This window comes from Sceloporus undulatus, chromosome 4 (assembly GCF_019175285.1).
Source record: "Sceloporus undulatus isolate JIND9_A2432 ecotype Alabama chromosome 4, SceUnd_v1.1, whole genome shotgun sequence".
In the NCBI taxonomy this organism is placed as follows: domain Eukaryota; kingdom Metazoa; phylum Chordata; class Lepidosauria; order Squamata; family Phrynosomatidae; genus Sceloporus; species Sceloporus undulatus.
In genome coordinates this window covers 17,513,871-17,585,730 of record NC_056525.1, presented here as the reverse complement: position 1 = coordinate 17,585,730, position 71,860 = coordinate 17,513,871, and the positions used below count along the sequence as shown (strand labels likewise).

The window sequence follows — 71,860 nt, the reverse complement described above, 5'->3', positions numbered from 1 at the left end:
CCCACTGTTGTTTTTTTCATTCAGTTTCCTTGGCAAATATGGGAAATGTAGCCACCAACATCCTTCTGAACATCCTTGCTGTCAACCACAGTGGCAGGTGGTTCATGAAGCTGCTTATCCTTTCCTTCAGAGAGCTTCTGCCAAAGAAGAAGAGCTCTGAATCTGAAGGAAGGTCCAGGGTGGAATTGGCATGCAAACTACGTATTTATAGATTTGCTGTAATATTAATAGAGCTCATTGTTAAGACAGATATAACAGGTTAACTCAGTCCTTTAATTTCAGGAGCCTCCGCTCATCCCCTCTCTCTTTAGATTAGCAGATAGCTTCCACTCATCTCTGTCTTTGGATTAGCAAATAAAGCATCAGTGGAAGAGCTACAGCCCTTTCCAAACAATGAAGCAACAATGCAAAATTCATGTTATAGTATTAATAAAGCTCCTTCCTAAGATAAGGACAATAGGTTAAACTGATCCTTTCAAATCCAGTTGAAGAGCTATAAGCCTTCACAAGTAATGTCACAACAATGGCATTTAACACAAATCCATTCTCTCTTTAACAGAGCTAGGAAAAGTTTCTGCCACTTTCCTTTCTTTTGAAAGATAGCTCCAAGCTTCCCATCTGGAGGATTCTCAGAACCATAGTCCAAAAAAGGAACTTTTGCAAGCTGTCTCCTTGAAATGTGCTTAGGAAAAGTTAAAAAAAAGCCTTCCTCCCAACAATCTTATAAGCATTCAGCTTTCAAGAGTGAAAATGCCAAACCACATAAGCTTCTAGTTGATGGATATTAAGATTCGGGCTGCTTATTCTGCCTTTTTTTTTTTTAAACTGGTTTCCAGTTTTAGAGTCATTGTAAAAGAGAAGTCTGGGTAGTTTAATAGGTTTTTAGTTACTTATTTAATGTTTCTAAAGTGTTTTTAAAACCATTGTGTATCCCCTTGAGATAAAGAAATGCCATAAACAGAGAACTAGAGATAGATATAGAAAGAATATTCACTTTCTTTTCCATTTTCTGGCCAAAGAACAAGAGAAAAACAGACAACTTGGTCTCATTTTCCCCAATATTCACACTTTTCAAGGTATTACAGGGAATTATTCTTATTGAAATGCATTTCTTTTGCATTGGAAACAATACTTTGCAAATGGAACAATGTTTTCTGTGTAGAAAACCCCTCTGCAGGAAACACCTGTTGACTTATAGTGACTCCCATGAGTTTCATAGGATTTTCTTAGGCAAGAAATTCTCAGATGTGTTTTTGCCAGTACCTTCCTCTGAAAATATAGCCTTCAGCACCTACTACTCACTGGCAGTTTCCCATCCAAATATTAATCAGGACTGACCTACTTAGCTTCTAAGATCAGACAGGAGCTGGTGTCTTTAGGGTAGTTAGACCCCAGTAAAGTTGTTAATTTCTGCACACAATAAATTTCTGGAATACTTTGCTGTGTACAAATACCAACACCAACACCAACAAAGAAACTGTCCTTAGAGTGGGGAGAAAACTACAGAAATTATTTATCTATGTATGCAAGGAAAAAAACCAGGCAGATTTACATCCTTAAATAAAGATTATCTATATTGCAGGTTAAGATGGAAATATATGCATATTTATTTGGTTGGAAGTAAATTCCATTGAGTGGATCCAGTTAGAATATTGGACTAGGACTCTTGGAGCTCACGATTCAAATGTCTCCTTGGCCATAAAAACCCACTTGGTGACCTTTCAGGAAATCACACTCTCTCAGACTCAAAGGAAGACAATGGCAAATCACACTTGAACAAACAAACAAATCTTGACAAGATAAGTCCCATGATAGGGTCACTTTAGGTTCATCGTAATTCAGAATTACTTCAAGGCACACAGCACCTGCTGCAAATTTCCACTGAACACAATGGATCTTACCCCCACGTACATGTTTTGGGAATTGTGTGACTGCTGCCATTATTTGGGAGTAAACTCTTAAAGCCATTTAGTCAATTCAGGATTGGTTTTAAAATCTCAAGCACTTTGGAAGTCACTCAAACAGAAGAAGTGTTTAAGTTGTGAAAATCAAAAGGCAAAAGACACAGCTCATAGGCAGTGTGGAGGTACTCCTGTGCCTGTTTAAAATGTTTCACCTGCTGTTCCTCTTTCTAATGGCTTGGGTAGTCAGATGCCAAAAAGAAGGAGCTTCAGTACTTCTATAATTCAAGTGCTTATAGAGGATGGGATTTTACAGGTTGAATCTCCCTTATCTGGAATCCCGAAATTCAAAATATTCCAAAACTCAAAATGGTTCAAATAGGTGGCTGAGATAGTGACACCTTTGGTTTCTGAAAGTTGCTTTTTATTTTCTGTATGGATACTATGTGTGATGTGGCAGGTTGCTAAGCTAAAATGTGAGATCTAGACTGGTATATAGGGACAAGGTGAAGTAGGGATAGTAATAATAATAATAATAATAATAATAATAATAATAATAATAATAAGTTTTAATTATGTTTTCCCGCCTCTCCCGACGGATCGAAGCGGGATTACAACAAATATATACCATACAACAATAATTCTAATAACAGTTATCTAAAATCACAATTTAAAATAGTGTGCTATCCAAAAACATTTTAGTACAATGTTTAAATCTCATTACATCCTGAGGTAGAGCTGTCTTCAAGAGGTGAAGTTTTTCTTCAGATCTTTATAAAAGATCAGGGGGGTATGCTTGCCGAAAGAGATAGGTTTTTAGTGCCTTCTTAAAGGCATCCAAGGTAGAAATGAGTCGGATCTCTTCCGGAAGGTTGTTCCAAAGCGTGGGGGCCATAGCCGTATATGCTCTTTGGGAAGTAGTTACTAGTCTAAGGCGGGTTACAGACCGCCGAAATGCGGAGGTCTGCTGCCGCCGCCGGTTGCTGCGTCCGGGAACCGCAGCAGCCAAACGGTGCAGTTCCCGGATGCAGCAAAGAAGGAGCACAAAAATCGCACTCCTTCATGCGGCCCAGAAGAGACGCCGTGAGGCACTAATCGCGCACTCGCAGTATCACTTCCGCTGCGCGATGGAAGAGACGCCCCTTTCTAACCCTAGCACGGACTGAGTCCGTCCTAGGGTGCCCGTTTGTAACGAGCCTAACTCTTGTATAATCTAGTAAATTCTTCCCAGTTGTTCTGAGAGTTCGGGGCGGATTATGCAGGGAGAGGCATTCCCTCAAGTAACTTGGATTGTCAGCTTACCTAACTTCACGAGTCTTGAGTGGCATTGTCTTGTAGCAACTTTGCCCTTCCTTTAAGTATAGGCCGGCAGCTGATGCAGGAGAGTGGCAGACATAAGCACAGAGAAGTGGTGCCAGGATGAGGGCCGGCAGCTGGAAATTTATGGGCATGACTCCAGGGCAAAAGATGGCTCTCAGTTCTTGTGATGGTCCTCAGTGAAACCAGGATGCACACCGCTCCTATTTCAACAGATCTTCGAGGACAAAAAAAATCTCTGCAGATTTCATTTTTTAATAAGAATAACATGTATATTAGAAAATGAGACACCAAAAGAGAACTATGCTCCTACCTCTTGTTGCTGTAGTTATTTACTTTGCCACCATTATATGCAGCTGGGTAGGGACTTCCTTCTTTTACTCTATTGCCCAACCTGTCAGTGAAGTCAAATATGTGACTGGATTGCATGATCATCTGAGGAGCATTTTTATATGGTTTCTGCTTGCACGGTCCTTTCTATCTCAGGTTTAGCATCTCTGTTGATTGCCATCTGAACTGACATCCACATGTGCAACTGGCAAAATACCTCCCACATACTTTTCATCAGTAACCTATACACTTGCTTTTCAGCAACTGCATACAAAAATGTTCTTTCTCTCACTTTTCAGAGTATTTCAGCATATATTTTGCTGTCCCTCTGCTGAATGGAGGTAAAGCATTCACAGCATGTAGCTGTTCAGCCTTAAAAAAAACACCCATAATTGAGACCTCACCACCTCTGTAAGCAATTGGTTCTTTTACCAAACTGCTCTTACTGTCAAGAATTTATTTCTAATGTTCAATTGAAATCTAATCTCATGCAACTTAAAACCATTAGACCTGTTCCCAACCTCTGGATCAGCAGAGAACAGACCTGGCCCTTCTTTCTGTGACAACCCTTGAGATATCTAAAGAGTATATCCATGTCATCCCTCAGTTCTCTTCACCAGGATGAACATGACCAGTTCCTTCAACCTTTCTCTGAACCTGTTTCAATCTGTCTCTAGACTTCTTAAAATGAGGAATCCAGAACTATTGCAAGAGAAGTGGTGAGTCCACACTTGGACTTATGTCTGCCTCTCCTCCAGTATCTTCAGAGTTGTAGCACAGCTCTCAGTGCTGGACAGAAATACTGTAGGGTCAAATACTTGGACAGGTCACTTAAAAACCCAGAATGTTGTGAGAGGAGCAGTTGCTCCGATCTGTGAGACAGTGGATTCTCGTCCTCTCAGCAATGACTCAGCCAGCCATCCCTGCTTAATGATATCTCATTTCTTTCATCACTTTCTCTCAGGATTTATTATTGCTATCCCCCATCCATTTCCTTTCTCTTCTGTAAATGTTATGAAGATGATCCATCCCCATGACCAGTACTCATTGCTTGCTCTATTTCTAGCTTGCCTTTATTTCAAAGGAACCCTCCCATATCAATTGGCATTCCTGACTCCCATGATTTCCAGTAGGTCTTCCAACTGCTGCCATTGTTTATGGTGGTCAGTTTCATCATCCATTTTGGAATACCCTTGTACATTTGCCCCTCGGATCATTAGAACTGTGTTTTTAATATTTTTTAATGTGGTTTTCCAATTGCACAAGCTTTTTTATCACATTTCTACCATACGGACTGATTGCCATCTAAACAGATAGACACACCCTTTCCAACTGTCAAATTAAATTCCCCCTTGTCCTTATTTTCAATAGCTACTCATAAAATTGTTCTTCAGTCTTTCATTTCTCAGACTATTTATGGCCCGCTGCGCACGGGTATATAGTACGCGCTCTGCGCGTACTAGGGTTAGAAAGGGCCGTCACTTCCTGACACCCCTAACCCTAATATGTGCAGAGCGTACTCACGGGCGCTGCCATGTTGACGTCATAAGCGCGCCGCAACAAGAAGCACAATTTTGGGCCTTCTTTTTGCAGCGTGGAGGAGCCGCGTGGTTTGGACGCTGGGGCTCCTCCGCGCTGCAAATGGCGGCGGTGGCAGACCGCCTGTTTTGGGCGGTCTGTAACGTGCCTATGTCTCAGCCTAGGTGGCAGTGTCAGCAACTGTGCTGTTGTTTTGGAAATCAAATACAACACCATCAGTTTGCATGTCTGATGCAGTACAAAATCAGTTTCCTTTCCACTGTTTGTACGTTTATAAATAAAACTACTATTACAAAGGTGCTGCAGGGCTTGAACAGACAGGCCAAAATAAAGCTGCTTTGGGTCACTTTGGAGGTATGCTGTTTAAATGACACGCTCAAGAGGCCAGAAACTCCACCAAAGCTGTGCTCCAGTCCTTGGGACTGGAGCATGGCTTTAGCGCGGCTTACGGCCTCTTAGGAGCATGCAGCATTTAAACAGCATACCTCCAAAGTGACCCAAAGCAGCTTTATTTTGGCCTATCTGTTCAAGCCCGCAGTTTCCAGTCTTCTCATTCACAGGAAATTAAACCTGAAACTCTTCATAGGAAACTAATTGATACTGAATCAGACTTTTGGGCACTTTACAGATGGGCCCTTCCAGACGCTGCTCGCACGTGACGAGGGCGTCAAAATCACGGTGCCCTGTACACATGGGTGCCACCATTTTGACGTGACGGACGCCTAGCATCTGCACATCCCGGCGTCATTGTGATGCCATGAGTGTGCCGTTGGTGCACTGCAGTGTTACAATTGCACCACCAAAAGAACCCGCTTTTTGTGGGTTCTTTTCGCTGCACGAGGGAGCCGCACAGTTTGTCTGCTGTGGCTCCCTCGCGCGGCAAACCAGAGCGCTGGGAGACCGTCCTTTTTGGACGGTCTGTCCCGTGCCTTGGTTCTAATTGGCCATAAGAGCTGTTTAGGTAGGGTTCTTTCCTAAATATAATTGGAGAGCTCTGGCATTTTTTGGTGGTCTCTCCCAAGGAACTAAACAGGCCCAAATTTAATTTTCTGTTCACAAACCTTTCCATAATTGCCAATAAAAAAATAGATAAATGGAATCAAGAATTAAAGAAATTCTTATGGGAAGGCAAGAAACCTAGAGTGAAATGGAAAGTGTCAACAGATCTAAAAGAAAATGGTGGACTCTGTTTACCAGATCTAGAAATATATCACCAAGCTAATGTTTTATCAATGGTATCAGACTGGGCCAAATTAAAAAACCAAAAACTCTTAAATCTAGAAGGGTTCAATCTACTCGACATCAGTCTCTCTCAATCAAAGCATACCCAACATTTTATATAATATCACTTTACAAGATAGAGATCAATTTAAAATAATAAAGCGAAGTCATGAAAATTTACTCCAACAGATAACACAAATACGTCAACTCAACTATGTTTGAACTTTAGAATTATAGAATCATACAGTTGGAAGAGACCGAAAGGGCCATCCAGTCAACCCCATTCTGCAATGCAGGAACTCTCAATCAAAGCATTCTCAACAGATGGCCATCAAGCCTCTGTTTAAAGATCTCTAAGGAAGGTGACTCCACTACACTCCGAGGGAGTTTGTTCCACTGTCCAACAGCCCTTACTGTCAGGAAGTTCCTCCTAATGTTGAGGTGGAATCTCTTTTCCTGGAGCTTGCTTCCATTGTTCTGGGTCCTAGTCACTGGAGCAGCAGAAAACAAGTTAGCTCCCTCCTCAATATGACATCCCTTCAAATATTTAAACAGGGGTATCATATCACCTCTTAACCTTCTCTTCTCCAGGCTAAATATCCCCTGCTCCCTAAGTCATTCCTCATAGGACATGGTTTCCAGACGCTTCACCATTTTAGTTGCCCTCCTTTGGACACGCTCCAGTTTCTCAACATCATTTTAAAATTGTGGTGCCCAGAACTGGACACAATATTCCAGGTGGGGCCTGACCAGAGCAGAATAGAGTGGCACTATGATGACTTCCCTTGATCTAGACACTATACCTCTATTGATGCAGCCTAAAATCGCATTGGCCTTGTTAGCTGCCGGATTACACTGTTGACTCATGTTCAAGTTGTGGTCTTCTTGAACTCCTAGATCCCTTTCACACGTAGTTTCATTCATCCAGGTGTCCTCCATCCTGTATCTGTTTGTTTCATTTTTCTGCCCTAAGTCAGTACCTTATATTTCTGTGTTGAAATTCATTTTGTTAGTTTGGCCCAGCTTTCTAGTCTATTCAGGTCATTTTGAATTTTGATCCTGTCCTCTGGAGTATTAGCTACTCCTCCTAGTTTGGTGTTATCTGCAAATTTGATAAGTATACCCTCAATTTTGTCATCCAAGTCATTGATAAAGATGTTGAATAGCACTAGGCCCAGGACAGACCCCTGTGGGACCCCACTGGTCACTTTTCTCCAGAATGAGAAAGAGCCATTGTTGAGCACCCTTTGGGTGTGGCCAGTCAAAAAAATTACTAATCCATGTGACAGTTACGTTTTCTAGCCCACGTTTTACAAGAATGAAATGGGGAACCCTGCTTTATTTGAATTTTTGGGGATGGTGGGAAAGAGAATATATTATAAAATTATCTAATTTATGGGAAACATTGTTTTTAAGCTATCTTTTGCTATGTTTGTTAATATGTGATGTATGATATGATTTCTGATTTTAAAGATTATATGAATAATTTTTTAAAAAAAAACAGAACTAAACAGGCCCAACCCCACACCCTCCAACATCTCACAAATAAAAACCAGGACATGTGTTGCTAAACAACACCAGAGTGTGGTTAAAATGGCAAAAGTTATTGATGAGGAATAAATAAACAAATTAACATGCTGCAGCTGTTTGCTTTTGCCTGAGTCTACTGGGAAAGGCAAGATTCAAACCCTCCTCTCCTCCCACTTCCTTGCTCTGTTAACTGAGTGCAAGCTACTTTTGACTTTTGAACTTGATTTTCAGCGACTGAAGTAAGCTGGGAACAAAGGGGAAAAGTGAAAGGGGAATGTGAGAAAAGGGGCAGTCTGCAGCCACCCCTTTCTTTTCCTGAGGGATGCCACAGCAGCCAAACCGTGCGGCGTCCCTCCACCCCTAAAAGAACCTGGAAAAACGGGGTTCTTTTAGGAGCGTGCACCCAATGCCACAAGTGTGCCATTAACAGACTGGTGCATCAGTGACGCATGTGCAGCGCAGCAACATATGGATGCTGCACAGCACTTGCGACATGGACATGCACCCTGTGTGGGCGGGGCCACACAGTCATGGTGGCGCCCACACGTACTAGGGTTAGGGAACGTGCGGTTGCTGCGTCTTTATTCACAGATTCAACTATCTACGGCTTGAAAATATTCAAAAGAAATATAAATTCTTAATAGCATACACTCATTTTGCCATTTTATATAAGGGACACAATTTGACTACACCATTTTATATAATGGGACTTGAGCATCCATGGAGTTTGGTATCCATGGGGGGTCTTGGAACCAAACCCCAGCAGATACCAAAGGCCCATTGTATTCATGAGAATTTGGTAAGCATGCTTACTATAGAATAGGCATAATTAGAAAGGGGTAGGCGAAGGCTGGCAGTCAAAGATAATTTGCCCAGTGCATGCCATAATCTGCTTGCAGACAGACTGGCTAGAGGCCTGTGGAGAACACTTTCATTTAACAGAAATCATTTTGAAACAAGAAACATACTAATGTTTTTATCCTGGTTAATAAGGATATATACACAGGAGGACAACAATATAGAAGGACAATAGAAAAGGATGTATCTGTATTGTTTTAATCTGGAATTGTTTAAAATTCTTCATCATTTTACCTGTATTTACCAGAATGCACCTGATTAAATTTTGAGGAGGGGCTGCTAAAAACAAACACTTAACATGTATGAGCAATCAAACTCACGGAGCTGTGGTTACATTGTGTGAATAACAAACCTGGAATGTGTGTGTGACATTATTCACATCGTTCCACTAAAAACAAAAAATACATGACATCTGAATGACCTCTGAGTTGAACACTCAAACAGTATACCATGCGGGCTCTCCTCCCAAATTAAATTTTTGAGCTGCTCATAATAAATGTTTTTTGTACCACCACTTCCATGATTTTAAACTCTCAAGAGCACAGTACTTCTTCCTATATCCAACAGAAAAATTGATGTTGCAAATGAAGAAAGGAACAACTCCTTGCACAAAGAACAGAGGAAACCTACAGGGCCCAGCACTGCAGTGCTAAAACCTGATAATTAGGGAAATCTGGGTGTATCCTTTCTTGTTTTATCCCCAGTCCCCACTACGACGTACATTGATAGTTAGGGATAACCAGTAAATTCCTCCCCATCAATCCTCTTCCAGCAAACCCTCACATTTAGGAAGGTCAGCATGTGAGTGCATGTGTGTATTTTTATATCGCCTGTCAACTTATGGTCACCCATGTGTTTCATAGGGTTTCCTCCCTCCCCACTGGGGAACCCCTGCTATAAACCACATGGATTTTGAGAGAACTGTCTTGACAGTTTACAGGGAGTTCAATTCAAATGATATTAATTCTGGATAATGTATCTAGATCACAAAGAAGAATGTTAATTAACAAACACTTTGAATAAAATGAACACGTTCCATCTGCAGACTTGCCATTTGTTACCAGCTGATAAGGGCCTCCACATTATTAACAGCTGTTGTGTGTTTAAGGATATGGTTAAAGAAGTGGTTTTACTATAATTGCATTTCCTTTACAAGCATGTGTCAACTGGACAGGGACTTAGGGGAGGAGGGAGACCAGGGGCAGGCAGGAAATGAGACCATGAAACAACATAGTAAAACAAAAATCTGCAAAAAAAATGAGCAGTGCGGAATAGGATTGCTGGAGTGAAAATTGGAAAGGACTCCTTTACCTTTAATGGTTGTGCAGAAGAAGGCATTTCAGCAGGTTTTGCTTGCTACCAAGTTGCAAGACAATCAACACCTGATGAAATCCCCTTTTCTACACAACCATTAAAGGTACAGGAGCCATCTTCAGTTTGCAGATTGGTCACCCTACACAAAACATGTGTCAAGTTACCAAATAGTAATGGGAGAGTCTACCACGGAGAACTCTGAAGAATGGAATGAATATTATCCACCACTGTACCTTGGCCTGTGTTTGTCTGGATATCATCCCAGCAAGGTCATTAGTCAGAATGAGCAAAGTGCTTCAGGTGGCAGGTGTTGGGGGACAGTATTGGCACCTCCCATCATTCCTCCTGAACTCTCCCTACCCAGCAGTAAACTAACCTACTGTCCATAGATAAGCCAGAGGACTTTATCCCTTTGCCCTCCGTATCCACAAATTCTGCAACTACGGATTCAACCATCCACAGCTTGAAAATATTTTTTAAATTCCAAAGAGCAAAGCTTGATTTTGCCATTTTATGTAAGGAACACCATTTAATACATCATTGTATATAATGGGACTTGAGTGTCCATGGATTTTGGTACCCATGGGAGGTCCTGAAACCAAACCGTAGAGCGTACCAAGGGCTCACTGTATAGATGTAAACCTCCAGTGACACTGCAGTCATCTTCTGTACATGGCTGTGAAGAGGGGATATTATTATACCATTTGTCTCAGCAGCATGATAATGCCTTGCTTAGGAAGAAAGGAAAGAAGCAGAGCCCATCCAGACCTTCATCTTCCCTGCATGTAATGAAGTGAGCTGGAGTCCATGTATGCTTCTGCCCAGTGAAATGTTTAGGGTCTGTTTCACACTAAATTATAGTGCTATGATTTCACTTTAACTGCCAGAGCAACATCCTATAGAATCTTAGGATTTGTAGTTTAGGAAGAGGTATTTAGAGTTCTCTGCCAGAAAACTCTGGTGCCTCCCCAAACTAGTTAAAGTAGAATATAATGTTATAATTGTGAAGTATGAAAGAGCCCTAGGTCTTCAATGAGCCACACAATTCTAGGATTTCCATAGTGAAAACTGAAGAGGCCCTGTTGTTAACTGCCTTCAAGTTGATGTTGACCTATGGCGACCCTACGAATGAGACCTTTAAGTCAACCTAGCCTCAGCAGCCCTGCTCAGCTATTGCAAATTCATGGCTCTGGCATCTCTTATCAAATCTATCCATCTGGAATGTGGTCTTCTTCTTTTCCTATTGCCTTCAACTTTACCAAGCATTATAGTCTTTTCTAGTGAGTCTTCTTTACAAGATAAAGCCAAAATATGACAACCTCAGTTCATTTATTTGTTTATTGTTCATTTATTTCAAAGATTTATATCCTGCCTTTGTCCCACAATGGGATTCAAGGCAGGCCATCTTTGCTTCTAGAGGACGTTGGGGCCTGATTTGCTCTTGGAGCCATCCTTTGATCTTTTTAGCGGTCCATGGCATTCTCAGAGGTCTGGAAAGATAATTGAAGATGGTCAAGGCAGAAAGCAGGGTTACAACTTAACATCAAGAAAATAAAAAATATGACCAAAGATGAACTACATAATTTTAAAGCTAACAATGAAACGATCAAAATATTCAGGATTTTCCATACTTTTGCTCAGTCATTAATCAGATTGGAGACTGCAGTCAAAAAATCATAGAATCATAGAGTTGGAAGAGACCGTAAGGGCCACCCAGTCCAACCCCATTCTGCCATGCAGGAAATCACAATCAAAGCATCCCCGACAGATGGCCATCCAGCTTCTGTTTAAAGACCTCCAAGAAGGGAGACTCCACTACACTCCGAGGAAGGAGTGTGTTCCACTGTTGAACAGCCCTTACTGTCAGGAAGTTCCTCCTAATGTTGAGGTGGAATCTCTTTTCTTGCAGCTTGCATTCATTGTTCCGTGTTCTAGTCTCTGGAGCAGCAGAAAACAAGCCTGATTGAAGACTAGGACTTCAAGGGCAGCTATGAAGGAACTAGACAAAATCCTGAAGTGTAAATCTATAATTAAATACTGAAGTTAGGATTATTCATGGCATCGTATTTCCCATTTCTATGTATGGTTGTGAAAGCTGGACATTGAAGAAAGCTGATGGGGTGGGGGATCAATACATCTGAGATGTGGTGCTGGAGAAGAATTCTGAGAATACCATGGAGAGGGATCCTGTACTATTAATGCTTGCATAGAGGGATTCTACTTGTTCAACTTGTGTGCAGACAATATCATATGAAAAGCAAGTTCAGTCTTAGAAGAAGGAAGAGTGAAGATAGGTGGAAGGAATATTAACAACCTATGATACGCAGATGACACCATACTACTAGCAGAAATCATAGACTTGGAACAATTACTATGGAATGTCAAAGAAAAAAAATGCAAAGGCAGGCTTGCTGCTGAATATAAAAAACAAACAAAAATAATGATCTTGGAGGATCTACATACATTCAACCTAGACAAAGAGGAAATCAAAATAGTTAAAGACTTCCCATATCTTGGATCAAACACTGATCAGAAGGCAGACTGCAGTCAAGAAATAAGACTAGGAATGGGAAGGGCAGCCATTAAAGAACTAGACAAGATCCTAAAGTGCAAAGATAAAACTCTGAATACTAAAGTGAGGATAGTCCAAGTCATCATTTCCCCATCACAATATATGGATGTGAGAGCTGGACAGGGAAGAAAGTCAACAGAAAGAAAATCAATTCATCTGAGATGTGGTGCTGGAGAAGAGTGCTGAGGATACTACAGCCAGCCAGAAAGACAAATCAGTCCTTGAATAGATAAAGCCTGAAATCTTCCTGGAAGCCAAGATGATCAAATTGAGGATGACACACTTTGGCCACATGAGAAAGCATGGCTCATTGGAAAAGACAATAACACTAGAAAAGATAGAGGGTAGTAGAAAGAGAGGAAGGCCGCATGCCAGATGGATAGAGTCAATGAGGGAGGAGGCCAGAGGCCTGAATCTACAGGATCTGAACAGAACAATAGAGGGGTCTTGGAGATGTCTCTTCCGCAGAGTCACCATGAGTCAAGGTCAACTCCACTCCAGGGCAGTTAACAACAATAGTAAGTGTTGCTTTTTACCTGGTTGTGTGACAAGTAACACCTATTGAACTTTCCTCTTCTACAGAACCTTTAAAGAGGCAGGAACCCTCTCCAGTTTTCACTCCGGCAATCCTAAAAAGATTGTGAAAGGGATGCCATTTTACAAATAAAGGAGGATTGGTACAAAGGAGAGGGGCAAGATTCTCAAGCAGAGGCCCTTTCACATTATACAATCATAGCACTAAGATTCCATGTTAACTGCCATGGTTCCATTCTACGGTAATCTAGGATGTGGAATTTAGGGAAAGGTATTGTGAATTTTTATGCCAGATTGCTCTAGTGCTTTTCCAAAGAGAAGCTGGATTTTTCTGGTCCTGGTCTAGCATTCCAGTCACCTTTTTATATACTGATCCTCATATGTGCATTGAATGTATGGAATGGAGGTTTACCACAACTTCATGGCTCACTCTACATTCTGGGGAGTGCAGCTTTTGTTACTCCACAACTCTTCCATCATGCAAACCACTGTCTCTTTCCATCCAATACTATTTGTATCAGAATATATCTGGCCACAATTCTGGCATCTGTATTTTAAAAGGGGTTTAATTACATGTTTTTTTGTGTTTTTTTCAGGCTTAATTACACATCCAGCATGGTGAAATGGTTTGAGCATTGGATTATGACTCTGGAGAGCAGGGTCCAAATCCCCTCTCGACCATGGAAATGCACTGGATGAACTTAGGCAATCACACTCTCTCAGCCTCAGAGGGGGACACTTGCAAAAACCCCTCTGAAAAAAATCCTGACAAGTAAACTGCTGGGAGAGATTATCCAGAGATATGAGGTGTGGTGTTATCAGTACACTGATGACACCCAAATATGTTTCTCCATGTCTCCAACTGCTACAGTGACTAAGGATGGCATCTCTCCTCTGAATGCCTGCCTCAAGTTGGTAATGGGCTGGATGAGGGAAAACAAACTCAGCCTGAATCCAGAGAAAACAGAGGTACTTGCAATAGGTGCCTCAGGTCTGGGGAAGGAAATTTATCAACCTGTCCTGGAAGGGGTCATACTTCCCCTGAAGGATGAAATTCACAGTTTGGGAGTACTTCTGGATCCATCTCTACAGTTGTCATTTCAACTACATGCAACAGCCAGAAATGCTTGGTACCAACTTTGGTTGATATGCCAAATGCACCCCTACCTGGACCAAAACACACTGGTAATCTCTTGTCTTGATTTCTGTAATGGGCTCTACATGGGGCTACCCTTGTATCAAGTTCAGAAGCTTCAATTAGTGCAAAATATGGCAGCCACATTGGTCACAATTCAAGGTTTCACCAAATAATACCAATTTTAAAAGATCTTCACTGGCTCCCAATCTGCTTCCGGGCTCAATACAAGGTGTTGGGTAAAGCCCTACATGGCTTGGGCCCAAGTTACTTACGGGAACGCATCTCCCTATACAATCCACCCCACACTCTTAGAATAACGGGGAAGAATCTGTTGGAATCAACAACAACCAAACTTGTCTCAACTTCCCAAAGAGCTTTTACTATATAGGCGGGAAAATACAAATAAAATTTATTATTATTATTATTAAGTTGGAAACAACTTGAAGGCACACAGCAGCAGCAGCAAGAACAATTTTTTTCTTCCTAGTTCTTCATATGGTCATGCTGTGGTGTGAACAATCCTTTTATACAGAGCTTGAGAAATGTAACTTTTTCTGGACAACAGATCTCAGAATCTTTCAGCCATCATGGATGAATGGAGAATTTGGGGAGCTGCAGTCTCTTTTTTAAAAAAAACCAATACTTAATTTTTCCAAACTCTGACTGCATCACATAACACACTCGAATGTGGCTGATGTGCAGAAGCATCACAAATGCTGCCAAAGAGTGTGGTGCTCAGAGATAGCAGAACCTCCCCACTATCAGGACAAGACACACATGACTGTGGCTTTACAGAGGCTGGGATGTCAGGGCCATGAAACTTTGTTTTCAGGAATCTATCAATAGTGACAGAGTATCAGGTGCTATTTAGGTGGGGGAATTAGGTAAAGTGTGTTTTTATATATATATATTTTTCTCTCTCCCTACCTACCTATGCTTGCTATCACACCAGTATTGCTCACACATGCTCGGTGTGCTTTCTGCACATTTTCTGCTTCTTCCCAGTTCCCCCATGGAGTGGCTTGGGAAGAATATCTAGAGGATGTTCCCTCTGCTTTCTAGATGGCCATTCTTTCCTCTCCAATATATATTTGGTGGTCCTGAATCAGATTAGAGCACCGCATGCTATTCTGCAAGTTAAAGATAAATAAAGAACAAACAATCCTATAATACACATGATGTATGGTTTAGCCTCCAAGGAGCAGATGAGGGGTGTGATTCTGGTACTGTTCAGAGCTCAGGAAAGGGACTTTTAGACTACAAATCCCAACATCCCTCAGCCAATAAGGCTATTTACTGTATGTACTCACGTATAAGTCTACAAATTTAGGTTAAAAAATTGACCCAAAAAAATCTGGGTCAACTTGTCCACTGGCCAATGTAAGTACTGTATCTTAACTCTTATTTAAAAGAAGGAAACATCTCCTGGTGAAAAGCAAAAGTATAATCTGTCCTGTAAGCACTGACCCCCTTTAGTCTCTCATCCATCCAGCCTTAAGACTGAGCACAAAGAGTTATGTCTGCTGCAATTGTGTAAGTTCTTTGACATTGTTTTGCTTTGCTTCATCCTTTAGATCCTTTGCTATATGCCCCTAAGTGTTACCCTCGATTTATCCATGGTCATATCAAAATTCATAATTTTGGCCCCCAAACCTGCCCTTGATTTATACATGAGGTTGACTTATAGTTGAGTATATACAGTATTTGCTGTAGTACCTGAAGCACTGTGAAAGCTGTAGTTTTGTTTTTGTTTTTTAAACCCTTCCCAAGCTCTTGTTAATCTCTTAGGAATGAATGGGTCTCTCACAAGACACATTTAATGCAGCAAATGCTCTTCTCAGTTTAAGCTTTTTGCATATTTGATGTAGTTAATACAGCATGTGAATTGCTGAAGAAGGATGTGTGGGAACTAGTTGGATGAAACGTACAGGTCCTAACCATTGACGTGCCCCATCATAGCTAAAGCAGTTTTATCCAAATTGGCACCCTTTAAATTTTTAAAATCAGAAGTCAAAGAGGCCCTTGTAAAACCTTCTTTGGACACCAGGTGAATTCACCAACAAGTAGCATTCAACCTGCTATTTCATACCCTCCAGCTGTTCCAATTCGATAGTCCCTATTTTATTCCATTTTTTCCAGCTGCTTTTAAAATGTTTCTCTCTTCTTTTACTATTTCTCCTTGTTTTATTTCAGTTGATATAAACTGATTTCAAAGTGGAATAGTAGTTTGGGGGGCAGGGAAGAGGAGGAGTGGAATCTTGCCTTTCCCAGTGGGCTCAGGAAAAGACAAGAGGCTACAGAAAAGGAAAGATAGCAACTCACAAAACTTTATTTTTTGCTTATCAAATAAGCTCCACCTGCTTAAATTTCCTCTTCCACACCACCATTAAAGGTGCAAGAGTAGCATATAGATAATGGAATGATATCAGTTTTTGTCCGATGGGCAGGGGGCCTGTGATGATGGACCTGAGCTTTGATCTTCTCTGGCTGGACAGCAGTGTGAATTTTTAAAGGGAGACTTAAAGTCTTGGAACCATTGTGAATGTCATATCAAAGTTTCTGCTAGTCAGCATGATGGGTGTGCCAGACACTCCCCTTGTTGATGCATTTTTTTCCCCAAAATACATTAACATTCACTATACAAGCAACATTTTGAAGAGAATTACTGTGGCTGCCACTGACATTGCAGGAGTGATCCCTTTTTCCAGAAAGTCCATCTTGGAGGAAAACATCTCTTTGCTGAATCGTATGCAAAATGCGTGAAATTGTACATGTCCAGATTGGTCAATGTGGAAACCAAATTGGAGCTAAGGTAGGAGGATGGTTTTACTAAGGTTTCTGAAATATAATGGGAGGCAGTTTTTAAACAATGGCATCTGGTGGGGATTTTGACAACATGGGATGAAAAAGATATTTCCAACACTTGTTCCATATGCAGAAAAATGGTATTAGAATGAACAAATGTGTGAGTGAGTGAATGAATGAATGAATGAAAATAAGATCATACAGAAAGAATGTAAGATTTAAATTTACAGTGCTTTATAAATAAAAGTTAATAATAATAATAATAATAGAAGAGACCTGCTTAATCAGATTTAGAGCCCATCCATCCATAGCTTGGGAAATTTATTTATTTGGACTACAATTGGTCATGCTGACTGGGAGAATTCTAGGAGTTGTTACGTTGTAGTACAAAAGAGTAAAACTTCCAAGATCTTCCTTCATCCAATCCAGTCTCCTGATTCCAACAAGTGAACCAGATGCCACTGAAAAGCCCACAAGTAGAATATGAAGTCAGTAGCATCATTTCATTGTTACTTCCCAGCAACTAGTATTCAGAGGCACATTTCCCCTGGAATTTTGGGGCCACGCTTAACATCACTGCCCATCAACAGAATTTGCAAATGAAATAGAAATATTCTTTAATAAAATAAAATAGTTTATTTTTCCTTCTTTAATTTGTTTAATCCCTTGGCTGCACAACCACTGGAAAAATAATAAATTTATAATCTCTTAAGGAAAATATGTTAATACAGGAGCAACAAGAATATTCACTATGTAAATACAAAGACTAGTAACCTTGAGTTTCGGTTTGGGAAAGGGCAGAATATAATAGCTAGCTAACTAGAAAAATAAATAAATAATACTAACAAGTATCCAGTATCACAGCTAATTAGCAATGATAACACTGAATGAAAATTCCTTTGTCATTCAAAATGGAAGTTTCTTTACCAATTAGAAGTCCACATTATTATTCCTTAAGTTAAGTGGATCATATATGCAGTGAGAAATATCCGACTAACAAAATTGCTATGAGTTAATTGAATGCACTAGCTGGCTCAAAGGGGATTAATTTGATCCTGAAGTATACCCACTCAAGTTGAAAGGGATAGCTATGCTTTCATTAAGAAATATCCAACCTCCAACATAACTACCATGGATTCTATAATCGGTTCAAGAATTGGTTCAGCTTGCTTTAAAAGGAAAATAATGCAGGAACTACTGCACAATTCTGCATGTTTATTCAGAAGTGTGGCCACATGAGAAAGTGGACAGGACTTCTGTATTCTTACCAGTTGTATGGAAGAGCATTTTCTTTGTCCACAAGCAACCTTAGTATTAGATATAAGACCATATTGAGGTAGAATTAGTTAGTGAGGTAAACAGCCCAGAGGGGCATATGATAACATATTTAGCATGGTTGATGGAAATTGTCAGTATGGGAAAGTATATCAACACTCTGGTCACATTTACATCTTCCAAATGGGAACCAACCATAGTAGTTCTGTCAAACGTCTGCATTCAGAAGCAGCATACCTCTGAATTTCAGATGCTGGAAACAAATACAGTTGGCCCTCCATATCCACTGATACTTTATCTATGGAATCAGTGACCCACAATTTGAATACATACATACATACATACATGAATAAATTCCAAAGAGCAAAACTTGATTTTGCTATTTTATATAAATGACATCATTTCACTACTATGCCCCTGTATTTAATGGGACTTCAGCACCCACAGATTTTGGTATCCATGGAATGATGATGGTCCTGGAACCAAACCCCAGCAGATGCCAAGGGCCCACTGTAGTGAGGATGGCCATTGCCTTCACTTTCCATTTCCAAAAATGACTGTGTAGCTGTATTACTCTGATCCATCAAGGCCATTTCCATTGGTCACAGGTTTTGGATTTGGGGCAGGAGGTAAAAATGAAAATATTTCATGTGTACATAGAGCATTTTAAAACTGATGGTTGTGGAAGAAGGCTGTGTCTGCATTCACAAACCTGCAGTTCCAGATAAGGAGACAGAAGGGTTGGGTGTCCTAATGGGCTTGCTAGATAGGGAAGCTGTATTAGGAATCCAGATCAGCGTGCCATCTTCCAGTTTATATCACTCAAGGTTTACAGATAAAAACATCACTCAATGTTGCATATTCTCCAGATGTCCTGATTTCAGAGGGATAATCTTGATTAATCCTCTACCATCCCAGCAAAATTAGTTTGCACTCAATTAATTCAGTAGGGGACAAAATCTTGACCTTCCCCATAGGCTGAGATGGTGAGATCTCTTTCTCAGGTCATCTTCAAAAATGAAAGTAGACAGTTACCTGTTGGGGGTCCTCTAGCTGTATTTCTTACACTGAGCAGGAAGGTTGGACTCATTAATAATCTTTGCCATCTGCACCACAGTCTGATGTTTTTCAGCCAGATGTGTCCCCATTTTCATCTGTGAAATGTTGGAAGGTATTGGTTGGGCCTGTTTACATGTTAGTTCACTTCCCTGTCCCCTGAAACGCTGTTCGTTTTTAGGATCCCTCCATTTTCTGATCACCTTGACACCAGTGTTCAAATATATGGTGGGGCAAAATCTCAAAACAGCATTTATTATTTATTATTTTAAAAAAATTAACAATAGCAAGTACATTTTTATAGCACTTGTCAGTGCACTTAAGCACTTCCTAAGCAGTTTACAAAGTGTAAGCTAATTGCCCCCAACAAGCTGGGTATTCCTTTTACGTAGTGACCTACAGAAGGATGCCAGGCTGAATGGACCCTGTAGTCCTTCTTAGGACTGAACTCACAAGCTTGTGGTTTGTGAGTGAGTGGTTGCAGTACAGGCATTTAACCACTGTGCCACCAAGGCTCCTTCATAATAAAGAGTTTATAGCACTTAGAAAAAAGACAGGGGCATAGTGGGATGCTCCTGTCAATATCGCACGATTTGGCAAAGATTAACACAACATTGCGTGACATTGTGTGATAATCTTTGCCAAAGCACACTATATTGATGGGAACATCCTGCTATGCTCCTGTCTAAGTCCTGTTCTAAGTGTGATAAACTAAGTCAAGTTCATAGTAAGTCATTTTCTCACATTTCACACACATAGTAAAATGGTATTCATTATAGAAAATGGCAAAATCAAGGCTCAGTTTTTGGATATTTAAAAATATTTTCCAGTTGTGGATGGTTCAATCCATGGATGCAGAATCTGTGGACACAGAGAGCCAACTGTATGCATTTTAGTTATGAATTTGCAGCCTATGTCCCTTCCTACTTTTAAGGCAGCTAGTAATTGTATACAGAAGGTGGTTAAAGCTAGAACTTGGAAAAGTTACTTTTTTGGACTAATTCCCAGAGCCCACAAGGCCAGAGCAAGTATTATCAGGGCCATGGTAGTTGAAAGATTCTGGGAGCTGTAATCCAAAAAGGTAACTTTTCTGAGCTCTGAATAAAACATCTTAATAACATAACAGTGGAACAAAGGATGCTGCCTTATACTCAGCCCATTGATCCTTAAGTTTGGATCAATAGCAGCTGTATGTAGTTTCAGGCAGGAATAGTTTCTGGTCTCTGTTGGCCTGCCTGAGATTGGATCTTGCATCTTTGCATGCAAAAGATATATTTTCCCACTGAGCTATGGTCTTCACAAAACAAGAATTGATTTTACTTGACCCCAGAAAGATGCTGTTGCTGAGTGTTGTTGTCCTCTCAAGAGAGAGATTCCACAGACACAGTGAGTACCCTACTGTAAGCAAAAGAAGAGAATATACTTCTAAAGTAAACTGGATAGAATGTCCCTGGGCTTTCCACTTCCTGGTAAAAGAGCATTCCTCTCTGCTCTTAAGGGGGCTAGATGCATTTGACGCTGTCCAACATGTAACTTTTAGTCTAGTGTTTCCATACTCTCAGATAAGATGGACAAAGTGTGTCCCTGCAGATGTCATTGGACTGCAGCTCCCATCCATTTGTCCATCCATCCATCTCTTTGTGTATTGCTGCTGCTGTGTGTCCATTTAAATCATTTCTGAGTTAGGTGACCAGAAGATGAACTGATCAGAGATTTTTTGATAGGATTTATTCAGAGGGTCATTGCTGTCCTCTGAGGCTGAGAGTGTGTGACTTGGCCATGGTCACCCAGTGGGTTTCCATGGCTGACAGATATTTGAACCCAGGTCTCCCAGAAGTCAATACTCAAACCACTACACCACACTGGCTTTCTCTTTATACATACCCTGCCTTTTTCTCAGATTGGGACTCAAGATGAGTTACAAACGATGAAAAACAACAATAAAAACACATATAGTTAAAAACAAAAGTTAAGATTGCAACAGTATTAAATTAACAACAGAATTAAAACCATTTAAAATATTACTTTAAAACAAAGATTCAAAACAGTCCAGTGCCATAAATTGCTCTTCTCTTGTTAACTATAAGTACCCAAAGGCTTGCTGGAACAGAAAGACTGTTGAAAAGATAGCAAAGAAGGAGCCATCCTAGCATCCTTGGGAGGGTGTTTCAAAGTCTGGGAGCAATCACTGAAAATGCCCTCTCCTGTATTCATAAAATCACAGAGTTGGAGGAGACCTCAAGGACTATCCAGTCCAACCCCCCTGAAATATACAGTCAAAGCACTCCTGACACATGGCCATCCAGCCTCTGTTTAAAAACCTCAAAGAAGAAGATTCCACCACACTCTGAGGCAACGTATTCCACTGTTGAATAGCTCTTACTGTCAGGAAGTTCTTCCTAATGTTGATGTGAAATCTTTTTTCCTGTAGTTTGAATCCATTGCTCCAGGTCCTATTCTCTGAAGCTGCAGAAAACAACCTTGTACATTCTTTCAATTACTTAAACATGGCTATCATGTTACCCCTTAACCATCTCTTTTCCAGGCTAAACATAACTAGCTCCCTAAGTCGTTCCTCATAGGGCATGGTCTCCAGACCTTTCACCATTTTGGTTGCCCTCATCTGGACATGCTCCAGCTTGTCAACATCTTTTTGGAATTGTGGTGCTCAGAACTGTATGCAGTTTGCCATGAAACATGTCTGTGAAAGAGTCGGGATAGACAGAAGTGAATTCCCTGAAAACTTTAGAGCTCAGACAGGCTCATATGAGAAGATATGATCCCATCAGATAGCTTTATTTGTATGATGCCTTGACCATCAAGGTAAAAAAAAGCAAGATATAAATCAGGGTGGGCAACACACAATCCCAAGGTTGCCCTGAAACTTTTTTGTACTTTTTTTATTTTAATGTATTTTGGATATTTAGATACTCCTTGTCTTTAATGCATTTTTGCACAGTATATTGCACTGTTTATACACTGCTTATTTTGATGTAAGGGATTTCTTTGCCATTGCATCACCAGAATATTTTAGACATAAAAACTATTTTTATGTTTTACTCTATGAACATTTTTTCCTAGACCTTTCTGTTGGTTATACTGTTTTGTTTTTGGTTTAAGCTAACACTTTGTTGTCTTGATCATATATATTTGTCCTACAGACCCGCTGAAGTTATCATCCCTTTTATAAATATACTGTATGAATAAATAGCATGGAAACCCTTGTGTGCCTTGAATTTCATGGGGAAAGTGTAGGATATAAATAATAGTATTAAAGTTCATCTAATCTCTCTTTCTGCTTTTAAAAAAGATCAGAAGTAGTATAGTACAGTTTTCTCTGCCTTCTTTACAGTTCTGGGAAGTCATAAGCTCTGAACATGGAATTGACACCACAGGAAACTACCAGGGTGATTCACCATTGCAGAAGGAGAGGCTTAATGTGTACTTCAATGAAGCCTATTGTAAGTACAGAGAGTTCTGCTAAGTGGGCAGGGAAATTTGCTTACAGGTGCAATTGCAAAAGATAAAATTAGCGAAAGATTTGTTATTTGCCACTGTTGTGGATGAAGTGTGTGTGTGTGCGCGCGCACACACACACACACATGCATGAAAAACTGTTCATAAGAATAGCTGGACAGATTGCAGTGTCACCTACAGAGACAGAAATTAAAGTCCTATAGCTTGGTAGACATGCAGCTGAATTCAGTGGGCCTTATATTCAACAAACTAGGAATTAGATCTACTTCAGACTAAATTAGATTTACTTTTGAGTAAACACATAGTAATGCTAGCATTATGTGCTAGCAATGGAGTATTTTGGTTAGCCTTACCATGTGCTATAGGCTTTATTTCAGAGGAAGGAACCAGCAAAACTACCTCTGGGTATTCCCTAACTAAGAAACCCCTATGAAATTCATGGGGTTGCTATATGTCAATGGGGAACTTGAATTTCAGGGACATGCACACACATAAAGATATTGTCCAGCTATGAAGGTTGTCCTCTCTTCTCATAGAACTATATAACTATCTTTCCTTTCTTTTATTTGAACAGTAAAAGTCCATTATGCAAAAGCCATTGTTGTGGAGATTGGTGCTGCCCACAAAAAGTGATTGGCACAGCTCTCTAGCAAGTTTCAGATAGAGAACCATCAAGGCCCAAATACATTGCTCAAAGAGCTCCTTTCTTAAGACATTATGAGAAAGTTATCACTAGGGCATATCTTCCATAATCCCTCCCTTTGAGGAATGACCCTTCAGAGTAAAACATTGTGGCTTGGACAGCTCCCTGGCAAGCTGTTGTGGCCACCTTTGGCAACTGGTGAAGCTTTTCAGAGAGTCTATTCCTTTGGATCACTTGGGCTGAGAATGTGCTCCTCAGAGTGAGAGGTCTGGTTGCTTCTATCTAGGTAGTCATGTCACACCTGGGTGTTTGCAGGCCTAGCATCACTGCTTGGTATGTTGAGGTAATTTGTGGGAGTCCACAGACCTGAAAGAGTTAAACTGGCTTTTTAATTTTTAAAAATGCTAAAGGTTTTCTGTGGTGCACAGAAGTTAAAAAAAGTAAGTTCATGCATGCCCATCCACGTGGAGTTGGGATGTACAGTATACAACAACAATATAGACCAAGAAAATGCATTGCCTAGTACAAGCATGTCCTTATTGCATTAATCAGAGCTCAAACATTTCCCTGTTTCTGCAGCCAATAAGTATGTTCCCCGCGCTGTCCTAGTAGACCTGGAGCCTGGAACAATGGACAGTGTGCGGTCAAGCAAAATAGGGCCACTCTTTCGACCTGATAACTTCATTCATGGTAAGTGTGATGTGTTAATATTAATAGAATTTAATATGCGAGAATTCTCAAAAGCAACGGGGCTGTTGTGTATCAAAATGGAGACTTTAAGGTACTGCTTTGTACAATCATCACTTCAGAACACTTAACATCCATCCCTTCTTTATTTGAAAAAAATATTATGTCAGGGAAATACCTTAAATGCCTCACAGTTAGGGAAAACCTGAATGCTCTGGGAAGGTTTTGTTAGAATGTTTGAGGGCAGAAGTCCCCCCCCAATCACTGGTGGAAAGACTCTACTCAGTCCTTCCACACTACAGAAATATAGCAATAAGGTTTTAGTTTAACTGCTGTAGCTGAATATTTGGACTCCTGGACTTTCTAGTTCAGTGAGGCACTAGAGCTCTCTTGTGAGAATCCTAAATACCCTTCACTAAACTGCAACTCTAAGGATTCCATAGGACAGACCCTTATCAGTTAAAATGGAATCACAGAGTGTATGTGGTCTACTCACTGGACATGGTGCAGTGTTGGACTATGACTGTGGAGACCAGGGATTAAATCCATACTCAGCCATGGAAACCCACTGGGTGACTTTGGGCAAGTCATATTCTCTCAGCTTTAGAGGAAGACAATGACGAACCCCTCTGAACAAATCTTGCTAATAAAAAACCATGACAGTCCACCTTAGGGTCAATGTAAATGGGAAATGACTTGAAGGTACACAACAACAACAACACACTATAATTCTGTAGTGTGAAAGGGACCCTTGACTTTTTCACTACTTTTAATTAGCTTTGGCTAAACCATCATAACACTTTGTGACATCCATTCATATTCTTTACACACTTTCAGCCCCAGAAAGCCCCATGATAGGTCTGCCCTAGAGTTGTCATAAGTTGAAACAGCTTCAAGGCACACAACAACAGCAGCAGCAAGCCTTATTCTAGTCAGAGATTCTGTGGCTTTCTATTGCAAAACTATGCATTTTGAGCATAGTTTTAAGATCCCTTGAAAGTAAAGAGTTAGTTTAAATTAAGAAACCTAGAAATGAGTGTCCTGAAGATTTCATACATTCTAAACAGGAATATCCTTCTAAGACACCTGTTTTTTAACAGAACAATTTGATAAACACATATATTGAGTAATCTCTCTACTTTAGTGGTGGGTAGCATATGGCTCTTCAGATGTTTTTAGATTGTAACTTCCATCAGCTCTAGCTAGTGTAGCCGACGGTGTTGAGTTTGCAGTGATTGCAACATCTGGACAGACAAAAGATGTCCACCATAGTGCAAAAGTGATTACTAAGACATGCCTCTCTGCAACATGTGGACACAAGCTGTTTCCTAGGCCATTATGAGTGCATATATAAATATTGTCTGATGGAATTACTTCACAAGCTGTTCTGTTTGGGACTTAATTCCTTTTTGCATTTGGATGTACATGCTTACTTACTTAATGTGTGAGGTCCTCCTCATCACATGTAGCTAACTTTTGGAAAAATAATAACTAGCAATGTGTAATTTACTTCTAGGAAATTCAGGTGCTGGTAACAACTGGGCAAAAGGTCATTACACTGAAGGAGCTGAGTTGATTGAAAATGTAATGGATGTTGTGAGGAATGAGTGTGAGGGCTGCGACTGCCTCCAGGGTTTCCAGCTTGCTCACTCCCTTGGTGGTGGAACAGGATCTGGAATGGGCACTCTTCTGATCAACAAGATCAAGGAAGAATATCCTGACAGGATCATGAACACCTTCAGTGTGCTCCCATCCCCCAAAGTTTCTGACACTGTTGTTGAGCCATACAATGCCATCTTATCTGTGCACCAGCTGATTGAGAATACAGATGAAACTTTCTGCATTGATAATGAAGCTTTATATGACATCTGCTTTAGAACGCTGAAGCTTCGCTCACCAACCTACGGAGACCTAAACCACTTGGTGTCTCTCACAATGAGTGGTGTCACCACTTCACTCCGGTTTCCTGGCCAGCTCAATGCAGACTTGAGGAAGCTGGCTGTCAATATGGTGCCTTTCCCTCGACTCCACTTTTTCATGCCAGGCTTTGCTCCATTAACAGCTCGGGGCAGTCAGGAGTATAGAGCTCTCTCAGTTCCAGAGCTCACCCAACAGATGTTTGATGCACGAAACATGATGACAGCCTGTGACCCACGTCATGGGCGATATCTGACAGTGGCATGCATCTTTCGAGGCCAGATGTCTACCAGGGAGGTGGATGAACAGCTGTTGGCTGTACAGACCAGGAACAGTAGCCACTTTGTGGAATGGATCCCCAACAATGTTAAGGTGGCTGTGTGCGACATTCCACCTCGTGGGCTGAAGATGTCTTCTACCTTCATCGGGAACAACACAGCCATACAAGAGATCTTCAGTAGAATCTCTGCACAGTTCTCAGCGATGTTCAGGAGGAAAGCATTTCTTCACTGGTACACTGGTGAAGGAATGGATGAAATGGAGTTTTCTGAAGCAGAAGGCAACACTAACGACTTGGTGTCTGAGTACCAGCAGTATCAAGATGCGACAGCAGATGTAGTGGAATATGAGGAAGTAGAAATAGAAGAAGAAGAGGCAACCAGTCAGGAGGAAAAGGAAGCCGTTTGAAATTAGGACTATTAATTTAAGTTCACACAGCAAAGCACCTTACATCCCATAAGGTTGCTGGACTCACCTGTGTTTTCAAAAGGAACTGAATGCAGAGCCAACAATTTCTGTGCATTGAATCAAAGAACTCAGAACTGCACTGTTGACTTAAAAAGGAAATACACCAAAAGAACCTCCCTTCCACATACATCTACATAGTGGTTCCTATTGTACTTCTATGGACATTTTCTTATGCTAACTTAATTTCAAAATTATTGAGTAACTTCAAAGTCATTTCCAGCTTACGGTGGTGCTATGTCAAATCTGTCACAGGGTTTTCTTGACAAGATGAGATATGTGCAGAAGGAGCTTAGAAGAAGAAAAACACCATACCCCTACTGACCTAGATAGTACCAAACAAAAAAAGGTATGCTAAATTATGATACTAGATAATATACACAGACAATATGATATTAGACAATAGACAATAAACAATATTCACCGCCTGAAATGGCTTGTAACTAATTCTCAAGAGAGTGGTGAATAAATGGCTGTTGTAATTGGCAATGATTATCACCTGTTAATTGTAGCCTTTATGGCGAAGGCATCTTGTATCACTGAAATATAAGTAGTCTGAAAGATAAATTATTGCTGTAATTGTCCTGTGTGTTATTGATGTGATGTACATGCACAGATGTTTATACTTTGACAAGGACATAGCTGAAGAAGTCTGGTGTCTTACTACTCTCTGTCCTTGAATCATACACATTAATTGTTGTTGGCAGGCCAGCATGCAGGAACTTGGAAGTTCCACAACAAAGGGGCATGAATATCTTCTTAAGAAAACATGTACTTCCCAGGACAGCTTCACAATTGGAATTTACTGCTGAACATTTCCTACTAAATGTTTGCTAATTTGCTTGTTTATATGATTCATGTTGGTTCTAGCTATATACAACTCATTTTGTTTTCCAATATAGAGTCTTGTGCTTTGCTTATCTAGTATCATAATTTAGCATACCTGTGTTTGTTGGGTGCAGAGGGAGTTTGCCATTGCCTTCTTCTGAGGCTGAGAGAGTGTACTTGCCCACAATCACCCAGTTAAATTCCATGGCCAAGCAGGGATGCAAACCCTGGTTTCCCAGAGCCCAGGTTCAACTTTCAAATCACTGCAGTATGCTGGCTCTCAAAATTCAGCAGTCCATCATTCTTACGAAGAGCAGTCAAATGAATAAAGACTCTAAGTAAACTAAGAATAGCCATTATATTATTTGTTCTCTCCTATCCCCAAAGGGCAGCTGTTTATCTGAACTGCACTTTGTATAGATTTTTGCACATCTATTCACTGGGCAGATTTTAATTGTGAGTCAGCATTCTAAGCATTCTACAAGCATGTAAAAACTATATTCTTGATGAAACCAAAAGCAATAATAGTCTAAAATTCTCCGACTCTTTTGTGAGCATATTCTGAAAAGTTTCCAGCAGAATAGCCTTCCTGCTGCCCCAATAATCCAGTACTCAAATTCATGTGAACACAGAAGTTCCTTTGAACTATGGCAGTTTAAGGCTTTTGATAAAGCTGGATCTCATTGTTTGATTATTTTAAAAGCCATCTAAGCTATTTGCCTTGTCATACTTTGAGCTGTTAAGTTTAATACATTGCATATTGGATAAAGAAGTACTTCCTTTTGTCTACCTTGACTCTATCACTAATCACCCTATTATTAGCATAGGATTAAGATGACTGCTTTACACTCCTGAAGTCAAAGACATGAGTGAATTTTTAGTTACTTCAATAGACTCTGTCATCACAGGTGCAACAGTCTTCTTAAAGCCAAGCAGCCTAAAACTCCAACCGGAGTAGAAGCATAGAGTAGTTTGAGAACTGTAGTTAGTCTGTATATATTTTAGTAGTTATCAAATATTTATAGAACATGTTATTAGAGTATGTCTTAAGCACATCTATCTAAAATGTTGCCTTGTTAGTAATAGAATCTGCTGAGAATGTCATTGTTAAAGATTTTAAGAACACTTTAATGATTATGCATGTTCATTAGGGGCTAGAACCATGAGATCAATGATATCTGATACAGTAGTTGGTAATTTTGTGCATTCTTACATAGTAGGTCCTACTGGACACTGTGAGTGTAGATCAGGTTATGCTGTACATTGTCACATGGAGAGGGAGTTTCCAACTATGGGATTAGAAAGCCAAGAAATGCAAGGGGAAACAGTAGGCCACACTATGCTTGAGTGGTGCTTTCCAAAAGTATTGCATCAGTTCCCACAAGCCCCAGCTATCATGGTCAATGATGAAAGATCAGTGGGAGTTCTAGGTAGAAAATAAATATATATGTCGATCAGCATGAGGTTTACATGGGCAGAAATGATATGGACAGGAGAATAATCATTTCTTGCAAAGCTTAGCCTAAAAATGAATGTATTGGTCTTGGAGGACCTAACACAGCTATTTTTGTTTACAGTAGTGACCTTGGCTTTTAGAAAAAGGGCACACAGCTTGTGGCTCTCTAGATATTGGTCCCAGCATCTCACATTGCTGGTGAGAAGATTCAATACAACATGACTAGAAGAACACAAAATGCCCATTTTGGCTTTACAGACACTGAATATAGCTTTGCCAGAACTCACCACTGTTTTCCCTTTTCCTTAACAGATATGTTTTAAAATGCACTTATTTCCAGGCCACTTTATGGACTCAAAGTTTAATGGATTTGAGCTTTTTAATGCAAACTTTTGAATGCTTATACTACTTTTCCTGTTTTTTTTTGTATGAAATCAGTTTTGCTAGCAAAAAGAAAAACAAAAAAAGAGACCAAGATCAACCTGTGTGATGAGCTATTTATAAGCTGCTATTTGTTTCAGTGTCTTTCACTGCATGTAGTATGCAATAAAATGCAATAAACAGTGTCATAAAACATTGTGAATGTCTACTGGTTCCTAAACCTTTCCACAAATTAAGAGTGAGAAAACATAAATCTTTATAGCCAAATGAAAGAATCAGACCCTAAGGGCCATCCAGCCCAACCTCCTGCCATGCAGGAATACGCAATCCAAGCACTCCCAGAAGATGACCATCCAGCCTTTAAAAAAACAACAACCAAAAAACCTCCACCATTCTTTGAGGAAGTCTATTCCACTGTCAAGCAGCTCTTATTGTTAGGGAAATTTACATAATGTTTAGGTCATAGAATCATAGAGTTGGAAGAGACCGCAAGGGCCGTCCAGTCCAACCCCATTCTGCCATGCAGGAAATCTCAACCAAAGCATCCCCGACAGATGGCCATCCAGCCTCTGTTTAAAGACCTCTAAGGAAGGAGACTCCATTACACTCTGAGGGAGTGTGTTCTACTGTCGAACAGCCCTTACTGTCAGAAAGTTCATCCTAATGTTGAGGTGGAATACCGTTTTCTGTAGCTGGTATCCATTGCTCCAGGTCCTAGTCTCTGGAGCAGCAGAAAACAAGCTTGCTCCCTCCTCAATATGACATCTCTTCAAGTATTTAAACAGGGCTAACATATCACCTCTTAAGCTTCTCTTCTCCAGGATAAACATCCCCAGCTCTCTAAGTTGTTCCTCATAGGGTATGGTTTCCAGACCCTTCACAATTTTAGTTGCCCTCCAGTTCCATGCTCCAGTTTCTCAACATCCTTTTTAAATTGTGGTGCCCAGAACTGGATACAGTATTCCTGGTGGGGCCTGACCAGAATAGAATAGAGTGGCACTATTACCTCCCTTGATCTAGACACTATACTTCTACTGATGTAGCCTAAAATTGCATTGGCCTTTTTAGCTGCCACATCACACTGTTGGCTTATGTTCAACTTGTGGTCTACTTGGACTCCCAGATCCCTTTCACATGTACAGTGGTACCTCGGGATACGAAATACCCAGGTTACGAAATTTTCGGGATACGAAAAAATCCCATAGGGAATTATTGTTTCGGGTTACGAATGTTTTTTCGGGTTACGAAAAAACTTTTGGTGCTTTTTTCGGCTTTTTCGCACGGAATCGCGGCTTTTCCCCATTAGCGCCTATGGCAATTCGGCTTACGAAGGCTTTTCGGGTTACGAAAGCGGCCGCGTTACGAATTAATTTCGTAACCCGAGGCACCACTGTAGTTTCATTCAGCCAGGTGTCCCCCATCCTATATCTGTGCATTTCATTTTTCCGCCCTAAGTGCAGTACCTTACATTTCTCCATGTTGAATTTCACTTTGTTAGCTTTGGCCCAGCTTTCTAATCTATTAAGATCATTTTGAATTTTGATCCTGTCCTCTGGGGTGTTAGCTACTCCTCCTAATTTGGTGTCACCTGCAAATTTGATAAGTATGCCCCCAATTCTGTCATCCAAGTAATTGATAAAGATGTTGTGGCATTTCTTTTTCTGTAATTTGAATCCATTGCCCCATGTCCTGACCTCTGGAGCAGAAAACATTCTTGTTCCATTTACAGAATGCTTCAAAACACACTGCAGAAATAATCCTGATTTAAGTGCCCTGGTTCAGTGCTATGGAATCCTGGTAATGGTAGCTTTGTGAGACTTTTAGCCTTCTCTGCCAGAGAGCTCTGGTGCCACAGCTACAATTGCCAGGATTCCCCAGCACTGAGCCAGGGCAGTTAAAGCGGTCTCAAGATGGATTATTTCTGCAGTTTGTTTTGGACCTGTGACATCCTCTCAAATACTTAAACATGGTGATCATCTCACATCTTAACCTTCTCTTCCCCAGACTAAACATACCCAGCTCCCTAATCCTCCCCTCATAGGGCATTGCATCCAGACCTTTCACTATTTTAGTTAACCTCCTCTGGACACCCTCCAGCGTGTCAATATCCTGCTTGAACTGCGGTGCCCAGAACTGAAAACAATATTCCAGATGAGGTCTGATCAAAGCAGAAAGCAATTATTACTTTCCTTGATCTAGACACTTTACTCCTATTGATGCAACCTAGAATCATACTGCCTTCTTTATCTGCTATATCATGTTGTTGACTTATGCTGAGTGTACGGTCCACTAAGACTCCTAGATTCCTTTTGCACATACTTTTGTCAAGCCAGGTGTCCATCATCCTATGTCTGTGCATTCCATTTTTACTGCCTAAATGTTTTATCTTACATTTATCCCTGTTGAAATTTATGTTGTTAGTTTTGGTTCAGCATTATCAGTTAAGATTATTTTGAGTTCTGATTCTGTCCTCTGTGGTATTAGTACACCTCCTAATTTGATATTATCTGCAAATTTGATAAGCATGTCCTCTATTCCATCATCCAAATTATTGATAAAGATGTTGCTAAAGATCCTTAATATGTTGAAGATTAGATACACAGGCCTCAAGTTCCTGGGCCTTGTCATTTCAGATGTCAGATCAGATAAATGTGACAACCAGGAGTGCTTGCTATCAGCTTCAGCTGATATGCCAGCTGCGTCCTTTCCTGGAACAGAGGGCCCTAGAAACTGTAGTGTATGTGCTGGTAACCTCACAATTTGATTTCTGTAATGCACTCTACATGGGACTACCGTTGTGTCCAGAAACTTCAACAAGTCCAAAATATGGCAGCCAGATTAGTCACTGGATCTTTAAAGTCCTACATGGTTTGGGTCCAACCTATCTGCGGAATTGCCTCTTTCCATACAATCCACCTCGCACACTTAGGTCCACTGGAAAAAACCTTTTACAACTAATAAAGACCAGGTTGAATGTGGATATCCAGAGGGCCTTTTCATCTGCCACTCTCAAACTATGAAATGGCCTGTCAGAGGAGATCTGGAATATCACCAGTCTCGGATCTCTTCTGACAGGCCTTCCCCAAGTAATCCACTCGGTCTCCCATGGACATGGGCTACTACAGAGAATGTCCCAAAATTATCCACCCCCGTCTCTGACTGGTTTGATTGTATGATTATTTTATTGATATTTTATTATAGTATAGTGGGGGGAGGGAATAATAGAATGTATTTTATGCTGTATTTTATCTTTAGTTGTAAGCCACCTCGATCCTGCAGGAAAGGTGGGATAAAAATAATTTTTTATTATTATTATTCCAACTTACACGTTGCAGGTGTAGTTGCCCACACCATCCGGCAAGAACATGAACACACCACAGCCATTGCAGGTGACTGTAGCAGCTTCCTCACCATCCATCTTCAGTAGTGTTAAGTAGGCTCTGAAACAGGACTCTGGGTCTCCCTCTCCAACTCCCTGCTAAATGCCCACAAAGATCCTCTTGACCATGCCGATTAGCCAAATGTTTTTCACAGAGCTCCAGGAACAACCAATTGAACTTAAATAAGTTCATTGTACTGTTTAAATTGACTGACTCCCAAGTGTGTCTAATAATATAATATCAAGGAAACCACTGCGGCAGCAAATATGTAGAACAGATATTTGGACAATATCATACGATATTCATGTGTTATTGACTTATGAACTTACACTCCTTCTCCAACAAGAAAAGGAGCAAGGAATACATAGGGAAAGCTTTAAAGATTGTTTCCTGAATATCTTTGAGTATCACTACTCATTCCTACTCTCTTTTCCCTTCATGTGTATACTAGAATGATCGCAGATCCTGATTGCTTATTGTGCTATTTTAGGATTGGGGAACAGAACAGTGCTGTCAGAATGGGAAGAATTGGGATGGGAATCATGTGGCTCTCCAGATGCTGTTGGACTACAAGTCCTAGCTCAGCATAGCCAAAGGCAAAGAATATTAAGAGCTGCAGTCCAATAAAATCTGAAGGGCTGCATGATACCCTAGGATACTATTCCATAACAGGCCAGTCCAACCAATATAAATTTATTTATTTATTTATTATATTTGTAGCCTGCTCTTTTCCCACGACTGGAACTCAATATAAAAAACTTGTAAGTATCACAGGTACAAATGGAAAAGATTTTAGCACATATTTCATTACCCCATTGAAAGTAATGGAACTTCAAAAGTGAAAACATACTCTCAAATGAACAGCCCCAATTCACCAACTCATCTTGTATGTCCAGAAACAAAGACAACTGCAACACATTTAAGGACTTTGTTAGATAATGCATTGTGTTCAAAGCATTAACAGGCACTATTTGCCAAATGATATGCTTTAAATATTTAAAACTAGCCAGCATGCAAGTAATTGTTTAGTAATTGAAGAACAAGTTCCAGTTTAAATTCTCTTAATCTGGGTGTTACTCACCCAAAAATCTGGGTGATAGTTTTCATTTATATTCTCAAGTTTATTTTTCTAATTGCAATTGACTGAATGCTCCTCCCTTAATAACTCCTTCTCACCGTCTAAGATTACTTTGGTAAAAATCCAAATACAAAAGCTAAACCAAACTTTTAAATACTGGCTTTATTACACAATTCTTCAAAGTGCTGTATCATTTTTGCTCAGTAAGGAAATATTCATGGGAAGTATTTCCAGAAGGTTCTGTTTATTGCCATGCTGATTTACACATTTACAAATAACTTTCACAGCGCAGGAAGCAGTTGCGTAGGAGAATAGCCACCAGCTGTCAATTTTGCCTACTAGGAGGTCAGGCCCTGTAAGACAATTAAAACATTGAATAAATAAATGTTAAATTGCACAATGTGGCTCAACACTCATAACACAAGAAATAACTGTATCTAATTCCCCATATTTCTGAGGTTTACAGCTCCTCCAACTAGGTTACTCCAGTCAGCTGCTCTGAGAGGTTAAAGTAGTGATATATCTCACAACAGCTCTCAACTATACTTTACAGTTATCCAAAGACTTTCTAGCACTATTACAATCTTGGCCTAGATCTAATTTTTAATGGAGCAGGCTCACTGTATCAATCCAAACTTGTAAGTCGGCGCTTGTAAATGCTATGATTCGATGGGTCTATCTAGCTCAGTGTGACAACTGGATTTAGCCTCCTGTTAAATGTATCATCAAAAAACATCCAGCAAAGGCTGGCTAACAGCTACCTTCAAAACCTTTGGTATTTACTTGCTGCCCTTCTCCTGGATTAGATTCCAAGGCGGTTCACAAAATAATCACACGTATCATATCTTTTGAGCAACAAAACTACTACAATCAAAAAAGGGGAACATGCTCTTTTTCGCAGCTGCAGCCTTGTAGCATCTAATACCACCACAACCCCAACTCTTGCCTGAACTTGTATAAAATCTCATTAAATCAATTAAATGGCTTGAACAATTTTGTGTTCTCAACATCCAATTCTCAGAGGAGTTTTCAGGGAGTTCTCACATTAAGCCACGTTTTTCTCTTTTTGAAAGATGTATGAACAGTCTGCAACGTTTAACACAGAAGATAGCAAAAGATACTACTTTTTCCCTGCAGAAGTGTGTGCAGATCCCACAAAAGGCTTCACTTACTTCTGCATCATTCCTTTTTGGGTTTTACTATTTTTACGTTGGCTCCTGCCACTTTCTCTGCCTCTGCTTTAAACTGTGGCTTCAGCGCATCTCTTACTGCCTTGGCGCAGATTTGGGAGAATCGGATGTAGCTGGAAAAAAAGAGTACAGATCAAAGGAATAAGTGTTAATCTCCTGGAGTCTAAATATGTTGCAATCAATGAAGAGACTCTGCTTCCGCCAGTCCAGACTCATATAAATGAACCATGTTTTTGTGCTGCAATGTATGGACACATGGACTAATTTCTCCTTACTTAACCAGGGACCTCAGAGACTAATTATGAAGAAGCCAAATGCCACTGATCAAGTAATCACAGAAAGAAAGGGGCATCATTTTGGCTGCGCATAGCCCTAGCTATAAGGCGCTGAAAAGCTCAATATGGGGAAGGAAAACGTGACGAAGGCTTTGCTTTCTGAGCTGTTGCGCATGAATGGCTATCTTCTGCTTCATCTTTGCTTGTTGCTTTAAGCTATGGCAGCTTCTCCGTTATTTTCTCCTGTCCTGGAGCAATTCTGTCCCCATTATTAATTACTTAACTAGACCGCTTGACCTGCCTGGGCTCAGTGCTAGGGAATCCTGGGAACGTTAGTCTATTGTGGCGCCAGAGCCATCCCTGACAGTGAGCGGAGGCTACATGTTCCCAGAATTCCACAGCACTGAGCCAGGGCAGGGAAGCCGAGGCTCTGGCTTTGTAAGACCCGAGCGAGGCAATGTATGCCTGGGGCCCATGGAGGTCTTAACGGCCATGAATGCCCTTGGGGCAAGTCACACTCTCTCAGCCTCAGGGGAAGGCAATGGCGAAACTCCTCTGGAGAAGCCCTGCCAAGGAAACCCCACGATAGAGTCGACGGAGACTGAGCCCCAGCGCCCTACCTGAGCCCGGCCTGCCTCCAGTACGCCACCATGGCTGCCAAACAGAACACCGCTCCAACCCCACTCTCCTCCTCGGGCCGCAAGGTCGGTTAGACTCACTTAACCCGGAAGAACCCCAAACACCGGAAGTACGTACCTAGCTACCAAACTGACCAATCACAAGGAAGCTTGCCTCACAGCCGAACTGTCAATCACAAAGCACTTAACCAATGGAGGCCCACTCCCGCCTCCTGGGGGGAAGGTCCATCAGGAAAACAACAGGTGTGGCTTGGTGACGTCACCAAGACGGGCGCTCCCCCATACTGACCAATCACAAAGAAGCTGGCTTCATAGCCGGCCTGTCAATTACAAACTGCTCGACCAATGGAGGGCCACTCCCGCCCCCTTGGGGAGAAAAAGCCTATTGGGACAGCAACAGGTGCGGCTTGGTGACATCATCAGGACGGGCACTCCCCATTGGCTGGGCGGAAGGGCACTTATTCGGAGGCTGGAGGGGTTGAGACGAGTGTGGCTAATCAAAGGGAAGCGCGCCTCGTTGCCGGCCTGTCAATCACAACGCGTTCGACCAATAGAGGCCCACTCCCGCCCCCTGGGGAAAAAGTCCATTAGGGCTATCAGTGGGCGAGGCAGCAAGCTGTGTGGCTTCGTGACGTCATCAAGGCGGGCGCTGCCGCTGCCCATTGGCTGGGCGGAATGGCTCTCAATCATTTGGAGGCTGGAGGGGTTGGGATGGTTGGCTTCCTAGGCCTCCATTTTGCAAAATGAAGACAGGAGGGGTGTCAGGGTGCTGCCTTCTTGTGGTTTTCCACTTATGGCATAGTAGTTTGAGCGTTGGACCCTGGGAGCCAGGGTTCGAGCCCCACTCAGTCATGAAACCCTTGTGATTTTGTGCCAGTCACACTCTCTCAGCCTCAGAGGAAGGCAATGACAAACCCCCTCTGAAGAAACTTGCCCAGAAAACCCCATGATAGGTTCACCTTAGGACTGTCATAGGTCAGAATGCTGACTGCTTATGAATCCCAGGCTTCTGTAGGATGGAGCCATGGCAGCTAAAATGGTGCCATTATTTATTTCCTCAGCATAGGGGCACCCAGCATGGTGCTGGAGAAAAGTGCTGAGGATACCATGAAAAGACAAAACAGTTGGGCCCTAGAATAATAATAATAATAATAATAATAATAATAATAATAATAGGATTTATTTATATACCGCCCAATCACTGGGAATCCGAGCGGTTTACAACAGAGGGGATAATAGACGGTTCCCTGCCCTGAACTGTCCCTGGAAGCCAAGATGCCTCCACTGAGGCTGTCGTACTTTGGGCACATTGTGAGAAGGCGTGACTCGCTAGGAAAGACCATGATGCTGGGGAAGGTGGAGGGAAGTAGAAAGAAGGCGAAGCCCACATGTCAGATCGGTAGACTCAATCACGGAGGCCAAAGGCCTGAGCCTACAGCAGGCTGAGGACAGGGGGACTTGGAGGTGTCTCATTCACAGGGTCAACTCAAAGGTGGCTAAAAACAAAGAACAGGCACACAACAGCAGCAAGGGGAATCTCTTGCACCTTTAATGACAGGCAGATTATCTACAGTACAGTATATACTTGATTGTAAGTTGAGAAATTTGTGCACAAAAGTTGACCCAAAAATACAAGGCTGACTTACACATGGGTCAATAGGCAACAGCCGAGCTGAAGAGGTGTCACCCCTGTAGCCTCCCCTTCAGCCTTGCTGTCTTCCATGGGAACAACCAAGCTGAGGAAGAGGAGGAAGGGCATGCATTCGCCCCATCAAGCCTCTTTTCCAGCTTGGCTGTCTCTCAAGTTTTGTTGTTAACTGCCCTTGAGTCGATCTCGACTCATGGTGACCCTATGGATGAGACATCTCCAAGACCCCCTGCCTTCCTCTGCTCTGCTTAATTCCTGCAACCCCTTAATACCCAGGATCTCCGTAAGGGAGACTCCTTAATAGAGTCCATCCATCTGGCATGTGGCCTCCTTCTCTTCCTACTTCCCTCTATCTTTCCCAACATTATTGTCTTTTCTCATGATGTGTCCAAAGTACGACAGCCTCGGTTTGGTCATCTTGGCTTCCAGGGAGGTTTCAGGCTTGATCTGCTCTAGGACCCATTTGTTTGTCCTTTTGGCTGTCCATGGGATCCTCAGCACTCTTCTCCAGCACCACATCTCACCACTTCTTTAGGCAATTGGTTCCATTGCTGAACCATTCTCACTGACAGGAAGTTCCTTTAAATGTTCAATCGAAATCTGCCCTCTTGTAACTTTAAACCATTAGGCCTCATTCTACCCTCTGGGGCAACAGAGAACAGGGCTGGTATTCAGGAGTCGTGTCACTCCTCAGTCTTTGAACATGACTCAGCGGTGTGATGCTGCTGCAAAGAAGGTGAATGCTATTTTAGGGTGTGTCTGTGCAGTAGAAATAATATCAGTGTGACACTATTTTAATTGCCACAGCTCCATCCTACAGAATCCTGGGGTTTGTAGTTTTGTGAGGAACCAGCACTCTGACAGAGAAGGCTAAGGACCTTGTAAAACTACAAATCCCAGGATTCTGTAGGATGGAGTATAGCAAAGTGGTGTTAAAACTACATTATTTCTACAGTTTAGGTGCACCCTTAGTATGCATTAATAGAAGCATAGACCTTCTCCAGATGGGCCATTTTGTACATATGCCGTACGTACTAGGGTTGCCTGGGGGCGTCTCTTTTAGATGCTCGCAAACCTGGTATGTACAGAGTACGTACAAAATGGCAGCACCCTGTTCACACGGGTGCCGCCATTTTGACGTAATGGGGGCCTAGCGTCCACATGTCGCAGCGCCCAGGTGATGTCACAAGTGCGCCAATGGGGCACTGGCGTCACTGGCACGCCACAAAAAGAAGCTGCTTTTTGTGGCTTCTTTTTGTTACTGCCGCGCCACACGGTATATCTGCTGTGGCTTGCCGGTGGCACAAACGGCAGCGCTGCCAGACCGTCCTTTAAGGATGGTCTGTAGCGCGCCATAGTTTCCAAGACAATAGAAATAATAGTCGCTATATTCTGGTCTAGTTAGGCCTCATCTGGAGTACTGCGTTCAGTTCTGGGCGCATCATTTTAAGAAGTATATAGATGATTTGGAGCAGATTCAGAGAAGGGCAACAAAGATGATAAATGGTATGGAGGACAAAACATAGGATAGGTTGAAGGTGCTAGCCAGGCATGAGTGCCTGCTCTCAGCTGCAGTGTGGCTAGGTGCCCATTCCCCCTGTGCTTGTGGCACGTTACAGACTACCCAAAAGGGGCGGTCTGCCGCTGCCTTCATTTGCAGCGCGGAGGAGCCCCAGCGTCCAAACCGCGAGGCTCCTCCGCACTGCAAAGAAGCGCCAAAATGGCGCTTCTCTTTGCAGCGCAGATATGATGCCGCAAGGCGCCAATGGCGCATTCGCAGTGTCATATGCGCCACGCAATGTGCGGACGCAATGCGTCTGCTACATAAACATGGCGGCCCCCGTCTGGAACGGGCACCGCCATTTTGTACAGACTCGGTCCGTATTAGGGTTAGGGGCGTCCGGAAGTGATGCCCCTTTCCACCAATCCTAATACGGACCCAGTCTGTACTTTATGCCCGTTTGTAACGGGCCTTAGTTTGCTTTTCTGCATTGTATGAGGAGCTTGTTTTGTGATGCATTGCAGTTTGCCTTGTAGCAGAATCATTACTATAATTGGGTTTTTTTACTTGCGACATCATATTTACAGCCAAGTGAGCCATCTCTAAATTGCTTAATGTGTATGTTTTCTGTAGAAAAAGGACTCGTCTGTAGAAAAATTACACATACATTTTCCTGTGTGTGTTTTTTCCACTGCATGGACATATACACATTGAGGAGCTGCTGCTGGCTGTGGTTTTCCCACTATGCTTTCCAATGTGCATATCTGTGATTGTCACATTGCACAGTGGATTTTACACGTTTTCTTTTATACAGGTGTTCTGTGCATAGTAAGGAACTGGATTGACGTTAAGACTTTTATTTTCAGAACTGCAAAGATCCATCCTTTCAAAGAACTTAGAACATTAAAACTCCATTGGTTTGAGTACACAGCACACAACCAACATGTAGGGGTTGGAGAGAAAGGTGTGTGATATGTTCAGGACAATTTCATGATGAGTGTATCTAGGGCTTGGCTGTTTGCTTAGTACAATCCCAACAAATTGTCCAGAGTATCAGGAAACCAACCTAGCAAGTACATTAATTTCTCCAGGTGTAAAAACAATCCCCTGGCCTTCTGAAAGAGAGAAATCAGGATTTTCTTTTTTTACTAAATATATTTACTGTGGCTTAACTGGAGTTGCATATGTATGGGCTGTAATAAATACATGAAATGCAAAAGGGTCACATGTGACTATAATATGTTCTAGACGCATTGCAGGGAAAATGTCCAAGGATTCTGGAGACATGTTCACCTTTCTCCTTTATGTGTTCATTTCAGAAATACACTGGTGCAATAAAAACAATTGCCATTTGAATTGTGCATGAGACCTAGATGGAAGCACTTGGCTTTAATTCCTTACATTGACCTTAACTAGAGTATACCTGTTCAGTATACCTATTGAGTTACGGCTCAACAATTCGTTCAGTGGGTCTGCTCTAGATGGGATAAGCAATTGGATGTAGAGCCTTGGTTTTCAAGATCTGCTTGAAATGGAAGAGGTAGTGCTCCCACTAAACCTTCACAACTAGGTATAAATAAAAATTCAACCTGCTTTTATTTTTAAGAGGCATATATGGTATATTGCAATAATAATTTCCAGCACATAAGAAGGTACAAACAAATTATTCTTCAGGAACATACAGGTCTTTAGATGCAGTGCCTGAGAAGTAGTTGGTCTAACAGTATTGTGACAGTAAGTCAACAAGCATTCAACCATTCTGTATTGTTCATAAATCATAGGTAGGTATCTTTTGCAGCAACTTACATGAGAAACACTACAGGAGAGATAACCCAGTATTAGTCAGTAAACTACACTCATTTCTGAAAATATAGTCTAGGTTGGCTAATTCCACTGGTTAATTCAAAGTAATATGCATGTAGCGCTGACTTTATTGGTAAAAGATTAAAAGGGGGGATAAGGTAGAGAGACAATTAGCAATAGCCCACAAAAATAGTATTTTGTAACCACCAAAGGAACCTATAAAAAGGGATCTTTTACAGATTTGAACAATTTTTTTTAGGGCTGCCAACTTTTTTCTGCCAGATCGCCTGTGTCATTGGGTATTTACATTCGGGTGTTAAACGTCTTACTTTCAAATGCAGCTGTTGAAAGGCACAGGAGTTTTGCCAGAAAAAGTTGGCAATCTTACATATTATTCTACACCCATATCTATGCAAATCTTATAGCTCTGATGTTTACCCACAATAAATGGTCCCCACATTGTTCAGAAAACATTGACACAGAAACAGTAGTTATACAAAGAACCCTCTGAAATTAGAATATTTTGTGGAGGTGCATGCTATAGAGGACAGAAAGGGTAAACTGAAGAAGTTGGAAGTGTTAATTGATTGTAATGCCTGAAAATTGGTCAAAGAGTCGAGTTGGAAAAATTAGGGAAAGCTCTTGTTTACTGGCAGATTATCCATGGAGATAAGAATTATAACTAGGGGCATCTTCAATGGAGACACTAGAGGTATCCAACATGATGGGAAACACAAAATCAGGAGCATCCAAGGAGCTAGAAGATGAACCAGAGGAATATTGAGATATTAATATATTAATGTTAGTTAGGTCTAATGAACCAGAAGAGGAGGAGGAGGAGGTAAGATCAGGAACATCCAGAGAAGGTGAAGGGATTATATCCTGGAGATTTTGCAAGTCTGGAGACAATTGACTGGAGAGTTCCAAGGAGGGTGGTGATGTAGGATCAGAAAGGTCCAATGATGCTGAAGTAAGACTAGAGAGGTCTAAGGACACTGTAGAGCTGATGCTCGAAAAGTGTTGAGAGTCAGAGGAACTGATGCTAGAAATGTCTAGTGATATGGAAGAGCTGAGACTGGAGCGCTCCCAGGAACTGGAGGATTCAGGGCTGGAGAGGTCTAGGGAAATGGATGAGGAGATACTGGAGGAATCCAGGGAGAGTGAAGAGGCAGGACTTGAGAGTTCTGGAGAAGGTATGGAAGCAAAACCAGAGAGGCCCAGTGAGGATGAAGTGCTGTCACTGGAACAATCCCACGATTCTGATGAGCTGGGGCTGGTGAGGTTGAGGGAATCTGAAAAGGCAAATTTGGATGCAGATTCCAAGGAAGTCAAAGACGCAAGGTGTGATTGGTCCAGGGAGGCAGTATAGGCAAGGCCAGAGCGATCCAGGGGGGGCCAGAGGTCCAACTTACAATGGCAAGACGAACCCAGAGATTGTCATATGACACCCAGACTAGTTTTATCAGTTGCATCAGCTAAGAACCTTTTGTGTTTTTTCCAAAGCTAGAAAAACATAAAACAAGAGCAGTCATTTCAAATGCAGTTCACAAATCCAGTATTTCTCACTTCACTTTAATTATTGAAAAGTGTGTGCTAGTATTGGGGAATTATAAACCATTCAGAGAGCACAAAACATAACATAACACAATGCAGACACTCCCTTCTGTCAATAGTAAAGCTTCCTCCTGTTTGTTGAAGGTTTTGAGGCCCAATAGAGCCACTGGCTGAGGAGCAAGAAGGAAAAAGGGACTTTTGCCAATTCCCTTTGTAGCCCACCACACCATACCACCTCTACTTCCCACATTGTTTTGGAGGGTCTCTTAGTTCTCTGGAACAACTCTACAAATAAATATAAATGCTATTTCAAGAATTACTAGCATTTGCTGGACAGTCAAATAATTCTTACTTCATTTGTCTGACTCGCAATAATTGCACAAAGCTGGGAAATCTATTGGAAAGTATTAACAGTTTCAAAGAGCCAGCATGGTGTAGTGGTTTGAGCATTGGACTACAACTCTGGTTTGATTTCCCACTCAACCAGGGAAACCCACTGGGTGACCTTGGGCAAGCCATAGACACTCAGCCCCAGAAACACCTTATGGTTGCCATAAATCAGAAACGACCTGAAGGCACAACAACAACAAATAGTTCCAGTCTCTTGATTCTAGAAGGGCAATGCTCTGAAAGAACAATAAAGGACATAAAACCTGATTTGTTTGACTTTGTGAGGTTCCTTTCCCCTCTATGGAAAAGAAGTAAAATCTCTGAGGAAAGTCCCAAATGAAGGAAGCAAGACCTTTTGTGTTTGGTTAGTATTCTCCTACCATTCACGTTTCTTCTCCACATTCACAACCCCTCCCAGTGTTCCCTGCTGTAGTCATTATGGGACACTAGCCTTCACTACTAAACTCTGCCTCACCATAAAAAGCTTGATCCAATCAGAAAACACTGCTTCACTCTCTAGCTCCTTCTTCCAAGGTTCAAAGTCTGAAATGTAGGAGTCACGGAGGTTTCTGCACTGTAAGGCAATCTTTAAGATCCTTAGGGAGATGACAGCTATTTTACAAATGCCTTTCCTACTCATTCCTACTGGGATATGTCACGTAGTTGCTGTTTATTTATATCCTACTGTTTCCCTAGCGCTATAAAATAGCTAAGGCTGAAGCAGCTATGTGCACTTTCCACTCTTCAGACAAGGGAAGGGCACTCTATATTTACTCATCGAGGTCTGTTTGTTATTGTTTCACATGCTCCTAGATGAAATAATACTGGGAGGGGGGGATTATGGGATGCAATGATGCAAAGTATAATTTAAAGAGAAAGAGAGAGAGAGAGAGAGATCGATCAGAAGAACTGCACAGGTTGACTTCTGCTTTGTGAAGTAGAAAACTGCTCAAAATCTCTCCCTGCTTTCCCAGCAGAAAGACTGAGAAGAATAGTCTTTGCAACATCATAAAAAAGCTTCAAAAATTGGTACTGAGAAATGTGTCCCAAGTATAGTACAACAACAACAAAGCCAAAAGTGCAATCCTTATGTGCCCCATAAGGGTGGCTGAGGGTCCATAGGATGTGGTCAAAGGGCTACTTTGTCCATGGAGAGGAGATCCTGCCCACACGACAGGGAAAGGCGTTAAGTGTAAATTAAACATTAATTTCTTTATCTGTTTGTTCATCAGAAAAAAAAAAGGTCTCTGAAGGACACCTTCTATCCTGTTGTGGCATTTCTTCTCTCAGTGCATTGTCTGGGCACAGCTCGTGCCCAGATGTATTTATAATTGATTTAACATAATCACCATGTACTGAACTCCCACTGAGGTCACCCTTTAGTCTCGACAGGTGTCTGCAATCCTTCCTCCGTAGTTAGTGGAAGCTGTTTTCTTTCCATCGACAAAACTGTAGGAATAGCATGTGAGAATCATTCTGCAGCATGAAATGAACCTCACCTAGCACCAAAAGCAACAAATATCCCAACAACTTTGCTATGATTTTCCAACTGCTCCTATTTTTACAAGTAATTTTATGCACAAGGTAGTACTATATATGACCTTTTTAGTCCAGAATTGTCAGTTTCAGTTGATGGATTATATTTATCCAGAGTTTTCAGAAACAGTCTTTCTCACCATGCTTTTATTTTGTTTTAAAGTAGAAAGGCTGCCTCTGAACCTATTATACCTTTTGTATAACACTTGTGCCGTATGCCATGAGCTATTTTTTAAAAAAAATCCCACCAAGTGTGGAGCGTCAGTGAATTGTGATTAAAAATACCATAACAATGTATTGGTCCCTGTTGTGATTTACTCCTGTGACCTGCTAATTCTTTCCTAGGTGACAATCTAATGAGAGTTAAACATTTTTTTGTCCCATTGATTTGAGTGGAAGCGATTATGGCTCTGTTGTGCCTCTAATATTAGCATGCAAGCAAAAATGGGATGCAAACTAAGGAAGATCTTTTATTTATTAGTTGTTCTATTTGGAACATTTATGTGTCACTTCTCCTCTGGGGTGATTTATAATAGATAGCAACAATTTTAAAAATACATGAATTAAAAAGGCTGTCTTTTCTGATGATACCTTCAAAGGGCAGCAGGGAAACAGTCACCGTCTTCAGGTTATGAGTAAGAGAAAATGAGTAAATAGGCCAACACCCATTCAACTATGTGTTGCATTTTATGCATGTATCATCTGATGCCTAGCAGACAAATGAATCCAATGATTAACCACAAAAACACCACCTTGAACCCAAACAAGGTAAAAATTCTCCATGTTATTTCAACTAGCCCTATTTTTCAGTGTAGAACAGCTGTGTAGACCTCTGCTGATGAATTACATATTTTGAAGAAACACGGTGGAGAGACATGACTATTAATATAAAACAGAGAATAGTTTAAGAATAGCACATACCTTGGATAGCTGTGGATTTCTTTCCTTTCTCTGATACAAGCCATATTCAGCTGGACTGCTAAAGCTCTGTGCTTCTTCCCACTAATGACCCTAATCTTTTTCTCGCCAGTTCCTGATTTAAATACAGGTCATCAGGGAATAAATCTTTTGCGGCTTCAAGGCAGGAGTTGGTGCGGTGCAGAGGTGTGAAATCAGCTGGAGAAAGGATTTTCTGTTACCATGTCTTAAAGCATTTTAAAGGAAAGCAGGTGAATGCCACAGCCTGTTTCTGCCAAAATGTAGGCGTTTGTGGAGCAGTAGTGTCACCCCCCCCTTTTAGGGTGTCACCTGCTGCAGTCTGCATCCCCCCCCCCAAGTGATGCCACTGTCCCCTGTGACTATCTATGCTGGTTATAGCGGATTGGTCCAACAAATTGAGGATCACATTTCCCTATGGCTGTGCCAGAGTAATACTGTGTAAGGAAAGGTAACTTCTCAGAGAGAGTTTTGAACCCAGGGAAACTGAATATTGGTACTCACATTTATTGCTTTCACACACCAACACTAACTGATCACTGTAAAGATCTGAAAGACCTATATTATCATGTCCAGTCCTTTGAAAATCTAGGGCAAGGGACATGATTCATATATTTCTGGATCCTATTACATTCTATCCCACTCCCCCAAACTGTATAAATATGCTTTATATTTGAGGCCTTGGTACTGCATCTGAGGGAGCCAGCGTGGTGTAGTGATTTGAGCACTGGACTGACTCTGCAGACCAAGGTTCGAATCCCCACTCAGCCACGGAAACCCACTGGTTGACCTTGGGCAAGTCATAGTCTCCCAGCCTTAGAGGACAGTAAAGGCAACCCCTCTGAACAAATTCTGCCATGAAAATCCTGTGATGAGTCACCTTAGGGTTGCCATATGTTGGAAATGACTTGAAGGCACACAACAATATACAAACTCATGCTAAAAAATAAAATAAAAACAGGCTAGAATTAATGGTGCCACCACATATCTTTTTTTCTCCCTCTGCCTTCCTCCTTTTTAGATTGGAATCTAGTGGCCTGAGGGTAGAATCATGAGCTCTTCAAATAAAATTGAAAGGTAATGTCAGCAGAGGCAACATGGCGTAGTGGTTTGAGTGTTGGCCTATGACTCTGGAGGCTACGGTTCTATTCCCAGCTTCGTCACAGAACCCACCAGGGAAAGGCAATGACAAACTTCCTCTGAACAAACCTTTCCAAGAAAACCACATGATAGGTTTGCCTTAGGGTCATCATAAGCTAGGAATGACTTGAAGGCATACAAGAACAATAATATGGCAAACTAAAAATAAAATACACAATTCCAAGTACTGTATATACTCATGTACAAGTCTAGAAATTTAGGCCAAAGAATTGAACCACCCAAACCAGAGTCAACTTATCCATGGGTCAATATAAGTACTGAATCTTAACTCTTATTTAAAAGAAGGAACCATCCTCTGATGAAAAGCAAGAGTATAATAGGTGAGGCCCCAACCCCCTTTACTCTCTCATCCATCCAGTTAAGAGTAAGCACAAAGAGTTATGTCTGCTGGAATTTTGATACTGTTTTGCTTTGCTTCATCCTTTAGAACCTTTGCTATATGCCCCTAAATTTTGCCCTTGACTTATGCACAGGTCATAGCAAAATCCATAATTTTCCCCCCAAAACTTGCCCTCGACTTATACATGAGGTCGACATATAGTTGAGTATATACAGTAGTTTGAGTGCAATATTAAATTTGTTGCAGAGGGGAGCAAAATAGCAGATTCATCCCCTCATCTATACCTCTGTCGCCTTGCATCAGCCAAGGAAACTGTGTATGTAGTTTTCTCCGACTTTTCAGCCTGCCTATTGGAGAAAATGAGTAGCCTTGGATCCCAAACCGTCTTTGTCTTATTCCTATTGTATTTCAAGGTTTGTAGCAGGAATATACAGGTGGTGTTTCCACAGGCAGAACTAGGCCAATGGTTTAGAGGGAGTGTTCTCTTCTGGCAGGAAAGTGTCTCTGTCCCATCCTTCCTCTCCATTGAAACTGGAGGTTAGGACTGGTTTGTTGCTCATTTCTGTGCCTTTTATCACAAAGAGTTGTAACAACTTACCAAAATAAAAACACAATTTTCAATATCAAACATCTGTAATAGTTTAATTAAATTAACATTTTCAGTATGTAAAAAGCACCAGGTATTAATATTTTACATTGCTTTTACAAACTCAATAAAGACAAAGTTTAACCCATGTAGAAAAATAGTTAAAATTTAAATACATTAGTAAACATTTGTAAGCTTAGGCATATCCACATGTCTCCCCATCAGATCATTCTTAAGGAGCAAAGAAAACTACATGCATAAAAAACTGAGAAAAATCAACAGAATTAGGAGATTTCAAAATGTACCTGTAGTCCACAAGGTCTCTCACCATTTGGTGTAATATTCTGAGGAAACGATTAAAAAGTCTCATTAAAGTAAATGTTACTTCTGTGCTAACCTTTTCTACAGATTTTTCTATGAAGAAATTTGAGGGGAGAGAAGAATGCTGGAATCTAGCCATCATTTTAGCAATGGAATTCAAGGTTACTTTGTGACAAAATCAAGCCATCTATTACGTTCTTTTCTTTAGAAGCAAAAGAACACAAAGTACCATTTAAGAAATTGCAGATGTTTGAGGGCTTGATAAAAAAAAACACATATAAATCATAATTATGCAATTAATGTAACAATAAAATACTCATTTCCAAGTTATTTGAAAGTATATTCTTTTATATGAATTCCAGTTCCTCAAAGTACCAAACCAAATCAGAATGTCAGCAAATTTCATTCAACTATTATTATAGTACCTTTTTCTAAGCAGAGAATCTACAAAATGGTGGAAATTCCCATTCTCCCATTATATAATCATTAATTTTTTGAAAATTCAGAACGTGGCTACTGGAAATATTTAGTTGCTTGATTTCTCAAAATAAAGCATGGCACTTTCCATGTCAGCAAAGCATAACATTCATGACAGCAGCATGTAACAAAAAATTAGTATAAATTGTATTTCAAGTAATACACTGCTTTTTTCACTGACATCTTATTACTAGCTGCCTGAACTATTGTGCCCAGAAAAATTCTGCTTCATTCAGGGAAGAGCCCAGAAGTAGATGAATCCAGGTATGTCTGAATTTTATCAAAGTAGGAACCAAGAACAGATTGGCCTTCCTCAGCTTGCTGTACTAGAAGTCCCATTATAGGATGGAAGTTTAAGACTGACTCCTGAAGATACAGGAATTGTCATGAACGCTTGGATTATTTCAGTTAAAAGGAATGTGTAGCCCAACAGAACTCAGTCGCACATATTACCTTCAAGTACAGATGTGTGTAACGTCTCTCCAAGTTTAATGTAAACATCTAATCTATAGATTTGCTTTCATTAAACAAACAGAAGAATAAATATTTCCAGCTTTGAGGAAGTATGCAGTTGTTCACTTCAGACACTTGGGACAAATCACTGATGTAGGCAGATATAGCTCTGTATTATTTTTCTACAAAGGCTGCCGCTGCCATAGGAGACCGCATGTTTCCTCTTGCAGAAGAAGTGAATTCCTCTATTTCAGCATTCAGTTTGTTGATCACCCATTCCAATGCTTCACGTCCCTATAAAAATACATATCTTTGTTAGGATGCCAAAAAATAATGCCTTCTATCTGATCATGAAATTAAGGTGCTTGCTATAACAAATGGAACGTCTGTAAGGCAATTATAACACAGAATAATTTTGACCTAATCTAAGATTCACTATCTTGGCCTGTTAACAAAGTATTATTGTATAATAGTAATGCAACTTTTCTGTAGTACTACTGTGTGAAATCTTTTAAGCAAAATAGCCCTAAGTGGCTTAAAGGCCACCTGCTACTTCGCTCTACAGAAGCTCTATTCTTTGTTTGCCATCAGATATAAGAATGGGATGTTTCTGAGATACCTTCTGGGTTCTGTTAACAAGGTGATTAAAATTTAGGTGAATGAAAAAAAGACAGATTCCTGTTTATTCTCTATTTATTTGACATGCTTCATTTATGCTGGGCATTGACTGATTGTGTCACCATCACTTGTCTAAGTAATTAAATATTTCTGAATCATTTGATGCAACAAGTTTCAGGCAGCACGACAGGAAACATATTCTAAATGTAGCATAAATACCCAGACCAGGGAAAGTTCGCCCAATAGAATTAACTGTATATTCATCTCCATGGCTTTGAGACCTCAGTTTCTCCATGCTAAAAGTTTAAAACAAAAACTAAAGGGATGGACAACCTAAATTTGGAGTCCTCAATGTCTCCTTTGGTGGCTGCCAGGCTAGGCTCCCTGACCCTCTTGATTTTTTTAAAAAATATATTTTTAAACTGTAATTCTGGTGTACTACAAAGCAGAACACTGGCTTATTTCTCTGTACATCAGCAACTTGCTCTTTGTGAATAGGGTATTTTGTTTTCCTTTGTCATTCAAGCTTGAGACCTCATTTGTGTTTGTTTCTTGGTCATATTAATTTGTTGCTAAATCTCTTGAGCTTATCATCTGCGAAATGGTTACTAGAACAGAAAACCGTGGATTCAAAATAATTCCCAGTCAACTTGAAGTTGAATGAGGCATGCAATGATGTCTTCACATGCTCACTAAACCTCCCAGTTTTCTGTTGCAGGGCAATTAGATTATTATCTCCATACTGCAAGAACAGGATCAAAGATTATGTCTGTTTAGCCAAGTTTATGGCCCATGTGATATTTAAGATAGAAACTTTCCAATTTCACAGCTCATACTGAATTGCCAGAGATCTGCATTTATTACAAAGTCCAGGAATTAGAAACAAATGTTAATACATACTTTCTTAGCGTTAGAAGATATTGTGTTTTCCATTAATCCTTCTAGGTAACTGCTGACACTAACTCCTTTCACACAAATTGTTGCTTCTTGAGTCAAAATGGTTCTAAAGGGGGGAAAGAAAGAACAATTCACCAACTCATTTCCCAAACTACGTCGTTTTACAGACGGGCCCTATTGGGCGCTGGTTACGCGCGAGGGGCGGCACTTTCTGACGCACCTTGCCCCTCGCACGTAACGAAGGCGGCAAAATGGTAGTGCCCTATACAGATGGGCGACGCCATTTGGATGTGACGGATGCTTAGCGTCCGCACATCACGGCATGGCTGTGACGCCGCAAGGGTGCCATTGGCACATTGCGGCATCAACTGTGCCACAAGAAAAAACCCGCTTTTTGCGGGTTTTTTGCTGCACGGGGGAGTCGAGCGGTTTGTCCGCTGCAGCTCCCTTGCGCAGCAAACAAGGGTGGCGGCAGACTGCCCTTTTGGGCAGTCTGTAAAATGCCTACAATAAGCAAGTTGTTTTGTCCCTCACCAGTTCTGTTCTGCTGTAAAGTAACTGTACTATATACTACTAATGCAGGTAACCACTTTGGAAGGGGATGGAATAATACATGTACTCTTTGATCCCTTTGACATGTTGTAGACTTTAACTCTCAGAGGTTCCAAACATTAAGGCCATTTCTCAGGAAATTCACAAGTCCAGTTTCCAAACATCTGGACAACCAGAGTTTGAGAGCCACTGTTGTAGGTAACACACTGAACCAGTTACTGCAAAATAACCTAAAAATATAATATAGCTATGTGATCCGCTATAAACACACAGCAAAACAAAGTTAAAAAGTAAAGATAAATGTTTCCCCTTTAACAAGGTTGTCATGTCTGATAATAGAGGGTGGTCCTAATCTCTATTACTAAGCCAAAGAGTCAGCTTGTCAAAGAGTACTCTGTGATCATGTGGCCAGCATGATTGCACAGAATGCTGTTACCTTCCCACCAAAGTGATACCTATTTATTTACTTGCACTTTTACATGCTTTCGAACTGCCAGTAGGCAGAAGCTGGGACTAGTGACGGGAGCTCACCTCATGACTTTTGTCTTGAACTGCTGACCTGCCGATCTTGCAATCGACAGTCAAGCGTCTTAACCACTGAGCCACCGTTTTAGGGTGAGGCAAATACATCAACTTAGACATGGTGGAAATGGGTCGGGAGATTAAGCAGCAATTTGTTACGCATTACTAGAATATCAAGAGAAATAATGAATTTATATTCCACCTTTTTACATTTCGGTGCTAAAGGTACAAATCCCCAGAAGTCACACTTTAAATGTCTTCTGCTACATTTTTGTCTTTCTTGGAGCAAAGCAAACACCAAGAAAGGCACTTGGTTGGTACTTGCTGGTACTCCTCTAGTTACAGGCACAGTGATGCTTGCCATTCACTTGCTCTACTGCCCATCACTTTTTTCTGAGGGGACAGTAAATTTCCACCCCAATTTTATATCCATGTGACAATATTACCACCTGACAAGGGGTCACACCCTATGCAGCTGATGGAGGAAGCTCTAGTCAGTGGAATGTTTGTCACAATGACATGACTCTGGAGACCAGGGTTCGATTCGCAGCTCGGCCATGAAACCCACTGGGTGACCTTGGGCAAGTCACATGCTCTCAGCCTCAGAGGAAGGCAATGGCAAACCACTTCTGAACAAATCTTATCAAGAAAATCCCACATAGGACCACCATAACGACCTACAGGCACACAACAAATCAAAACCCCCATTTTATTGTGTTTCATTTATTTTTAACATGACCCTATGTGGGATTTTCTTGATAAGTGGTTTGCCATTGTCTTCCTCTGAGGCTGAGAGCATGTGACTTGCCCAAGGTCACCCAGTGGGTTTCATGGCTGAGCTAGGAATCGAACCCACTGTTACTTGCTCAAATTATCACACTAGAAAGCTAACAATGAATGAATGGGACTTACTTTTCTGGCTCTTGAGGGTGTGGTTTATAAATTAGTCTCTCATCTACTGACACCAGATTTGTAAATGAAATCTAAAAAAGATTTAATTAATGTGTTAAGTCTTGTAATTAAAAAGTGGCATTCAGATAAAAAAAAAGAAGGGATAAATATGAATGTAATCTAAAGCAACTAGGACTGGGATACAGCATTTTACTGAAAAAAAAGATTACAATATTCTCCTTATAGATATCATAGCATATCCTCCTGAAGACAACATTACATGCACTACACCACAAACTGGAAAGAAATCTCTGATTGTCAGTCAGTTTCTCATGTCTTTTACTTTGGAAAGTTGTCATTGCTAGCACTGATTACCAGACTCACAAGTCAGCACAATCTGGCACATAATATGGTGCACAAGATACTTCTGAAGGAAGAATCACATTGTGTTGCTAAGAGGCGTTTCTTTTGCTGAGCCAGCTTCAGCCAAGCTGTAAGCACACTATTTTTACATACTGGAATTAAAAACTACCGAATAATTTTATTTCTTTGTACAAAAAGTAAGCCTGCAAAAGGCTGATTCCAGCAGCATTTTGCAACCACTAAGGTGTTAGGGGTTAAATCCAGCACACTGAGAAATGCTTAGATGTGTGTATGACCATGAGCATCCAGCACCAGAAGGACAAGGCTGATTAGCCACAGCTGATACTCATAGGCACAAGGTCACTCTGCTTGACTACGGGCAGCAAAGCCTGGATGATGAAACATGTGTCTGCATGGACAGGAGGACACTTTACAGTGTTGGACAGGAAGTGACTGAGTTTGGGAGACCGCATGGTCTGGAGTGTATATAAACTCAAGGGCTTCCAGTAATTGCTTGCGGGTTTGAGTTGGAGTTGGTATTCGTTTAATCTGTATAGTAGCATTGGTGATTTGTGGTTAGCACTCTGTAAATAAAGATAGCACTTTCGGGAGTCTGGCTTCTTTGGTCGTTTATTCAGCTGGAGCCGGAGCAGCAGCGATTGCTGGAGAGTTCCTGATATTCCTGCAATTCCTTCACTTCTGGAAGACATCCAGTGCCTGTCATCTTCACTGAGGACTGTGAACCATGTTTCTGCAAATTTGTCAACTACTCTGCTATATTCCAGAATTGGTTTACAAGCCCAGCAGTTTTTCTGCCAATAGTTATTGGGCTCAGCAGTTATTGACATAAGGCATAAGACAGCAGTCTGCTTAAGTTATTAGATAAAGCAGTTTTTGCAACACTTACATTAGTAGACTTGAGCTCCATTACTTTTTCCACTGGATCAACTACGGAGTGTTCTTGTACATATGTTCTTGTTCTACAAGCCCCAATAAGCTAGAAGAGAAATATTCAGTATTATTCCTCCTGATAGGGAAACAAGGATGGGAACCTTTAATTGCTTTTGTTTCAGATGTATAATCAACACTGCTCATTTTGTATACATTGTTTCATTTTATGTACTTGAAATAACATTTCATGGAGACTGAGGCCAGCAGTGACTACAAGACAGCTATATTTCACCTCCATCATCAGATACAGTATGTTTATGTATATATACCAGTTACTTGGAACTGTGAGATGGAGAACACAGTTGCACTCAGGTACTTTTGGCAGGCCTCCCTTAGGCAATGGGCTGAACTGAATACTGGATTACAGTCATTAGGTCAGAATGCTACACTACCATCCTTTGGTCTGATGCAGTGTAAAACCTATGTTCTCAACCCACTGTACCTGCTTCCTTGTACTGTTTCTTCTTTCTCTGGATATCGTTCCACATTAAGGAGTTCCCCCATTCTGTGTTTTTCTTATTGTGATTAATTAAAAAAATTATAATTGGGAGGAAAAACCTTGTAATATTGATTCACTCTGCAGCTAAATTTCACACTGGAAATCTACATGAGCTACTTGCAATCCCTTTTATTCAGCTGGTTCCGGATGACCAAACCCCAGTCAGGATTTTGGCTTGCATATACCTATGCTCTAAAACACAGCACACCACTATGTAACAGAAATGCTTGGCTTAATATTTAATGTTCTTTCCATTTTATTTTTCCTACACCATTACTGATATTTTTGTACTGCAACCAAGTGATCTGTACATAGAAAAATGTTTGCTATGTAAACCTGTAGCTGATTCAGAGGATTTAATAGTCCAATTAATTTTTTTTAAGTAACAGAAAACTCAAAGACCAGCCAATCAATGCAGATGAGATCATCACAGTGTTTCCTGTGTTATGCTGACTAAAACATGAACTTGAGACAGAAGATATGCACAAAATACGTGAGAATGTACAAAATGCATGTTAGGAGAATTTCCATCTTGTTAGCAAGTAACTGTTTCTGCATCTATGGGAACAAAGGACTTGAAGTAGACTAAATAATCAAATATGCAAGCTAGTTCTGTTATAAAATACTGTAGTAAATAAACGGACAAGCAACAGCTCAGTGCAAGAAGTCAGTCCTTTTCAGTTGTGAATAGCATGAACGTATGGCTCAGCTGCAAATAAACCAGAATGGATGTAGTGCCATGCATTATGGACAACAGCAGGAACATCCACAGAATAGTTAATTAGGTGATGAAAAACAATACCATGGCGAGTATCAACACTGCTTTCAGAAAATACCATTCTACTGTATTTTTTAAAATATACAAAACATGCATGTTAAAATCACGTGCCTGACCCTTACCGATTTTACAATTGATGGCATCCCCCATTCTGTACTGAGCAGTCTGTGGCTGTGTAACTTTCCACTGGGATCTACATGCCGGTCGAGGACATCAACTCCAACCACACTGGGGTTCATGGGATTTGGATATTTCTGCATAGCAGCTGTTGTAACCATCTCCCAGGGATGGCTGTCAAGGCACAACAAAAACAGCTGGTTTTCAATTCACTGTATTTAGGGGGAGAGCCTGAATATTCAACGCAGGAGTGACCCTGATTCAAATCGTTCATTGTACAACGGGCCCTTGCTTTCTGCTGGAGTTTACAGGAACAACCCCATCCCTTGTGTTGTCCCTTATATAACATGGCAAAATCAAGGTATGCTTTTGGGAATTACTACATATATTTTAATATTTTCAAGACCAGGATGCTTAAATCTGTGTATACGGAATCAGTGGATATGGAGGCCTGACTATATAACACTGTATACTCAAATTTACTTTAAGGAGATTTTGAACACTAGAAGTAGCAAAAACAATAGTCTTGTGATATTTTACAGGTGTTTCACAAAAAATATACATGTCCCAGTAGCAAAACCAAGGCTCAAAATATATAATCAATATAATCTGGGAAGACAGGTAAGGAAAATGCTGTGTACAGAGGAGGTTCTCCAGTCAAGTAGTAAGCAGTCAATACTGAACCATTGTGCATGTTTGTTTCTGGTCTGTAGAAATTAAAAGATCCAGACTCTGTGGGGGAACTGAGTATGTACAGCTAAGACACAGCTCTGTATCAATTTCAAACCTGACGACAGTCTGAATAGGTAAGCTCACATAATCTGAAGGGGGGAAAGCACTAAACAAAACTGAAATGTGACCAAACCGAGCAACTGCAGCAGACTGCGGAATTCAAGCACTTTAAACAACAAATGCTATCGTGTCTCGTGGTAAAACATGTGCAGCGTGAATGGAGTGAAGGAGGAGGTGGATTCTTCACTGCTTACAAAGGCAGGGGCTTAACACACTATGCCACGATAATGTTTTCTCATACAGGAACCACAACTGAGAGCACCAAAGACGAGAGGACTTGGGACATTTGAGAGCTAAGAGGGTAGACTACGGCAATACTGTAACAGCAGACAAAGAGAAGCAAAAATCCTTGAGGCCATTACTTAACTTTGGTCCACAGGGAAAGGGGATACTGACTGCAATGATGGAGGGCTAGGTCTGATGTAAGGCTAGATCTTACCAAAATTAGCATCTGGTGGAATACTTGTGGAATACAGGAAGGCGTCTTTCCTGATTTCGGTCCTGTTTCTGAAGCTGGCATTTATTTATTTTGCAAGGTGATGCAAACCTTTTACACAGACACTTTCCCAGCTATTATCTCTTTCTTTGGGGAGTTGGGGGAAAGGGGGATGTTATCTGCAATCCATCTTGAGGACAGCTAAAGGGACATAATAATCCTTTAGCTGTAACATTACCTGCCCCCTCCCTTGTTACCACTGTAGCCAAAAATACAGAGATAAGACAACCTGGATAGCATGATAAATGTTAAGTATGAACATGGCAACCTTTGGGCAAGGTCATAAGACCCAAATTCAGGGAGGAAGAGGAACAGGAAACACACCAAAGGGAGAATAACCAAGGGCATCTTTTCCCTATAAAGAAGGCGAGGAGGATGGAGGAAGGAAAAGCTGGCTTCTAACCAAACCAACAGAGGCAGAAGAGACGCTCTCAGACACACAACCAGAGACACGCTGGGTTTGCTAAACCTTCCCTGATTTGTTCATGAAAGTAGCGCTGCAGTGGTTTGAGCTTTGGATGAAGAAGGGTGCGCCTTCACTGTAGAAATAATGCGGTTTGATCTGCCATGGCTCCATCTTACAGACTCCTAGGATTTGTAGGTCTGAGACTAGAGACCAGGGTTCAGTTCCCAGCTCAGCCATGGAAACCCACTGGGTGACCTTGGGGAAGTCACACTCTCTCAGCCTCAGGGGAAGGCAACGGCAAAACCTCCTCTGAACAGACCTTGCCAAGGACACTCCATGACAGGGTTGCATTAGGGTCGCCAGAAGTAAAAACAACAGCAATGAGGCACCAGCACTCTGGAAGAGAAGGCTAAAGACCTTGTAAAAGTACAAATTCCAGGATGCTGTAGGATGGAGCGGCAAAACTGCAGCTAGGGTTAGGGCACAAGACCCCCGTGAATATGGAAAAAACACCACGTTTTACCCAGAAGGACACCTCTCTAGGAATCTCTAGGTCCTCCAGTGCAACTCTGTGGTCAACGTCCGACAGACACTGACCATAGAATAGCACTGGAGGAGCTAAAAATGCCTATTAGAGTCTTCTCTCTAGGAATCTCTAGGTTTTCTGTGCAGCTTTTAGTTAAAGTTGACCATAGAGGTGCACTGGAGGACCTAGATATTCCTAGAGGGAACATATTAATGAAATCCATTAATGCTACCATTAATTATCCATCAAATCCGCAAATATCAAAGTTGCAAATATGGAGGGATGCACGCATTTTTATAGTGTAAAATGCACCCTAAGACTCAGGAGACCAGGGTTTAAATCTTCTCTTTGAGGAAAGAAGCGCAACTGGCGACGCTGCACAAGTCACACTCTCTCAGCCTCAGAGGCACTGCTCCCCTCAAATAAACCTTGCCAAGGAAGCCCCTTAAGTCACCTCAAGTCGGAAGCATCCTGAGAGGACACAGCAATAACAATAAAAGAGCAGCGTGGAGCAGTGGTTTAAGCGTTGGGACTGTGACTCTGGAGACCTGGGTTCGAATCCTGGCTCAGCCATGGAAACCCAGTGGGTGACCCTGGGCAAGTCACACTCTCTCAGCCTCAGGGGATGGCAATGGCAAAAACCCCTCTGAAGGGAACCCTGCGATCTGAGGTCACCATGGTCCCAAAAACACACTGCAGAAATGGTCCACTCTGAGAGTGCTCCGAGTGCCCTGGCTCAATGCTAGGGAATTGTGGGAGTGGTAGTTTTGTGGGACACTGAGCCTTCTCTGTCAGAGGGAGCTCTGGTGCCACAACAAACTACCATTCCCATGGCTCCCTAGCACCCAGCCAGGGCAGTTAGAGCCCTGCTCCAAGGCTCCAGCCACTACGCCACGCTGCCTCCTTCGTTGCCCCCATTTAGTCCCTTCTCTCCCGCCTCCGCCACTCACTCGAAGGTGTGCTCCGAGGTCCAGATCTTCATGGCGAGGAGAGAGAGAGAAGCGCCTCGAATGAAGAAGGTCGCAGGAGTACCCCTCTCACAACGTCCTTCCGTCTGAGCAGGAAGAACCCACTGCGCATGCGCGACTCGCGCAGCTAGATGCCGGCCGAAGATGGGGAGGGGCAGAGTAGGCGGGCGCGACACTTCCGATAGGTCGGAGATCCCGTGACGTCAGAACCCTACCGCCCTCGACGCGTGCGCACTGCCCCCTAACGGTCCTTTTTCGAACGACGGAAAAGTCGTTGAGGCGAGAGGGCTGAGATCGTCGTCGGCGCATGCGCAGTCGCGCATGCTGTCGCCAGAACGCCTCAGTTCTGTGTGTTGAAGAACGTGACTGCAGTTTTTGCCACTCTGCAGTCAGGTTGTGCAACACGAGGAACTGGCAATGGTCATGTCTATTATTATTATTATTAACCTTTATTTATAAAGCGCTGTAAGTTTACACAGCGCTGTACATCAATTGTCTATATATGTGTGTGTGTGTGTGTGTGCACACACACTATTATGCCCCCACTGTAGGGTATTTAAAGGCCTAGTTGAAAGCTGAGGAGAAGCGCCGCTTGCAAGATGATTCAAAAGAACGACCTGTCATAAAAACAACATTTAATAAAGATTTCTTTTTTTAAAAAGGGACAACCTGTGTTTTGTGTTCCTTATTATTTCCAGAAGATAGCCTGGAAATAATGAAATAATAGTGGGTTGTTGTTGTTACAGGTTGATGTGCGTTACATGTATGCTTATGCCCGTGTCAATATATGTCCGTCTCTGTGTTAAATTTTGAGTTTTGACTAATTTTTTTAACAAAAGTACATTTTTATTAAGTGAATTTCCATAGCATACAAAAAACAATAACAACCATTACAACATCCTCAAATTAGCATAAAGAATAACAGTAAACATATCAAAAACAAATCAGAAAAAGAAAAAAATACACTAAACTCTTTCATATATCTCCAATCTATCTTAATTTCTGAAAATAAAATGACTATTATTAGCTAAAAACATATTATTTGGTCAGTTTAACTATCAGATCATTCCCAATATCTTTCTTTCAATTTTCTCATTTCTAACCTATTATCCCATTCCTTTTGGCCTTCTTTATATTCTTCAAACCTACTCTTTCTCCTTCAGACATACTTTCCCTTACTTCATATTCTTTCTCTTACTTTCTTTCTCCCTGCTCTTTCTCTTACCTTCTCTTACTCCTTAACTATCTTCTTGCCTCTTTATACTTTCTTTCTTCTCTCCATATTTGCTTTACTTTCTCATAAACTTTCTACTAAAAATATTTTTAACAGAAATAATAAAACATTGCCATCCTGCTCTTCACAGGTTAAAACCGCTTTTGCAGTAACTGACCTAAACTGCATCATCCGCACTGCAGAAATCATCCAGTTTGATGCTGTTTCAATGCTGCAAGATTCTGGGAGTTGTAGTTATGTTTGGACGTTATCAGACAAGGGAAATTGTAAGGATAATCCAATGGCAATCCGAATGCAATCATGGGTTTAATGTTATTGTGTGATAGACTACCACATGCAATTCTGGGCAATGCGCAATCATGGGGTTTCACGTTATTGCGTGAGAGATGATTACACAAAATTTGGGGCAATGGCAAGCTATTTTCGGGCAATGGGAAGTCAGTGTGAACGTAATTCGAATTCATGTAAATTAGCTGAACTAGCGAATTCACGTGAATGCATTCTGGCCCCTCTTTCTTTTCATTTGAGATTAAGAGAAATTCCTCCCGTGTGATAAACTCCTCCTTTGTCTCCTTACTGTCCCTGGTATCCTCAGCACTCTTCTCCAGCACCACACCTCAAATGAGATGATTTTCTTTCTGTCTGCTTTCTTTACTGTCCAGCTCTCGCATCCCTACATGGTGATGGGGAATACCATGGGTGATTCCTTTTTAGTCTTCAGTTGTATATCTTTACTCTTTAGGATCTTGTCTAGTTCTTTCATAGCTGCCCTTCATCATTCCTAATTGTCTTCTGGGGTTTTTTTTTTTGGCTACAGCCTCCATTCTGATCAATGTTTGATCCAAGGTATGAGAACTCTGTGACTATTTCAATTGCTTCATTAGGTTGAATTTGAGGAGGCTACCATCAGTGAAGTTAACCTTTTCATTTTTGGGTATCAAAGCAAGCCACCACCTCGGAAACCCTTTTGGCCCTAGTTTTTTAGGGACTGTCAAGTCTCTGTTTCCCATGAAATCACCTTCTCCTGAGGCTATTTTTTAAGGTATAAATATGACCAGGAAAACCTAGCCTCTTTGCTATTGTAGCAAAACATCTCATCTTCTGCAATGGTTTACTACATTTTAATGTCTAGATTTAAGATGTTTAAAATATATTAAAATAGTTTTAATCATTAATCAACTACATCCATACAGGATGCAGAGCAGACTTAGCAGTTTTTAAATCATCAACTGATAAACAAAAGCACAAGAAATAACAAGAAAACAAGGTTAAAATCCAGAGCAACAGTACACACACCCGTGTCTGAAAACACATTTTGTGCCCAAGAATTCAAAGACAAGGCAAAGATTGGTTCAATATTTATAATAAGCTCTAGCAATATATATCCACTATAATGAGTTGCTTGAAGCATGTCTGGTCAGTGTCTTGGATTTGCAAATGAATGTTGTTCACTTGTGATGTTCTGCTGTTATCTCTGTTAGAGACAAGATGACTTCCAAAAGCTGCAATGTGCTCTGTGAAGATGAATCAAATTTATTCTTCTCCGTAGACAGAAGTTGGGGGAAGCCAGCTGTTGTGTGAGTTAAGAAGAAAAGAATGCTGCTGAGGAAGAGTAAGAGTGAGGTGAGTTTTTGTTTTGTAGGCAAGCAGCAGTTTGATACACTGGTCACCCCAACCCTTGACATGATAGAATCATAGAATCATAGAGTTGGAAGAGACCACAGGGGCCATCCAGTCCAACCCCCTGCCATGCAGGAAATCACAATCAAAGCATCCACGACAGATGGCCATCCAGCCTCTGCTTGAAGACCTCCAAGGAAGGAGACTCCACTACACTCCGAGGGAGTTTGTTCCACTGTCCAACAGCCCTTACTGTCAGGAAGTTCCTCCTAATGTTGAGGTGGAATGTTTTTTCCTGTAGTTTGCATCCATTGCTCCGGGTCCTAGACTCTGGAGCAGCAGAAAACAAGCTTGCCCCCTCCTCAATATGACATCCCTTCAAATATTTGAATAGGGCTATCATATCACCTCTTAATCTTCTCTTCTCCAGGCTAAACATCCCCAGCTCCCTAAGTCGTTCCTCGTAGGGCATGGTTTCCAGACCTTTCACCATTTTAGTCGCCCTCCTTTGGACACGCTCCCGTTTCTCAATGTCCTTTTTGAATTGTGGTGCCCAGAACTGGACACAATATTCCAGGTGGGGCCTGACCAGAGCAGAATATAGTGGCACTATGATGTGGAAGCCATGTACTGTGAATGTGCACAGGAGTTTTTAAAATGTGTTTCCATTCATTCTTCATGTGTATGTTTCTAAATAAATCCATACATCACAACATACCATAAGCAGCAGGGTAGTGGAGCTGGGACTACTAGCAAGATTGAGGGCTTGGGGTTTTTTACTATGATATTATCTTTTCCCACTCCTGGGCTCCAGTATAGTCATTGAGTTTAGCTTCATTGTGCACCATGACTGGAAAGAAATGTTCTCTTAACAATACATTGTGTTTGGTTTTAATATAGATTGAAAGAGCTGCTTGAATTACTGGACTCTTTTTAGCTGTGTCTTTATATGGACTGTTTTGCTAAGGACCTACACTTCACAATTTATTACTACACCAGTGACCCTAACCCTCCAGTGAACACTTTCCAAACCTGGGGAAACACTTGAGAAACTCAAACAAATGTGATAGCATCATGTCAAAAATGTGACCTCAAGAACTAAATCACTGAGTTATTTCATCTGAGCTGTTGTTCTACTTAAGATTTCTTGAGAGTAGACTTGAATATTATTAAAAGTATGTGCTAATCACTTCCATACCCACCAAGATTCTCAAAACAATTCAAAACAAACGTTCCTTTAAAACAAACACAAAACAATTTCAGAAGCCAGTCTTAAAAACCAAAGGCCAAGTGGAACAATACCATTTTTAATGCTTAGCAGGGACTCAGCTTCCTTTGGTAGGGAGTTCCACAACTGAGATGATGCTACATAGAATGCCCTGTCTTTGGTACTCAGCAACCTAGCCTCTCATGGTGGTTTGTCAGGATCAACAGAGGATGGGGTTTCTGTAGCTCTAATCATTAACAGATCCTGGATCAAGGAAGATGCATAGAAAGATCTGTTAAGTGGACCTAGAGCATGTCTCTTCCCTCATTCCTCTAAACTCACTTTTTAGCAGCTGCAGCAGCCATCTCAATGGTAATTTACTGACTGAATCAGAGTCATAGTTGTGGAAGAGATCTCAAGGGTAATTAAGTACAATGCCATGCCATGCAGGAATACACAATCAGAGCAGCCCCAACAGATGACCACCCAACCTCTGTTTATTCCAAAGAAGGAGACTCCACCACACTCCGCCTCCAGCTCTTACTGTCAGGAAATTCTTCTTAATGTTGAACTGGAATCTCTTTTCCTGTAGTTTACATCCATTGTTCCATGTCCTAGTCTCTGGAGCAGCAGAAAACAAGCATGCTCCATACTCAGTATGACATCCTTTCAAATATTTACACAGGGTTATCTTTAAACAGAGGCTAGATGGCCATCTGTCGGAGATGATTTGATTTGGATTCCTGCATGGCAGGGGGTTGGACTGGATGGCCCTTGCGGTCTCTTCCAACTCTATTATTCTATGATTCTATGATCACTTCTTAACCTTCTCTTCGCCAGGTTTTGGTCATCCTCCACTGGACACGTTCCAGCTTGCCAACATCCTTTTTGAATTGTGGAGCCCAGAACTGGATGCTGAATTCCAGATGAGGCCTGACCAAAGCAGAATAGAGTGGCACTGTTCCCTCGATTCAGACACTATACTTCTATTGATGCGGAACAGGGCTGTGCAGAAAAGAATCCAGCTTTGTTCCTGTAGCTAGAAAGAAGTAGCAACATAATTCTGTTGGTGTTGTATCTTCTCAGGTCATCGTATTCCAGACAGCTTTCCAATAAAACCATCTCCATCCTGGAATCAATATATAGCTTTATTCAAAAGGTGGCGTCTCTGAGTGTTAACCACTAGAGGTCAGAACAGGGCTGTGAGTTTTGCAGTGATGACATCTGTAATGTCTGTTGTCGATCACATCATAATTCCTCCTAGCTAAAGCCGGCTGCTCTTGGAGTCATGACTTACATCTCCCCATTATTCACAGTCTTCATCATACTCCACCCAGGATGACTCTTTGGTTTTTGCCAATTCGTTTTATAACCTTGCTGGCTCAGAGTGGTTTTATAACAGTTAGTTATAAAACAGTTGGTGGCTTCCATTATTTTCTCAAACCTAACACAGCATCTATGTTTATGGATTCAGTATACCTACCCCAGGACACAAGTGGGTTTTTTGCCCTCTGTTCCTACTCTCAAGGGATCCCACATACCTTTAAAGATGCTGCCACCTCACCACAATACTGAGCACTGTAAAAAAAAGAAGCCACAGATGACAAACTGGAAGTGTTTTGTCTCTTCATGGAAAATGAAAACCATATTCTGATCCACTTACCTACATTTCAGTTTGAAACCCAAAAGCCTTTTATCATTAAAACAACAACAACAACAGTTGCTTTGGATCACCTTGAAGCAGCCTGTTTCATTTAATTTGTTTTATAGAGAGAGAATTCTTTTGAGATAATTTAGGGTTCCTGTATGTTTTACAATGTGGGAAAAATAGCATTGGAAAGTGGCCCAATCCCAGGGCCACAATCCAGACCTTATGTTCATCTACCCACAAAGGCTGCTTGTAGCTTGAATTTTTATGTAGGAGATCCAGTGTTGTTGTTGTGAGCCTTCAGGTCATTTCCAGCTTCTTAAGGCAACCAAATCATGCTGATCTCTTGGCAAGTTTTGTTCAGAGGAGGTTTGCCATTGTCATCCTATGAGGCTGAGAGAGTGTGACTTCCCAGGGTCACCCAGTGGGTTTACATGGCTGAGTGGGGAATCGAACCCTGGTCTCCAGGGTCGTAGTCCAAGGCTCACCATGTTGGCTCTTGCTATAATCTTCATCATTTCACAGATGAAAACTGGGATCTGTAGTCAAACAATGTCAGAATGTGCTCAATACAGCAACAGTTATTAATGGGGGAAAACACAGAAGCTACGAGAGGCTGTAGCGGTTTGCTTTTGCCTATGCCTACTGGGAGTGGCAGTATTTTCCTGCTTTTTCCTCCTCCACTCCTCTGCTGCTGAGTTAATTGAATACAAACTACTTTTTCACATTGAACTCAATTTGCAGAAATTGAAGCAAGCCGAAGATGAAGAGGAAAACTTTTCTTTTTAAATGTGATAGATGATGAAGACAAAGTGATAAAGAGGCATGGCAACTGAATTAACCTATATGGTAACAGCCACCAGAGTGGTGTTAGCAAGATATCAGAGAACAAATAAACTACCAAACAGTTTGAAATGGTGGGGAAATTAATCGAAATCACAGAAATGGAAAAATTAACCAACTTGATTAAACAGAGGGTTATAGAATTTTTTTAGATACTTGGAGGCTCTTTACTGAATATATGAAAAGAAATTGAGAAGATGTAACTATATTTGGGTTTAAGAATTAGTGGGCAAAGTGTGCATTTTATAATTTAGATATAGAAAGTAATGTTCATAAATCAAGGAAGGGGTGTATAACAATGGTGAAGTGTTTGAAGTGATGATAAGAAAATAGTACAAGGAATATTAATGAACAGTTTATGATGATATATTCTAAGAAAAGCAGGAAGTCAATATTTTCATATAAAAAACAGGGAATGGGGTTAAGGGATGTTAAAATGTGTAGTTTGGGGGTTTGCAATTTTTATAAAGGGATGGGTGGGCAGAAAGTAGGGATTATTTGTAAATGGATATGTCCATGTGTTTAATTGTTGTGTGTCTGTCAGATGTATGTACATATATCTATTAAAATTTAACAAAAATAAAAAGTCCTTTTGAAGATGTATGTAAATTGTATTTGTTGGATCGCCAGATAGGATTTAGCCTTGGTGAAAGGCAGATAGTAACACTTCTTTTTCTGTATTAGCCTCCCCTAATTTCATGACTACCATGTATGTGGACTAGATCTCCCCAAATTCCAATCATATATGCTGGTTGTCAGGTTATGGGGACAATAGTCAACACATTTTGAAACACCAAGCTGCTCTATATGCTTGATAATTTTATCTTTCTGCCAGTGTTCCTGGAACATATGTTAGTTCAATGGCACATAACTTCCACCCTGTATGTTTACTCCAGTACAACATTGTCCCAGTCCTCTGCTGACCTTGCAACTGCTTCATTCCATAAGCAAATTTCTGGTTCCATCTCAGTAGATTTTATAAGTGTTCATTGTCCATCCCTCCCAAATTTCAGAATATGATGGTATTGTTACTCATGAGAAATAGATTCACATATTATATTTTCCTATATGGGGAAGCAAAGATGAGAAAAGAGATTACTATACATGACTTTTAAACTGTGATTACAGCTGGAAAAAAAGCGGTTTTGGAGATACTTGTTGCATGACACTGCCTCCGACCAAAGCTGCTGTTCCCCTGAAGTATTGTTAGGACATTCCTTTTCATTCATAGAATTATAGAATCATAGAATAATAGAGTTGGAAGAGACCGCAAGGGCCATGCAGGAAATCCAAACAATCAACAACCCCCTGTCATGCAGGAAATCCAAATCAAAGCATCCTCGACAGATGGTCATCCAGCTTCTGTTTAAAGACCTCCAAGGAGGGAGATTCCACTACACTCCGAGGAAAGAGTGTGTTCCACTGTTGGACAGCCCTTACTGTCAGGAAGTTCTTCCTAATGTTGAGGTGGAATCTCTTTTCCTGTAGCTTGCATCCGTTGCTCTGGGTCCTAGTCTCTGGAGCAGCAGAAAACAAGCTTGCTCCCTCCTCGATATGACATTCCTTCAAGTATTTAAACAGGGCTATCATATCACCTCTTAACCTTCTCTTCTCCAGGCTAAACATCCCCAGCTCCCTAAGTCGTTCCTTGTAGGGCATGGCTTCCAGACCCTTCACCATTTTAGTCGCTCTCCTTTGGACATGCTCCAGTTTCTCCACATCCTTTTTAAATTGTGGTGCCCAGAATTGGATGCAGTATTCCAGGTGGGAAACCCATCAATGAGCTCACAATTGTGCTGGTCCTCAGGTACGAAACGTTGCTGCTGGGACAGTTTTGATACTGGAAGTCAAGTGGTGTCAGTGTCTCCACATTTCCCTGTGTCTTCTTCTTGCTATTCCCAAGCAGGCTGATTGCCTCCCCCCCTCCCTATTTCTTTTCCTTAAATAAATAAATAAATAAATAAATAAAATGCACTAGCAGAGCTTTGGAATTACATGAAAAAGTGTAAATAAAAATAAAATTAAGAAAAAAACATGAAGGTATGCAGGGCATCCTATATAGCAGCGAAGCAGGATTAAGGGGGAGTGCGGAAAAGAAAACAATGGCAGAAGTAGTCCCAGTCACATTATTGCAGAGATGTGATAATGGCTCCTCTTGGACCAGTATGCTTCCTTTTAACTGACGCGATTGTGGCAAGAACAGGGCTCATCATGTGTTAATCTCCGAAGATAAAGAATGCTCCATTTTATGAGGGCATTTTAATTAGCTCTTGCATTTTTGTAAAACAGTACTTCTTTTGTAAAGCTCTCTTTTAGAGAGAAATACACATACATTCTCCAAATTATCAAAAATATATGGTAATATTGTCAATTTCTTAGTAATTAATTTTATTAAATGAGAAGGCAAAACCCTTAAAACGTTATCTTTCTAAGAATGTCATCAGACTACTTGGAAGACTGATGGAAGGAAAGTTGGACAGATGATGATTATAAATCATCAAATCATGTGAAACAGAACATGATTCAGAAGTCGTTATAACAATATTGGGTTGAACATGCTTTGGAAAAGTTTGCTTTGGAAAAGTACAGCCACATGTCTAATCTGTTTACTTTTCACCATTTGCTTCAGAATTTTTTAAAATCTTTTTTTAAAAAAAATAATGCCAATTATAAGCTGTTGGTTTTCTAGACTGCATTCTTGTGTGAGTGTTTTTGTGATGCAAGGAATTCATATCAAAGAAATAAATCACACTTGTTTAGCCATGACAATCCTTTCAAGATGTTACATTTTCTTTAGTAGATGTGAGCAACATATGGCATGAAAAAAAGTCTGTTTTGAATCTTTTTCCTCCTGCAAACAGATGAACCCCAGATGGGAGCACGCCTGTCCTTTTGAAGGCAGAGTTGAGCCCTCTGTGGAAGGAAACCATGTTCTATTATTATTATTATTATTATTATTATTTAAAAACTCCCCTTGCCTTTCCTGCTTATGTTAAGTTAAAGCGTGGTTATCATGAATGGCAACTGTCCCCTCTGCTTTCTCCATTAACAATGTTGGCTCCAAATGCTGGAGAGTTCTTCTTCCACACCTCTGTCACCTCTGGCCATTTGCTTTTCTTCTGCCCTTGGGTCTAGTGTACATTAGGAGGGAAGAAAACAAACCAAGTCTTCTGTCCCTCCTGTAGCTGCTATGGCCAACATGGTTACTGGATTGCAAGAAACCAAATTTATCAGCAACAGGGGCTACCTCCAGAAAAGGTAAAACTCTTTCACTGCACTACAATTTGGCATTTTCAATTTATGGTGACCCTAAGAAAATCATGGAGTTTTCTGAGGCTGAGAGTGTGTGACTCGCTCAAGGTCATCCGAAAGGTTTCCATGGCTGAGCAGGGAACAGGACCCTCATCTCCAGAGTCATCCAATGCTCAAACCAGTAAACCTCAAACCACAGCACCTATTTTTTTTCTTCAGATGTAATAGTACAGAAACTTCTTGAGGAATTCAATGTTCTCTGCCTAAGAAAGGAGCAATTACCTTCACATAGGACAGGGAAAGCTGGATCTCAAGAAAATTTTACTTCTCTGCTGCTAATGTATTTGAAATGCTATTACAATGGGACCTTGTTATCTGTTGGGTTTGATTGCAGGGCCCCCTGTGGATATTAAAGTACAGTTGCCCATCCGTTTGCGTGGACTTCATATCCGAGACCCTTGCTTACTTGCGAGGAGCAAATGGAGATTAAAAAGAGGCCCAAGGTGTGCACCCACAGCCATTTGTAGGCATGCGCCCACATTCAAGCTTATAGGGCTTGCATATGTGTGAGTTTACGTTTTCGCACGGGGTGGTGGTTGTGGAACGGATCCCCTGCGAAAATGGAGGGCCGACTGTAGATGAATGCTCAAGTCCTTTTAGATACAGTGGCATATTAAAGTGGTGCCCCTTGTATAAAATGACAAAATCAAGGTTTATTTATTGGAATTTATATATTTTAAAAATATTTTCAAGCCATGGATGATTAAATCCATAGATTAAAAACCTGTGGATATGGAGGGCCAATTGTACCTGTCTTTTATTGCTCTTTGATCTTAGTCCTTACATGACCAATAAGGGGAGTGTGCTCTGCCTACACTGAAATCTCTCAATACCATCTTAAAACATTTAAAACAGAACATAAGCCTATCACTCTAACATCATCACCATTTTTCTTCTGTATGATTTTTAACATCTTTGCCTGAAGAAGCCAGTGAAGTTTTGAAAACTTGCATAATGTACCGTATTTGTGCTTTGGAGTTGGCCAAATAAAGGTTTTGCGGCTTATGGATTTTGCATTTTGTTGTCATTTGAAATGTAATGCAGGAGGAGTCCTGAGGATACCATTACCTGTTAAAAAGACAAATAAATCGATCCTAGAGCAAATCAAGCTTAAACTCTCTCTAGAAACCAAGATAACTAAACCGAGACTGTTGTATTTTGGCTGAATCATAAAAAGACATGACTCACTAGAAAAAATAACCAACCTGATGCCTATTTCTGATTACTTAGGCCTGTTCCAGACGGGTGTAAAGTACGTCCCCAGGACGTACTAGGGTTAGGAAAGGGCGTGCTTTACGCACGCCCCTAACCCTAGTACGTATTGGGTACATGCAAAATGGCTGTGCCCATTACACATGGGCGCTGCCATTTTGACGTAGCGGATGCATAGCATCTGCACATCGCGTGGCAGAAGTGATGCTGTGAGTGTGCCATTGGGCACTTGCGGTGCCACTTCCAGGGTGCAAAAAGAAGCGCCATTTCCGGGCTTCTTTTTGCTCCATGAGAGAGCCGCGCGGTACGGAAGCTGCGGCTCCCTCGTGGAGCAACTGGTGGCGCTGGCAGACCGCCGCTTTCAGGCGGTCTGTAACGTGCCTTTGTTAAGATAGGAAGCAGTAGGAAAAGAGGAAGACTGCATTACCGATGAAAAGACTCAGGGGTGAAATAGATGGTAAAAATAAGCAGGTTTTCAGCTGGCTTCAAGGTGGAGCATTTAGACAATGCACACCTTGAAGGTGGCCAGAAAGCATACCCAAGACACACTACGGGGAGAAAAGCTGGACTAAAAAGGAGCTGGATTTTTCTGCTTCTTCCTGGAAAGTTCGCACATTCGCATGTATGTATAAATGCACTGATGCATGAACAATTCTAAAGGGGTGTTCTTTCCAAACCCTAATCCTGATTGTGCATATAAATGCCCTATCGCAGGAGCACATTTAAAAGGGACAGAGCTGCCATCCCCAAGCAGTGAGGGTGGCAATGCCCCAAAGAGAAACTGTGACATCTCTCATGAAGATGCTTATAAAATACACAAAACAGATAGTCAGATAGGGGTCATGGGGTGAAGGAGGGGTGAAGAGGGGCATGATTATACCTTGCCGGCATCTGAAGGGACATACCTCTGCTCTGATGACAGGGATGACTATCCAATTGGATGGTTATCGCCTGTGATTCGCTCCTGTGAAAGTGCGCAGGCCTGGTGAAGGAGAACACTAAAAAAAAAAAGTATTCAGTGGCACGGCTTGGAGCCGCTCCATATGGTCATGACATGCGCACTCCAGTCACCTTCGGAGTGGGCAGTGCAGTTGTTGGGCTTTCAATGAGGCTTTGGAAAAGGCAGATTCAAGTCCCTTTTTCCTGCCCGTCTGTTTTGCCCCTCAATTAAGGCACCCATAGCCCTGAGTCTGCAAAATCTGAGCAGGGCTGTTAATGACAGAGTGGTGTGGTTTCTCATTCCTCAGGTTACCATAAACTGAAGTCAAGCTGAGAGCAGTTTCTGATTACTTTAATTTAGTGACATTGTTGGTATTTGGGATTACACCATAGCATCATGGTTTTGTTTACATAGGAATTGGCTTTATACCAGATTGGAGTGTTTGCACATCTAGTCCAGTAATTGGTATACAAGATCTCACTCAGGTAGGAGCCCTTTCTATCAGCTGATAACTCCTCCTAACTGGAGATGCCAGGATTTTGGATATCTGTAGCCAAATGTTATTGTACCACTGAATTATGCTCCCTCCTAGTAGGTCTTTGTTCAAATCTGCACCATTTTCTTGTGACAAAAGTAAAGTGACATAGTGAAAGATGCATAACATGATCTCCAGATTGAACAGTTTGATACTAGAATGGATCTGAATAAGTGAAAATCTGATCTCCAGTGAAGTGAAGAATATAATTGTCTTTGGGAGCCAGCATGGTGTGGTGGTTTGAGCATTGGACTAGGATACTGGGAGATCAGGGTTTGAATCCCTTTAGCAATGGACATCCACTGACATCCACATACTCTCTCAGCCTCAAAGGAAGGCCATGGCAAAATTATCTCTGAACAAATTTTACCAAGAAAATCCTATGATAGGTTCACGTTAGGGTCATCATAAGTTAGAAATGACTTGAAAGCACAGAATATAACCATTGTCTTGCTACTGGAACTGAGACATCTTGGAATAGAGGGAAGAGTTTCCTTTAAAATAAACAATACTGGTGCTTACAAGCAAAAATGGCTTGCAAGGTGCTCTCGTAACAAATATCCTATGAAGGGATGATGCACCAACTTTAATAAGAGTCTTCTTTGACTTCTTGGCCTGATCCAGATTGAAATCCTTAGCCTTAGTGCTGCATTTTTCTTCTGTCACTATGCTTGCGATGTTTATTACATCAAAATGACACCATTATTTATTTATTTTATTAATTTAATTTATATCCTTTCTATAATGTAAACCCACAGTTGTTTACATTATAACTTAAAAACAAAATGACTAAAACAATATACGGTATACTGTAGTATAGCAGTTAAAACCCATTAAACTATCAATCAAATCAAAACATTAATGGAAAACCATTCGAAGATGCTATCTCGCTTCACTAGCAAGGGACAGTGGAGTGTGGCAGGCAGGATGGTGAGGTCCCAACTTGGAGAAGTGGGTGGCTGGGGAGACTGGGGATGGTTCCTGAACCACTTCACATTGGTCCCTTTGAGTTCATTCCCTGCCAGTACTGGGCCCTGGGGCGGCGGCACTGAGGAGAGGGAAGTTGTTTTATAGGCAGCCATTTCGGTGATGTTGCCACCCCTTGTGTTGGTGTCACCTGTACCTTCTAGCGATGCCACTGTG

At 41.2% G+C, this 71,860-nt stretch overlaps 4 protein-coding genes across 6 annotated transcripts in view; 1 reads left to right on the top strand and 3 right to left on the bottom strand.

Moving 5' to 3' along the window:
* LOC121928644 (cathepsin Z-like) overlaps positions 1–3,629 on the bottom strand; it is an 11,178-nt gene extending 7,549 nt beyond the window's left edge. Inside the window, exons 1-2 of one of the 2 annotated variants that reach the window (XM_042463623.1) lie at positions 3,532–3,629; positions 3,204–3,435 (exon numbers count right to left, since the gene is read on the bottom strand). In XM_042463623.1, coding sequence (XP_042319557.1) covers positions 3,204–3,352 — 149 coding nt within the window. In that variant the 5' untranslated portion in view covers positions 3,353–3,435; positions 3,532–3,629. Of the gene's footprint in view, positions 1–3,203; positions 3,457–3,531 lie in introns of both variants that reach the window. The other variant, XM_042463624.1, reaches the window with a different exon arrangement.
* Positions 3,630–16,656: 13,027 nt separating this feature from the next.
* On the top strand, positions 16,657–29,721 carry TUBB1 (tubulin beta 1 class VI). 2 transcript variants are annotated; one of them, XM_042463802.1, is made up of 4 exons: positions 16,657–17,066; positions 22,743–22,851; positions 24,090–24,200; positions 25,714–29,721. In XM_042463802.1, exons 1-4 carry the CDS (start codon positions 17,010–17,012, stop codon positions 26,799–26,801), a joined length of 1,365 nt encoding a protein of 454 aa, XP_042319736.1. In that variant the 5' UTR covers positions 16,657–17,009; the 3' UTR covers positions 26,802–29,721. The 2 variants fall into 2 exon arrangements, with proteins under 2 accessions (XP_042319736.1, XP_042319737.1); XM_042463803.1 differs by lacking the exons at positions 16,657–17,066; positions 24,090–24,200 and having other exon boundaries at positions 22,775–22,851.
* Positions 29,722–34,125: 4,404 nt separating this feature from the next.
* On the bottom strand, positions 34,126–36,177 carry ATP5F1E (ATP synthase F1 subunit epsilon). Its single transcript, XM_042461255.1, has 3 exons — positions 36,067–36,177; positions 35,154–35,284; positions 34,126–34,334 (listed from the first exon to the last, which is right to left on the bottom strand). The coding sequence occupies exons 1-2, from the start codon at positions 36,096–36,098 to the stop codon at positions 35,161–35,163; spliced, it is 156 nt and encodes a 51-aa protein (XP_042317189.1). The 5' UTR covers positions 36,099–36,177; the 3' UTR covers positions 34,126–34,334; positions 35,154–35,160.
* An 11,390-nt stretch (positions 36,178–47,567) lies between these two features.
* PRELID3B (PRELI domain containing 3B) lies at positions 47,568–58,284 on the bottom strand. The gene is made up of 6 exons (XM_042465518.1): positions 58,149–58,284; positions 54,984–55,152; positions 53,541–53,630; positions 52,292–52,362; positions 50,309–50,411; positions 47,568–49,084 (listed from the first exon to the last, which is right to left on the bottom strand). Exons 1-6 carry the CDS (start codon positions 58,178–58,180, stop codon positions 48,965–48,967), a joined length of 585 nt encoding a protein of 194 aa, XP_042321452.1. The 5' UTR covers positions 58,181–58,284; the 3' UTR covers positions 47,568–48,964.
* Positions 58,285–71,860: the final 13,576 nt, after the last annotated feature.

Bases quoted from the DNA above. Each gene is read 5' to 3' on its own strand.
- TUBB1 (XM_042463802.1), top strand. From the start codon at position 17,010: ATGCGTGAAATTGTACATGTCCAGATTGGTCAATGTGGAAACCAAATT. The intron at 22,852-24,089 runs GTAAGTACAGAG...CTGTTTCTGCAG, and splicing joins GTACTTCAATGAAGCCTATT to CCAATAAGTATGTTCCCCGC. The intron at 24,201-25,713 runs GTAAGTGTGATG...ATTTACTTCTAG, and splicing joins ACCTGATAACTTCATTCATG to GAAATTCAGGTGCTGGTAAC.
- ATP5F1E (XM_042461255.1), bottom strand. From the start codon at position 36,098: ATGGTGGCGTACTGGAGGCAGGCCGGGCTCAG. The intron at 35,285-36,066 runs GTAGGGCGCTGG...CTTTTTTTCCAG, and splicing joins TGGAGGCAGGCCGGGCTCAG to CTACATCCGATTCTCCCAAA.
- PRELID3B (XM_042465518.1), bottom strand. From the start codon at position 58,180: ATGAAGATCTGGACCTCGGAGCACACCTTCGA. The intron at 52,363-53,540 runs GTAAGTGTTGCA...AATCTTTTTTAG, and splicing joins TGGAGCTCAAGTCTACTAAT to ATTTCATTTACAAATCTGGT. The intron at 50,412-52,291 runs GTAAGTCCCATT...TCCCCCCTTTAG, and splicing joins CACCCTCAAGAGCCAGAAAA to AACCATTTTGACTCAAGAAG.